The 72,089-nt window shown below is 39.2% G+C and overlaps 1 protein-coding gene across 1 annotated transcript; it reads left to right on the top strand.

The window, feature by feature from the left end:
* The first annotated feature begins 34,585 nt into the window (after nucleotides 1–34,585).
* On the top strand, nucleotides 34,586–70,334 carry TSPAN8 (tetraspanin 8). The gene is made up of 8 exons (XM_061121875.1): nucleotides 34,586–34,645; nucleotides 44,262–44,324; nucleotides 50,470–50,607; nucleotides 55,034–55,108; nucleotides 55,208–55,315; nucleotides 62,134–62,268; nucleotides 65,611–65,694; nucleotides 70,281–70,334. The coding sequence occupies exons 1-8, from the start codon at nucleotides 34,586–34,588 to the stop codon at nucleotides 70,332–70,334; spliced, it is 717 nt and encodes a 238-aa protein (XP_060977858.1).
* The last annotated feature ends 1,755 nt before the right edge of the window (nucleotides 70,335–72,089 follow it).

The raw sequence follows: 72,089 nt of genomic DNA, 5'->3' as shown, positions 1-72,089 counted from the left end.
GACCCAGGGATGGAATCTGGGTCTCCTGCATAACAGGCTGATTCTTTATAGACTGAGCTACCAGGGAGGCATAGTATATTTATGTTCATCTTAACAGCTAAAATGTTTTAGTTTGTTCTTTTACTTTTGTCCATATGTCTTGGTTTTTTGCAGAAAATTGTTGAATTGTAACCAATTTGAAACAACCATAGTGGAGTAAGGTTATTCAAATAATGGTGGAACTGGGCGGGGTGGGGTGGGTTGGAACAGGGCGGGGTTGCTCAGGAGGAGGGCTCACGGTGGCACTTTACAGGTTCCAACTTGAAGAGTGTGGGCTCATTGGCCAAATGATGTCACAATAGATAATGTATGTGAGATAGCATCACTATATTTCATATACTGAAGCCTGCAGAGCAAATGGAAGCTTCCTGTCTCTACACTGACTCCTGTCCCAGGGTAACTGATTAATGCTAATGATAATACAGCTAAGTATGCTGATTAGTTATGCCATAAAAAGCAACCAGGGAAATCTCTTAGAAAAAGTTCTCCCTCCTCCCCTCCTTCCCTCTCCCTCTCTCTTTCCTTCTCTTCTTCCTTCCCTCCTGTCTTTCCTCCCTTCCTTTCTAACTATTAAAACTTGTTTGTTCTCCCTATAAAAGGTACACTAATGTTGTTTATCCACTCTTATACTCACCTGGGACAAACAACAATTAACTTTGAACATGGAGACAGATGTCTGGGCAGACTTACCAGAAATCTGGTTAATCAAGTCTAGTCTGAAGACAAAACAGAAAGGATCACTCAGTAGTATTCCTGTGAGGGGAGGGACCTGCATTGCAGCTGTTCTCGCTAAGCTACTTGAAGATATTTTAAATGAAACAAACTGCTTTGATCAAACTGTAACATATGATGTAGTTTGAAATGAGAGAAGAGTATAAATCTCTGAAAGTCCCACAAGTGATGAGATTTTTAAGTTTGAGGGTTTCCCTTGGGTGTGACAGCCTCATATTTGGGATGTTTTGCATAATTGAGTGTGGAACTATTTTGTATTTTAAAGTTGATTCTGGATTTTGCACTGGCATCAGTGTGCAAATTTATTTTTTATTTTCTAACAAGATAGGCTTGTATAGCTTCTAGAATCTTCCTTGTGGAAAAAAAATGTCTGTTAAAGTAGGCAGAGCTTTCTGAAGATGGTGCATATAGCACGCACAAACATACTCTATTTTTTGATGTCCTTAGTATGTTTAGATTTGGAATAAACAGCCAGATAGCCGTAGGCGGAAAATATAGTTTTATGTGATTTTTAAAAAGAAGTGAATTCTCCTTTTCTAACTCCTGAGGGTGTGAGTTATTACAGTGACTTCGTGTATACCAGTCCTCTGTCTGCTCCAACTGAAATAAATAAGGGCTCTTTCAACAGATAAGAATAAGATGTGAGGAAAGTAGAAACCATGATTAAACAGTTCAGGTAGTGGAAATTTCCCATGAAACTTTTGTTTTGGGAAAGGAGGTGCCCAAGGACAGCTTTCACATTGATTCTACTTCAAAAAATCTCAAGGTCAGGATAATTTTGTGAGGCCAGTTTTCCATAGAAAACAGAGCATTGTTTCCTGGTTCTTGGTGAGAACAGGCTGTCCTTTGAATATTGCCAAGCAGAGAAACTCTTGCTTTATCAGGAAAGAAATGAAGTTGTTCAGGGAAATCTTTTGTCTTTTAAAAGGACCAAGCACAGTTGTTTGCAGCATCCAAGGGACGGTTGAGCCTTGTGCTGTGCAACATGAGACTTACGAAGGAGTAATTTTTGTATGATCTTAAATTTATGTTCAATGAGCATCCTCATTCTGTTCCTCTATCATAAAAAAATAATGAGCTGAGTATAACCTATCATTTCCTGCATTCACTTTGTGTCTCCATTTAATAGTATACATATATAATTTCCTAAATCAATGCCATCAAGGGTCTTTAACAAAATTAATGAGAAATATTTACATCTCTTCATCACCTTTGGGCCATTTGCATAACAGCAACAGATAAGAGGAATACAGCTCTACATTCTGTTGTATTCCCAGCTTTTGTATTCAGAGCTGGGCTCAAAAGGTGGTTCTATGTTGCATTTTCTCCCAAACTCTTAGGCTCAGCAGTTCTAAGTTGTTTAAGCAAGACATCACTTGGCCATTTTGAATCCCAGTTTTTCCCCCATAAAACATAGCACCATGGATAATCACAAATTGAGTTGTTAGTACAAAAGCAATTGTGGTTTTGGACCCTGAAATTTAAATCATTATGAAATTTAAATCATTATAACTAGGCTCAAACACATCTTTATTAATCAAAATAGAAACCATTTCAGTCAACATACTTTTGCCAAATAAGAAATAAGTTTGTTTATTCCTGTAGGGTAAAAATCATGCTTCAGGATTTGATGAACTCTTAGAAAGCACTTTGTGCATCCTGGCGGTTGTGGAAGCATTTTCCCTGCAAAACATTGTTGAGATGCTTGAAGAAGTGGTAGTCAGTTGGTGAGAGATCAGGTGAATATGGCAGATGAGGCAAAACTTTGTAGCCCAGTTTGTTCAACCTTTGAAGCACTGACTGTGTGGGCATTGTCGTCGAGAAGAATTGGGCCCATTCTGTTGACCAATGCCGGCTGCAGGCATTGCAGTTTTTGGCACATCTTGATTTGCTGAGCATGTCTCTCAGATGTATTGCTTTCACCAGGATTCAGAAAGTTGTAGTGGATCAGACAGGCTGCAGACCACCAAACAGTGACCGTGACCTGTTTTTGGGTGCAAGTTTGGCTTTGAGAAGTGATTTGGAGCTTCTTCTCCATCCAACCACTGAGCTGGTTGTTACTGGTTGTCGTATAAAATCCACTTTTTGTCACACATCACAATCCGATTGAGAATCGGTTCCTTGTTTTCAGGTAGAATAAGAGAAGATGACACTTGCAGATGACAACTGGATGCAAGCTCACAAGGCACCCACTCATTGAGCTTTTCACCTTTCCAATTTGCTTCAAATGCCAAACGACCATAGAATGGTCGGTGTTGGCTCTTCGGCAATTTCTCGTGTAGTTATAAGAGGATCAGCGTCAGTGATGGCTCTCAATTCGTTATTGTCAAATTCCCATGACTAGCCACTGTGCTCCTCATCTTCAAGGTTCTTGTCTCCCTTTCAAAACTTCTAGAACCACCACTGTGCTGTACGTTTGTTAGTGGTTCCTGGGCCGAAGGTATTGTTGATGTTGTGAGTTGTCTCCAGTGCTTTACAATCCATTGTGAACTCAAGTAAGAAAACTGCTCAGATTTGCTTTTTGAATAACATCATTTTCATAGTCTTAAATAAATATCAAAAAGCAACAAGTCATTAGCAAAAAAAAAAAAAAAAAAAAAAAAAAAGCCAGAAATGCACATTAAAGTGATGTATAACATAACCACATTTATTTAAGAATGTATTCCAGTACCAAACAGCAAATTTCAACAATGCAAAAACTGCAGTTACTTTTGCACCAACTTCTATAATTCATAATGTTATTGCTAAATTTGAAAAAGTAACATAGAGTTTCTGGCATATGGGCATACATGTATACACACACACACACACAAATACACATGAGGCATCTCCAAGCCCTAAAGAATTCAGGAAGAATGTTTGTAATAGGAGGGAGGATTTATATAAGCTTTGTAGCAGAGGTCAGCTCTATTAAAGGCTTGCATCAAATATTCTGTGAAGCAAAAAGGAGAAATGGCCATCTCCAGTGGACCACTGCCCAGGTTTGAGCCTGAACTTCCCTCTGCTGTCCCGGCATGCTGGGAGCAAGAGAGGCACAGTACCTGCTGTTTTAGGACTCTGGAGGGAGACATGCCCGGGTTTGAATCCTGGCTCAGGCACTTCACATTTCTTAAAGTGAGGCCAGTACATATTCTACTTCTGCTCTAGGGTGGCTGTTAGGAGAATAACATAAGTTAATGAATGTAAAATGCTGACATGAGTAGATAAACAGTGTTTGACTCATTATAGATTCTCCATTAATGATAGTTATTTGTGTTTGAAGTGCAACCAGGAATTTACAAGGCACATAAATGTGAGAAGGCTGAAATTGAAAATTTAACACCATCTAATAGGATGGAGACAATTGATTACTTATTGCTCCTGCGTTATGATTTATCATTTGGAAGCTGTGATCTTACAGGACACTGACACCGTTGTTGGCATGATCGATTAACATGTCTCTAGAGATGCAAGGGGAAATGTAACTTGATGAACCTGTTGTTGAATTGCCATACCTAAATTAAATGTAGAGTTAAGTTGGTAGCTGCCACAAAGTACCACTGCTGCTGTATCCTTAAGAGAAGCAAACAGGAATAGATTTCTTTCAATTACAAGAAAATCCCAAAACCTTCTTTGCTATGGTATCAGCATAGTTTCTTGGGAAGCAGGTGCCTATCAGTAAGTAAAAGAGGTATGTGTGTGTGTGTGTATGAAGTGAAGTTGCTCAGTCATGTCCGACTCTTTGTGACCCCAAGGACTAATGTAGCCCACCAGGATCCTCCATCCATGGGATTCTCCAGGCAAGAATACTGGAGTGGGTTGCCATTTCCTTCTCCAGGGAATCTTCCCGACCCAGGGATCGAACCTAGGTCTCCCGCATTGCAGGCAGATGCTTTAACCTCTGAGCCACCAGGGAAGCCCTGTGTGTGTATATGTGAACGCAATCCCACATGCACTGTTGCATGAGTAACTTAAAAAGGTCAGGGATCACCAAGTGCATTGACTTCACAACATAAAAACAAAAATAGTGGAGACTGATTTTTGGATACTAGAAAGAATATCTCAAATGTCCAGTGAAAATTCAAATCTCACAGTTCATTGAATTTTGAGAATTTGGTGTTAGAAAGTTGTATTCTTCCTGCTTTTCCCTCCCAAGATCACTTCATTTTTGTCTATCCACACACACTTTCCCACCCCTCCTCAAATTTCAGAAGAGGTATCCCCTCTTCTGTGCAAAGTTGTGCTTTCCAAGTCATTTCTCCCTACTCCATCAAGGGGAGGACCCTGTTCCCTTACAGTTTCCTCTCTCATTTATACTTGTGACTTCTTTGCATTTTCTGACTCTGACATTGCGACTCATGTAAATGCTCAAGAATTTCCTTATTTTTTTTTTAAATAAAAGGTTTTTTTTTTTTTTTTTTTTTTTTTTAATGTGGACCATTTTAAAGTCTTTATTGAGTTTGTTACAACATTGCTTCTGTCTTATGTTTTAGGTTTTTTGTTTTTTTTTGCCCTGAAGCATGTGGGATCATAGTTCCCTGATTAGAGATCTAACCCACACCCCTTGCATTGGAAGACAAAGTTTTAACCACTGGACAGCCAGGGAAGTCTCACTTCTCCATATTTTTAAAAAACTTCTCATGTCTTTCTTTACCTACCTACCCCTCTTACTTTTTCTTCCCCCACTGAATTCATCCAAAACTCATGTGTAATTATCTCAATGTCCTCAACTCCCATTCACTTTTAAAAAAATTTAATTTACATTTTTACCAAAATGTAAAATTTGATTAAAATTTCAGCTTAAGGGGTCAGATAGTTTCCCAAAACTTATAACAAAACCCCAGACTTTGCCTCTCTGGCAGACCATAGGCAATACACTTTTATTTCTTTTGTTTTTTACTCTTCATATCTTTATGTAGCATACTACTCCTTGATTTTTACATTGTAAGCTCTATCTATTAACCACTTCTATGAAAAATGAGGTTTCTTCTATTGCTAACTCTGTCCTTCACACATGTACTTCCAAGAACTCCCTTTCCTATATAGTTAAAGACCAATTTTGGTGTCACACGGCTATGACTTTTAAATGTCACTCACAGGGGACTCACATGATTAGATGTCCTTTCCTGCACACTTTTTAAAATATTCCCTGGAGTTAATTTCTCTTGTCTTCATTTGCTTAGTTTTTCTATGAACTGATTTAATCCCTCAAAACACACCAGGTATTTTATCAGTTTCACCTTTTGCAGATCTCTTAACTGGAACTTTTGACCTGCTCCAGTTTTGACTGGTTGTGACATGCCTGTCCTTTTGTCATCTTATCTCATCACTCACGATTTCCTCTGCCTAACCCTTGAGGTGGATTTCCTGTTTCTATACCCTCTTCTTGGTAGAATAGTAACTTCTGGAGAAAGGGTACATAGAGGATGTGTGTAAATATTTTGGTTTCCTGAATGTCTAAAAATCTCTGCAGTCTTTCATTACACTTGGTTGGTAGTATGTCTCTATATAGAATGCTGAATCAGAATCACTTTCTATTAGAATTTTGAAACCATTCTGCCATTGTTTTTGTGTTGCTAAGAAATCCAAAGATATTCTAATCCTTGATTTTTTGTGACTTAATTTTGTTTATTTATTTACTTTTATTAAACAATAGTTGATGTACAATATTAGTTTCAAGTGTATGACATAGTGTTTTAATATTTTTATAGGTTAAAAATTTTTTTTCCATTTATTTTTATTAGTTGGAGGCTAATTACTTTACAATATTGTGGTGGTTTTTGTCAAACATTGACATGAATCAGCCATGGATTTACAAGTGTTCCCCATCCTGATCCCCCCTCCCACCACCCTCCCCACCCCATCCCTCTGGGTCTTCCCAGTGCACCAGCCCTGAGCACTTGTCTCATGCATCCAACCTGGACTGGAGATCTGTTTCACACTTGATAGTATACATGTTTCAATGCTATTCTCTCAGATCATCCCACCCTCGCCTTCTCCCACAGAGTCCAAAAGTCTGTTCTATATACATCTATGTCTCTTTTTCTGTCCTGCATATAGGGTTATCATTATCATCTTTTAAAATTCTATATATATGTGTTAGTATACTGTGTTGGTGTTTATCTTTCTGGCTTACTTCACTCTGTGTAATGGGCTCCAGTTTCATTCATCTCATTAGAACTGATTCAAATGTATTCTTTTTAATGGCTGAGTAATATTCCATTGTGTATATGTACCACAGCTTCCTTATCCATTCATCTGTTGATGGGCATCTAGGTTGCTTCCATGTCCTGGCTATTACAAACAGTGCTGCGATGAACATTGCGGTGCACGTGTCTCTTTCAGATCTAGTTTCCTCGGTGTGTATGCCCAGAAGTGGGATTGCTGGGTCATATGGCAGTTCTATTTCCAGTTTTTGAAGGAATCTCCACACTGTTCTCCATAGTGGCTGTACTAGTTTGCATTCCCACCAACAGTGTAAGAGGGTTCCCTTTTCTCCACACCCTCTCCAGCATTTATTGCTTGTAGACTTTTGGATAGCAGCCATTCTGACTGGCGTGTAATGGTACCTCATTGTGGTTTTGATTTGCATTTCTCTGATAATGAGTGATGTTGAGCATCTTTTCATGTGTTTGTTAGCCATCTGTATGTCTTCTTTGGAGAAATGTCTGTTTAGATCTTTGGCCCATTTTTTGATTGGGTCATTTATTTTTCTGGAATTGAGCTGCAGGAGTTGCTTGTATATTTTTGAGATTAATCCTTTTTCTGTTGTTTTGTTTGCTATTATTTTCTGCCATTCTGAAGGCTGTCTTTTCACCTTGCTTATAGTTTCCTTTGTTGTACAAAAGCTTTTAAGTTTCATTAGGTCCCATTTGTTTCTTTTTGCTTTTATTTCCAATATTCTGGGAGGTGGGTCATAACACGGAATATTTCTCCATCTGTTTGTGTCCTCTTTGATTTCTTCATCAGTGTTTTATAGTTTTCTATGTATAGATCTTTTGTTTCTTTAGGTAGATATACTCCTGAGTATCTTATTCTTTTTGTTGCAATGGTGAATGGTATTGTTTCCTTAATTTCTCTTTCTGTTTTCTCACTGTTAGTGTATAGGAATGCAAGGGATTTCTGTGTGTTGATTTTATATCCTGTAACTTTACTATATTCATTGATTAGCTCTAGTAATTTTCTGGTAGAGTCTTTAGGGTTTTCTATGTAGAGGATCATGTCCTCTGCAAACAGTGAGAGTTTTACTTCTTCTTTTCCTATCTGGATTCCTTTTATTTCTTTTTGTGCTCTGATTGCTGTGGTGAACACTTCCAAAACTATGTTGAATAGTAGTGGTGAGAGTGGGCACCCTTGTCTTGCTCCTGACTTTAGGGGAAATGCTTTCAATTTTTCACCATTGAGGATAATGTTTGCTGTGGGTTTGTCATATATAGCTTTTATTATGTTGAGGTATGTTCCTTCTATTCCTGCTTTCTGGAGGGTTTTTTTTTTTTTTTTTTTTTTATCATAAATGGATGTTGACTTTTGTCAAAGGCTTTTTCTGCATCTATTGAGATAATCATATGGTTTTTATCTTTCAATTTGTTAATGTGGTGTATTACATTGATTGATTTGCAGATATTGAAGAATCCTTGCATTCCTGGGATAAAGCCCGCTTGGTCATGATGTATGATCTTTTTAATATGATGTTGGATTCTGTTTGCTAGAATTTTGTTAAGGATTTTTGCATCTATGTTCATTATTTTTATAGACTATACTCCATTTAAAGTTATTATTAAATATTGGCTATCCTCCCGTGCTGTATAGTGCATCCTTGTATCTCACTCATTTTATACACAGTGGTTTGTACCTCCTAATCTCCTATTCCTATATGACCCTCCCTACTTCCTTCTCCCTTCTCTGTAACTGTGCGTCTGTTTTGTTATACTGTATTTATTTAAAAATTTTTTTTAGGTTTCACATACATGTCAAAACATACAGAATTTGTCTGTGTTATTTTTAGAGAGTATAATATGCTCCAGGTCCATCTATGTTGTTGTAAATGGCAATATGTCATTCTCTCTCTTTTTTTTTCAGCTGAATAATATTCCATTATATACATTTTATATGTATATAATGCATATATGTATATGTGTGTATACCTCACATTTTCTTTATCCACTCTTCTGTTGATTGGACATTTAGGTTGCCTCCATATATTGGATGTTGTAAATAATGCTTCTTTGAACATCAGGGTGCAAATAACCTTTTTGAATTAGTGTTTTTTTTTTTTTCAGATACACTCAAGAGTGGAGTTGCTGGATCATATTTTTGCTGGTTCTATTTTTAGTTTTTTGAGGTGCTTCCATACTGTTTTTAACAGGGACTACACCAGTTTAAAGTCCCATCATGGGTGCCAGGGTTCCCTTTTCCCTACGTTTTTGCTAACGTTTGTTATTTGTGGTCTTTTTGAAAATAGCCATCTTGACAGGTGAAAGCTGATATCTCATTGTTTTGATTTGCGTTTCCCTGATAATTAGCAATGTTTTGCATATTTTCATGTAATTATAGGCCATCTGTATGCCTTCTTCCAAAAAATGCCTATTCAGGTCTTTTGCCCATTTTTAAATTGGGTACCTAATAAGTGGCTTTGTGGTGCTGGAGTGACTTTGAGAAGATACCTCACATCCAAGGGCAAAGGAGAAGCCCCAACAAGATGGTAGGAGGGGCAAAATCACATTTAGAATCAAACCCTATACCCGCCAGAGATGCTCAGAGGGCTCAAACAAACCTCGTGTGCACCAGGACCCAGAGACCCCCACACAGACTGAGACAGAACTGTTTGGGTGTCTCCTGAGGAGGTACGGGTCAGCAGTGGGCTGCCACAGGGGCAGGGGCTCTGGGCGCAGCAGACCTGAGTGTTGCATAGACCCTCTTGGAGAAGGTCACCATTAACCCCACCATAGAGCTGCCAGAACTTACATAGGACTGGGGAAACAGATTCTTGGAAGGCACAAATAGAATCTTATGTGCACCAGGGCCAGGAGAAAGGAGCAGTGACCCCACAAGAGACTGACCCAGACTTTCCCATGAGTGTCCAGGGGTCTCCGGTGGAGGCATGGGTCAGCAGTCGGCTGCTGCAGGCTTGGGGGTACTGAGTGTAGCAGTGTCTGCATGGGACCTTTTGCAAGAGATCGCTATTATCTTCATTACCTCCACCATAGTTTGGCCTCAGGTGAAAAACAGGGAGAGCACAGCCCCACCCATCAACAGAAAATTGGATTAAAGATTTACTGAGCATGGCCCCACCCATCAGAGGAAGACCCAGTTTCCCCTCAGTCTCTCCCATCAGGAAACTTCCTTAAGCCCCTTATCCTTCTCCATCAGAGGGCAGAGAGACTGAAAACCACAATCACAGAAAACTAACCAATCTGATCACATGGACCACAGCCTTGTCTAACTCAATGAAACTGTGAGCCATGCCATGTAGAGCCACCCAAGACAGATGGGTCATGGTGAAGAGTTCTGGCAAAACGTGGTTCACTGGAGAAGGGAAGGGCAAACCACTTCAGTATTCTTGCCTTGAGAAACCCATGAACAGTATGAAAAGGCAAAAAGATAGGACACTGAAAGATGAACTCCCCAGGTTGGTAGGTGCCTAATATGCTACTGGAGATCAGTGGAGAAATGACTCCAGAAAGAATGAAGAGATGGAGCCAAAGCAAAACCAACACCCAGTTGTGGATGTGACCAGTGATGGAAGTAAAGTCCAATGCTGTAAAGAGCAATATTGCATAGGAACCTGGAATGTTAGGTCCATGAATCAAGGCAAATTGGAAGTGGTCAAACAGGAGATGGCAAGAGTGAACATCAACATTTTAGGAATCAGCAAACTAAAATGGACTGGAATGGGTGAATTTAACTCAGATGACCATTATATCTACTATTGTGGACAGGAATCCCTTAGAAGAGATGGAGTAGCCATCATGGTCAACAAAAGAGTCTGAAATGCAGTACTTGGATGCAATCTCAAAAACGACAGGATGATCTCTGTTCATTTCCGGGGCAACCATTCAATATCATGGTAATCCAAGTCTATGCCCAGACCAGTAATGCTGAAGAAGCTGAAATTGAACGGTTCTATGAAGACCTACAAGACCTTCTAGAACTAACACCCAAAAAAAGATGTTCTTTCCATTATAGGGAACTGGAATGCAAAAGTAGGAAGTCAAGAAATACCTGGAGTAATAGGCAAATTTGGCCTTGGAGTACAGAATGAAGCAGGGCAAAGGCTACTAGAGTTTTGCCAAGAGAATGCACTGGTCATAGCAAACACTCTCTTCCAACAACACAAGAGAAGACTCTATACATGGACATCACCAGATGGTCAATATTGAAATCAGATTGATTATATTCTTTGCAGGCAAAGATAGGGAAGCTCTATACAGTTAGCAAAAACAAGACCAGAAGCTGACTGTGGCTCAGATCATGAACTCCTTAATGCCAAATTCAGATTTAAATTGAAGAAAGTAGGGAAAACCACTAGACCATTCAGGTATGACCTAAATCAAATCCCTTATGATTATACAGTGGAAGTGAGAAATAGATTCAAGGGATTAGATCTGTTAGACAGAGCACCTGAAGAACTATGCACTGAGGCACATGAAATTGTACAGGAGGCAGGGATCAAGACCATTGCCAAGAAAAAGAAATGCAAAAAGGAAAAATGGTTGTCTGAGGAGGCCTTACAAATAGCTGTGAAAAGAAGAGAAGTGAAAGGCAAAGGAGAAAAGGAAAGATATACCCATTTGAATGCAGAGTTTCAAAGAATAGCAAGGAGAGATAAGAAAGCCTTCCTTGGTGATCAGTGTAAAGAAACAGAGGAAAGCAATAAAATGGGAAAGGCTAGAGATCTATTCAAGAAAATTAGAGATACCAAGGGAACATTTCATGCAAAGATGGGCAGAATAAAGGACAGAAATGGTATGGACCTAACAGAAGCAGAAGATAATAAGAAGAGGTGGCAAGAATACACCGAAGAATCATACAAAAAAGATTTTAATGACCCAGATAACCGTGGTGGTGTGATCACTCATCTAGAGCCAGATATCCTGGAGCCCAAAGTCAGGTGGGCCTTAGGAAGCATCACCAGGAACAAAGCTAGTGAAGGTGACGGAATTCCAGCTGAGCTATTTCAAATCTTGAAAGATGATGCTGTTAAAGTGCTACACTCAATATGACAGCAAAATTGGAAAACTCAGCAGTGTCCACAGGACTGGAAAAGATCAGTTTTCATTCCAATCCCAAATAAAGGCAATGCCAAAAAATGCTCTAACTACCACACAATTTCACTCATGTCACACGCTCGCAAAGTAATGCTCAAAATTCTCCAAGCCAGACTTCAACAGTATGTGAACTGAAAGCTTCCAGATGTTCAAGCTAGATTTAGAAAAGACAGAGGAACCAGAGATCAAATTTACAACATCTGCTAGATCATAGAAAAAGCAACAGAGTTCCAGAAAAACATCTACTTCTGCTCTATGGACTATGCCAAAGCCTTTGACTGTGTGGATCACAACAAACTGTGGAAAATTCTTAAAGAGATGGGAATACCAGACCACCTGACCTGCCTCCTGAGAAATCTGTATGCAGATCAGGAAGCAACAGTTAGAACTGGACATGGAGCAACAGGCTGGTTCCAAATCAGCAAAGGAATTCGTCAAGACTGTATATTGTCACCCTGCTTATTTAACTTATATGCAGAGTACATCATGAGAAGTGCTGGGCTGGATGAAGCACCAACTGGAATCAAGATTGCTGGGAGAAATATCAATAGCCTCAGATATGCAGATGACACCACCCTTATGGCAGAGAACAAAGAAGAACTGAAGAGCCTTTTGATGAATGTGAAAGGAGTGTGCAAAAACTGGCTGAAAACTCAACATTCAGAAAACTAAGATCATGGCATCCAGTCCCATCACTTCATGGCAAATAGATGGGGAAACAATGGAAACAGTGACAGACTTTATTTTGGGGGGCTCCAAAATCACTGCAGATGATGATTGCAGTCATGAAATTAAAAGACTCTTACTCCTTGGAAACAAAGTTATGACCAACCTGGACAGCATATTAAAAAGCAGAGACATGACTTTGCCAGGAAAGATCCGCCTAGTCAAGGCTATGGTTTTTCCAATAGTCATGTATGGATGTGAGTTGGACTATAAAGAAAGTTGAGTGCCAAAGAATTGATGGTTTTGAACTGAGGTGTTGGAGAAGACCCTTGAGAGTCCCTTGGACAGTAAGGAGATCCAACCAGTCCATCCTAAAGGAAATCAATTCTGAATATTCATTGGAAGGGCTAATATTAAAGCTGAAACTCCAATACTTTGGCCACCTGCTGCAGAGAACTGACTCTGGAAAAGACCCTGATGCTGGGAAAGATTTGAAGGCGAGAGGAGAAGGGGTCGACCGAGGATGAGACGGTTGGATGGCATCACCGACTCAGTGAACATGAGTTTGAGTAAACTCTGGGAGTTGATGAGGACAGGGAGGCCTGGCGTGCTGTAGTCTATGGGGTCGCAAGGTCAGACACGACTGACCAACTGAACTGAACTGAAAAAGTGACTCAAACTTCTCACTCACAAGGAAGGATATCTGAGACCCTAATACTTCTCTCCTCTTCCGTATCCCCTGTTAAGTGTGTGGGTCCTGACTAGGTCACTTCTCCATGCTTCCCATCAGACTCTATTTAGATCTTTCCTTCCAGCCTTGGTTGTAGAAGAGTTTCTGCCAGTCTCTAGATTGTTTTCAGTGAGAATTGCTCCTCATATGGTCATATTTTTAATGTATTTTCAGGGGAGGTGAGCTCAGCATCCTCCTCTATGCCCTCTTCATCTTCCCTGCTTATATTTTCATTTTATTTTTCTCTACAGCTACTTTTTTAGGAATATATTTGTGAACAGTGTCCTGAAATTTCTCAGGATATGCATTGACACGGAATATTTTATCTGTTGTATTTTTGGGGGACACTCTGTGGATGCTTTCAATGTAGGACGTGTTCTTGAATTTGTTATTTGATGATTTTCTTTCCTCCATTTTCTTTATTCATTCTTTCTGAAACTTCTATTATTTGAATGTTGAACTTCTCTTGTTGACTGTCCAAGTTATTTTATTGTTATCTTTTGATCTACTTATTAAGAGATTTCCTCATTTTTCTTATTTTTCCTTTTCTAAGATATCCCTTTGTTCATTTCTGCAAACATGTTTCTATTTTTCCAAGAGTTCTTTCTCATTTTTTGATTGCTTCCCTTATCTGTAGCATTTCTGTTCATGTTCCAGGGTAACACGTCTTGCTTCTCTGACATGTAAACATTAGTGTTTTCAGGTTTTCACCTCCTGGCACAGCTGATTTCTTTGCTGCTTGTTTTATTTTCTGCCTTTCATGTTAGTGGCTTTCTTTAGTTGTTTGGGGATCCTCAACTATATGTTTATATTTAAGTTGAAGAACTTAAAAGCTAATGAAAATATCTAAAAGGGCGGTGTGCATTCTGCATCATGGACAATAAGCTTAATGGTGGAGATGTGGCTGCCTGTTTCCTCAGGAATTCCTGATATCCATACTTTAGGACTTGTCCCTTGTGCTGGCTGGAGTCTCTGGGAAAGCTGTTTCGAATCTCCTGCATGGAAGTTGTAATTCTAGCTGCCAGTTTTATGGGGACAGACTTGTCGAAGAGGGCTGAAGATTTCAATATTTGGTATTCAAAAGTCCTCCTTTAAATCCCAGTTCCCACTCACCTGGAATTCAGTATGGGTATACTTGCAATGACTGTGTTGGCATCTTCTAGTGCAAGAACTTTTTCACTCTCTACAGACTATAAACTTCTACAGGGAGGCCTGGCGTGCTGTAGTCTATGGGGTCGCAAGGTCAGACACGACTGACCAACTGAACTGAACTGAACAGTCTGTCTACTGGAGAGAGTGGCCATCTTGGAGTCTTTTTTGTACAAATCCTCAAATGATTCTTCTCTTTTGAACCCCATGTGCATGCTAGTTGCTTCAGTTGTGTCCGACTCTGCAATTCCACGGACTGTATTCCGCCAGGCTTCTCTGCTCATGGAGTTTTCCACGCAGGAATACTGGAGTGGGTTGCCATTTCCTTTTCCAGGGGGATCTTCCAGATCTGACCCAGGAATTGAACCCAAGTCTCTTATGTCTCCTGCACTGGCAGGTGTTCTTTACCACTAGTGCCACCTGGGAAGAGACAAACTTCAGCAGCATTAGAATCTGGTGCCACTACTTCCAGAATACTTGGATAGGGGATCTGTGGAAAGAAATGATTGGCTTCTTAACTGTCTTCACTGTTGATTTAGGATTCAGATATCATGTAGTCATTTGCCACTCATCCATCAGTTTTCCAGATTCCAAAATTTTTTGTTCCCCCCTTCCTTGTTGGGTTTGTCTCCACAAGTTAATGGGTTTCAAAATTTCTTTACTGTTATCTTGGTGAATTCAAGAAAGAACAAGAGTACATGAATATTTTCTATCTGCTACCTTTAACCAGGTATTCCTACTCATCTTTCTTAAAAAAAAAATATTTTATTTATTTTTTATTTTGTCTTAGCCTCATGGCATGCAGCATGTGGGATCGTAATTCCTTGACCAGGGGTCAAAACCCATGCCCCCTGCAGTGGAAGCACAGAGTCTTAACCACTGGACAACCAGGGAAGTCCCCTATTTGCCTTTCAAGTAACTTCTCTAACCACACTTTTCACTACCAAAACCTTCCTGGTAAGGAAACTGATGACTCAGACCTCCACAGGATTTGTCTTACAAGTGGCATTTGAAATGAGCCATTTTATCATCCTTGAAGGGCTTCCCAGGTGGTGCTAGTGGTAAAGAACCCACTTGCCAATGCGGGAGAACTAAGAGACATGGGTTCGATCCCTGGGGCAAGAAGATCCCCTGGAGGAGGGCATGGCAACCCACTCCAATATTCTTGCCTGGAGAATCCCTGGACAGAGGAGCCTGGTGGGTTATTGTCCATAGTGTCGCAAAAAGCTGGACATGACTGAAGTGGCTTAGCATGCACGCAGGCATCGTCCTTGAAACTATTCCTTTCACTAGGATTTGCAACTCTCTCACTCTTGAATCCCCTACTTCTCCTCACCCCTCATCCCTTCATAGGGTCCTCTTTCCTAGTCCATACTTTTCATGTTAAAGTATCCCAACATTCTTACCTCTGTTTTTTCTCTTTTGACCTTTTGCCTGTCTGGGGTCATTTTATTTTTTCTCATGGTTTTTGATTATCTCCTTACAATGAGAGATTCATGAATCTCTATCACTGCTGACTTTTCTCTTGAGTTTTAGTCTTTGGTATCCAACTTTTTGATCATTGTTTTTAGCCTCAACTTTAAAATTTTCATAACTAAACTCATCTTTCCTCCAAAACTGTTTTTTTCTTACCTTCCTGTCCTTCACTGTGAAAGTAGCTAACTTTGCCTCCATTTGCACATTCATTTCAATGCTCTTGACCTACATATGGTCTTTGGAGTCTTTTTTAAGCTGCTTGTAACCTCTTACCAACTCCTTCATTAATGATTAATTAAAATCTAAATGCATGCTTATTTGATAGCTACATGAGTGTCATGACATTATTATTTTTTAAAAAATGCTTTAATAGTAACCAAAAGTTGTCTTGGATGATTGTCTTATCTAATGATGATCCAGGATATTTTAAAATACTTTACATTATGGTCTGAATAAGACACACTCTAGAGATGATCTGAAGCTGTCCTTCATATGGGACATCAATATTATCATTTAAGATTAATAGAACACATTAGTCATTCAGGGTCAAGTTTAAAACCTTTTGTCTAAGGAGAGGCCTGACTTCAGGATCTTGGTGCTAAAACTTAACAGTTCATCTCCTGCCATGAGGCTGGGAACAAAGACAATTTTTTTTTAAGGTATGTAGAGTACCATATGGGGCCCTTATGGGGCTCTGGGCATATGGAATTAGAGATGTGGAAATAGTCTTGAGGATTATAGAAAGGAAGATTTGGCAGAATAATAAAGGAAGGAAAATTACATCTTGAACACCCTTTCAATCTTTATCAAATTATAACAATTTAAAAAATCATTTAGCCATAAAAGAGTATACCTTAATTAGATCCACTAAGTTCTGGAAAATGACAAAATATGGATTACAAAAGTCTATGAAAGGAAAGCAGGTCAATTTAGATCTGGCCACACAAAGAATAATTTGGACTAATCAAAGAAAAGAATCTGTCTCAGTGATATACCTTATTTATGGCAAACTTTGACAAGAAAGATAAGTTTAAGAAGGTTGAGAGTTAAAGAGTAAGATCTTAATGTATCTTGCTTTAAGGAAAAAGTTTATCATTTGTAATCAACACATTGATTGTATGCAAATGTATGTGGTTGCAAAATGCTAAGAAACAAAATGTTTCCTTAATTAAACATTCTGCCTCCTTATATTTTGATTACATTATTCATTTGCTTTACAGAACAAATGTGAATTCCTTAATTATCATTGTATTAATTAGTGAGGTTTTTCATAGTATAGAAATCTAGAGAATGATTAATGAAGGAAAAAAGAGAGAAAGGAAGCTGAATTTCTCATGAGATTTTGTTTTGTAAAATTTTCTATGTATTTCCCTCTTGTTTAAAGATGTAACTGCCAGTGCTTATTTTTTGAGTGTCTGTTAGGGTTTAGAAGATTAGTCAGTGTTCTGCAGGTCTTTATGGACTGGCTACCAAGAGAATAAGGTCAACAGTCTTAGGAATTGCAAATATGATAACTTGCTGAGAATTTACAAAAAGCAGTCTTGTGCTGAGCGCTTTATATGTAGCTATCTTGTGAAAGAAGTAATACAACTTTCCTTTTCCTGAATAATCCCCTTGTCAACTCTTTGTATGACTGACTCCTTATTTCTTCACAACAACTGAAACACTACCTCCCAAGAAATACCTTCAAAGTAGATTCTTACTATCATTGACATTCTTGACAACTTGTCCTTTTCCTTCATTGTTGTTGTTGAGTTGCTAAGTTGTGTCTGACTCTTCTGAGACCGCATGGACTGTAACCTGCCAGGCTTCTCTGTCCATGGAATTCTCCAGGCAAGAATAATGGAGAGGGTTGCCATTCCCTTCTCCAGGGGATCTTCCTGACCCAGGAACTGAACCTGGATCTTTGGCATTGCAGCCATATTCTTCACCATCTAAGCCACAGCAGAAGCCCATTACTTAGGGAAAAGCAAAAATCACAATATCTATTCATTGATTAATATTTAATATTCACTAGATATGGATCATTGTATGAGAGACATGAAGTTGAAGAATATAAACCCTAGCTGCTTGCATGCTAGTAGAAAGAAAATGTAAATAGACTACTAACTCTAATAGAGAATACTTAAATTGAGTTATGGGGGAAAATGCTGTAAGGGATGAGAAGGAAAAGAATTACTTTACAATGTTGTGTTGGTTTCTGCTGTATAATAATGTGAATCAGCCATAAGTATATGGTTATCAGCTCCCTCTTAGGCCTCCCCCACCTATCCCATCCCACCCTTCTAGGTTGTCACAGAGAAATGGACTGAACTCCCTATTTTTAAGGCAACTTCCCACTAGCTATCTAGTTTACACTTGGTAGTGTATATATGTCAATGCTTCTATTTCAATTTATCCTACCCTCTCCCTCTCCTGCTGGGTCCACAATTCTGTTCTCTACGTTTGTGTCTCTATTCTTGCCCTTCAAATAGATTCTTCAGTGCCATTTTTCTAGATTCCACAAAGTGTTAGTCACTCAGTCATGTCCAACTCTTTAGCCCACCAGGATCCTCTGTCCATGGAATTTTCCAGGCAAGAATACTGGAGTGGGTTGCCATTCCTTTCTCCAGGGGATCTTCCTGACCCAGGGATTGGATCCACATCTCCTGCATTACAGGCAGATTCTTTATGATCTAAGCCACAAGGGAAGCCAAATTCCATATATATGTGTTAATACATGATATTTGTTTTCTGCTTTCTGACTTCACTCTGTATAATAGGCTCTAGGTTCATCCACCTCAGTTCAACTGACTCAAATTCATTCCTTTTTATGGCTGAGCAATATTCCATTGTATATATTAATATGTACCACAACTTCTTTGTCTATTCATCTGTCAGTGGACATTCAGGTTGCTTCCATGTCCTGGCTATTGTATATGGTGCTGCAGAGAACTTTGGGGTCCATGTGCCTTTTTGAATTATGGTTTTCTGAAAGTATATGCCCAGTAGTGGTATTGCTGTGCCATATGGTAGTTTTATTCCTAGTTTTTTTTTTTTTTTTATTCCTAGTTTTTAAAGAAATCTCCATACTGCTGTCTACAGTGACTGTATCAGTTTACATTCCCAACAACAGTGCGAGAGGGTTCCCTTTACTCCACATCCTCACAGGAAAAGATCTATTTTAAAAACATGTCATGTGAGAGGTATCATTTGAGTTAAAAGTTGAACAGACCTGACTCTATCAATGATTATTGATATGGGGAGAATATTTGAGCCAGGAAGAATGGAAGGAATAACAGAATATATAGAGCTGGTAAAGTCAGAAAAAGTCCTTATTGATTGGCATGCATGGTACACATTGGGAAGTCTTAGCAATTAAGGTTAAAGGGGGAGATTGGGAGACTGGTGTTGAAGGGTTTTTAATGCTCTTCAAGGTGTTGAAGGGCCTTGAATATGAGGAATTTATTTTTTGTTTAGGAAACAGAACTATCAAAGGTATTTTTGTTAAATGTAAGAAATTTTTAATTGATTATTTGTTCTGACTGTTCACCATAAAGTAGAGATATGAAGATTACATTGTGGGAAAATTCTCCATGGGTCTCTCACACTGCTGAATATCTTCTGAGCAGACATTGAAAACTCTTATTTTGGATAGGTTTTCAAGAATGTCCTTTAAAAAAAAAAAAGAATGTCATTGGAAAATAATTACTGCATTTCCCCTGTGGCGGAGGGATTTTAAAGAGGAAGATTTTAAGAAATTGGGATTTCGTAACCTGAGTCTCTCAGTGTGATGTAAACTAACTATCCTCAACATCCACCTAGACTGCTAGGCATTTCTCCTTTGGGACTTGGGGATCCAGAAGAACCAATGAAAAAGAGGCTCATAGAGGGTGCTGTGCCATGAGTTATAAAGACATTTGTCTCATGTCTTCTGACAGCAACCATTCAATTGCAATAGGCTAATTTGTTAGTTTTAAAGTAGGGCAAAACATCAGAACCTTCACAGTTCTTGACAGACTGAAATGTTAAGATCCCAGGAGCCAGTTAATGTAGTAATTTAATAATGTACGATATGGTTTTGGCAGGGGACTTGAGGCTAGAAGTTTTCAGAGATGGAATTAACAAAATGTGTCAGTAAACTGGAAGAAAGAATTAAGAATAATATTTTTGAGTCTCGGCTTCCCATGCAATGATGCTTGTTTCATTAAAAAAAAAGCAAATGGGATTAAGGGAATGAAAACACAAGCCACAGAATGGGAGAAAGTATTTGCAAGACACATTATCTGACAAATGACTGTCTCTAAAACCTTAGCAATAAGAAAACAAACAACCCAAAGACAAACTGAGCAAAAGATCTGAAAAACACCTCCCAACAGATCTACAGATGGTAAATAAATGTATGAAAAAGGACTCATATGTTATTAAAGAACTGGACATTAAAACACAGTGAGATACCACAACACACTTATTAGAATGGCCAAAATCCAGAATACCAACAACACCAAATGCTGGAAAGGATGTGTAGAATCAGCAATTCTCATTCATTGCTGCTGAGAATGTAAAATGGTAGATCTACTATGGAGGACAGTTGGCAGTTTCTTTCAAAACTAAACATACTCTTACCATATGATCCAACAATCATGCTCCTTGTATTTAACTAATTGAGTTGAAAACTCCTGTCCATATGAACACTTGTACGTAAATGTTGATAGCAGCTCTATTCATGTTGCCAAAATTAGGACACAATCAAAATATCCTTTGATAAGAGAATGGATAAATAAGCTGGCATATCTATATAATGGAATATTCAGTCAGTTCAGTTCAGTCGCTCAGTCATATCCAACTCTTTGTGACCCCATGGATCGCAGCACGCCAGGCCTCCCTGTCCATCACCAACTCTTGGAGTTTACTCAAACTCATGTCCATCGAGTCAGTGATGCCATCCAGCCATCTCTTCCTCTGTCGGCCCCTTCTCCTCCTGCCCCCAATCCCTCCCAGCATCAGGGTCTTTTCCAATGAGTCAACTCTTCACATCAGGTGGCCAAAGTATTGGAGTTTTAACTTCAGCATCAGTCCTTCCAATGAACACCCAGGACTGAGCTCCTTTAGGATGGACTGGTTGGATCTCCTTGCAGTCCAAGGGACTCTCAAGAGTCTTCTCCAACACCAGAGTTCAAAAGCATCAATTCTTTGGTGCTCAGCTTTCTTCACAGTCCAACTCTCACATTCATACATGACCACTGGAAAAACCATAGCCTTGACTAGATGGGCCTTTGTTGGCAAAGTAATGTCTCTGCTTGTTAATATGCTATCTAGGTTGGTCATAACTTTCCTTCCAATGAGTAAACGTCTTTTAATTTCATGGCTGCAATCACCATCTGCAGTGATTTTGGAGCCCAAAGAAATAAAGTCTGACACTCTTTCCATTGTCTCCCCATCTATTTCCTATGAGGTGATGGGACCAGATGCCATGATCTTATTTTTCTGGATGTTGAGCTTTAAACCAGCTTTTTCACACTCCTCTTTCACTTTCATCAAGAGGCTTTTTAGTTCCTCTTCACTTTCTGCCATAAGGGTGGTGTCATCTGCTTATCTGAGGTTATTGATATTTCTCCTGGAAATCTTGATTCCAGCTTGTGCTTCTTCCAGACCAGCATTTCTCATGATGTATTCTGCATATAAGTTAAATAAGCAGGGTGACAATATACAGCTTTGACATACTCCTTTTCCAATTTGAACCAGTCTGTTGTTTCATGTCCAGTTCTAACTGTTGCTTCCTGACCTGCATATAGGTTTCTCAAGAGGCAGGTCAGGTGGTCTGGTATGCCCACCTCTTTCAGAATTTTCCACAGTTTATTGTGATCCACACAGTCAAAGGCTTTGGCATAGTCAATTAAGCAGAAATAGATGTTTTTCTGGAACTCTCTTGCTTTTTTGATGATCCAGTGGATGTTGGCAATTTGACCTCTGGTTCCTCTGCCTTTTCTAAAACCAGCTTGAACATCTGGAAGTTCATGTTCCACGTATTGCTGAAGTCTGGCTTGGAGAATTTTGAGCATTACTTTATTAGCGTGTGAGATGAGTGCAATTGTGCAGTAGTTTGAGCATTCTTTGGCATTGCTTTTCTTTGGGATTGGAATGAAAACTGACTTTTTCCAGTCCTGTGGCCACTGCTGAGTTTTCCAAATTTGCTGGCATATTGAGTGCAGCACTTTCTCAGCTTCATCTTTCAGGATTTGCAATAGCTCACTGGAATTCTATCACCTCCACTAGCTTTGTCCTTTTAATGGTAACTAAAATGAAATATTAGTTACTGTTAAAAGGAAATTAATTATTGAGTCATGAAAAGTCATGGAGGAAATGTACATGCACATTCTTAAGTGAAAGAGGTCATTCTGAAAAGGGTACTCTGAATTGCTTTTATTCACAACACTTCTGTTACCAAATAATGGTCTTTTTTCTTCCCCACACCAAGCAATTCTCCGACTTTCCCGACTCCAGAGATGTCCTCTAACTCTGTTCAGTTCTGACATCAACTACTCAAAGTTAGCACAAACTCTGGGGGTTAAGGACACAGTCTCACAGAGGTCCCCACATGCCTCCTTCAGGTTCTATAATTTGCTTATGTGATTCACAGAACTTAGGAAGGCACGTTCCTTAAAATTGCTGGTTTGTTATAAAGGGTACAACCCAGGAGCAACCAAATGGGAGAGATATACAGTAGAAGGTGCTAGGGGATTGCTGTGCACAGAGCTCCCAGGCCTGCTCTAGTCGTGACACCCACCCGGCCCCTCAATGTGTTCACTAATTTAGAGGCTCTCTCAATATCATTAGTTAGGGGTTTTTACGCAGGTCTCATAAGATGTACATGATGGGTTAAATCCTTAGCTATTGATGATCAATTCAGGGTCCAGCCTCTCTTCCCTCCCAGAGGTCAGGGGTGGGGCTGAAAGTTGCAATCAAGCCTTAGTCTCTCAGGCAACCAGCTACCATCCTGAAGTTCTTTAGGGCCCCCCAGTCACCAGTCATTTTATTAGCATACAAAAGACATTGTTATTCTTCTGAAGGTTCTAGGGGTTTTGGAAGCTGTCTGCCAGGAACTGGGACAAAAGTTAAGCACATATTTCTTATTATGCCACAGGTTCAGACAGTATAGTTCCAACTCTGAAGCATTTTGAAAATGGCAAGACTATACACAGAGTAAATAATCAGTGGTTGCCAGGAGTTGGAGTTGGGGAGGGAAAGAGGACGGGTCAGTGGAGTACAGGGGATTTTAGGGCCATGAAACTATTGTGCATGATACTTGAACAGTGGGTTGGGTATATGTCATACTTTCGCTAATATCCATAGAATGTACAACACAAAGAGTGAACCTTAATGTGAACTATGGGCTTTAGTTATTAATAATGTGTTAATAGTTAACACATCAATTGTAATAAATGTACCACACTAAAGCAAGATGCTGTTAATAGGGGAAACTGGTGAGGTCAGGGGTTTTCTCCATCTTGGTGACATTGCTACCACCAAGTTGTTCACAGTAGGATTTGAGTGGCATCTATGATCCTCTCTTCTTCTCACCTTCAACACTGATTTTAGCTCTAAAGCATATCTTGAATCCAATTGCTTCTCTTCCTCTGCATGTTCAACCTAGACAAACCACCATCATCTTCTTCCTGGATTACTGTATCATGTCACTTTAACTGCTTAAAACTTGCCGTGTTAACTTGCTAGGGCTATCATACCAAAGTACTATAGACCGGGTGACTTAAGAGAAATTAATCTTCTTACAATTCTAGAGGATAGGCGGCTAAGGTCAAGATATCGGTATGTTGATTTCTTCTGAGGCTTCTCTCCTTGGCTTGTAGGTGGTCTTCTCTTTGCATCTTCATATGGTCTTTCCTCCATGTATGTGTCCTAATTTCCTCTTCTTACAAGGACATTAGTCATATTGGATTAAGGTCCACTTTAGTGACCCCATTTTACCTTAACTACCTCTTTAAAGGGGACTTCTTTGGTGGCTCAGCCATAAAGAATCCTCTTGCCTATGCAGGAGACATTGGTTTGATCCCTGGATGTATTTGTATATTTGTTTGCAGCCTCAAGTTGGTGGAATATAAGGTTCATAAGAGCAGCCTTATTTTTCTCTTGCAGTGTTGTATCCTGGCACATATGGATATTAAAATGTGCCAATCACTGTGCAAGGTAATAAGAAGGTAATGGTGAATACAACAGATGATCTTTGTTATTATTAAAAAATAAGCTAGTGTATTCAGGTAACTTGCTGTTTAGTCATTCACTCAATAAATATTTACTGAACATCTACTATAGTCTGAAAGTGAAAGTCGTTCAGTCGTGTCCAACTCTTTGTGACCCCATGGACTATACAGTTCATGGAATTCTCCAAGCCAGAATACCGGAGTGGGTAGCCTTTCCCTTCTCCAGGGGATCTTTCCAGACCAGGGATCGAACCCTGGTCTCCCGCACTGCAGGTAGATTCTTTACTAAGCCACAGGGAAGCCCTATGTAAAAACGGACACAATGGAAAGACCCTAATGCTGGGAAAGATTGACGGTGGGAGGAGAAGGGGACCACAGAGGATGAGATGATTGAATGGCATCACCAACTCAATGGGCATGAGTTGGAGCAAGCTTCGGGAGCTGGTGATTACAGTGAAGCCTGGCGTGCTGCAGTCCATGGGATTTCAAAGAGTCGGATACAACTGAGAGACTGAACTGATCTGAACTGTATTCTGAGCCCCAGGGACAGGAAATAAACAATACATACAGAAAATGTTCCCGATATTCTGAAGTTTCCATTCCAGAAAGAATAATTTCAATCAGACAAAGAAATATGTAATCCAGTGAGTAGAGAGGAGAGCTAGCTCACTCTGCAGATGAAGAAGATTCCCCGGAGAGGAGAGGAAGTGGGAAGGCACTCAGTTGGGAGCACATTTGGCAAGTCCAAGGACCAGCACGGAGTCCACTGTGGCTGGAGCAGCCTGAGTGAGGGAGAAAGGGAGGAGGAAATGAGGCCAACGAGGCAGCCAAGGACCCATCTTGTGTGGCTTTGGATTTCATTCTAGTTGTGATGGGAATCCATTAGAGGGTTCAAAGCCTGGGGATGACATAATCTTTTACTGCACAGAGAATTGTTTTATGAGCTATTTCCTGAAAGCTCTTTACGGGATTGGCTACGACTCAGTGGTTCTTGAGAAACTTAATATTTCTGGCTGATACTGCATATACATCAGGTCCTGTACTGGTAGCTAGGAATTCTGGAATATGTTCCCAGATTTGCACATTCCTTTCAGACGGGCCTTGGCTAAGCCAGGGTTTTTGGTTTAACAATACCTCTTCACACTTGTACATCCAAGAAAGCATGAAGAGTGAAGAGGAAAGAGAGCAGAACGCTTACAGTAATTCTCTGGCTCGCTGAAGCTTCCAGTGGAGCACGCAGAGAAGGTTTGGGTCCTTTCCACAATTAAAAACAACCAGTACCCTTTCCTTTGGAATATTTTTGGAAGTTTAGTGATGAATGTAGGTAGAATTAGAAGTCAATATGACTCCATGTAGGGCTTCCCTGGTGGGTCAGTGATAAAGAATCTGCTTGCCAATTCAGGGGACGCAGGTTTGATCCCTGGGTCAGGAAGATCCCCTGGAGAAGGGAATGGCTACCCATTCTTGCCTGGGAAAATCCATGGACAGAGAAGCCCAGTGGGCCACAGTTAATGCAATTACAGAAAGTCAGACACGATTTAGAGACTGAGCACAAAAATGATGACTTCATGTAAAGTGAAGCAATCCCTTGATTTTGTTTTACCCACAGGCACTTGCATGACCCCAAGAGTAGCTTATTTAAAAAGTTTTGACCTTCTCACATGGTTGGCCTATGACTGAAGCATTTTTTGAATCAGGCACGTTGTTAATAAATAAGAGAAGTACTTGGAAGTTCAAAGAAGGACACAGTACAGCCTGAGTATAAATGAAAAAAGGAGCTAGAGGAGATTTCTAGGAGAAATGGTATATTCCATGCTAATTTCTGGAAAGATTTCACTTGGTTATTGTATCCTTAAAGATAGCATTTGAATAGTGTACTTTTATTTGATATGGATTGAAATTAGGGTGATCCATTCATACATGCCAAGAGTAAGGAAAACGTAGCCAGGCCCTCTTGTTTCTAGGTGTTAGGCCATAGAATTCCTGGGATATCTATTTTGTTTGCCTTCTTACACTAAGAAAAGCTTTCCAAGTGTACAAGGAAAATCTAAATAGGACTCTCCATGGTTAAAAAAAATTCAAACCAGAGTCTGAATTCTTTTCTACCTGTGCTTATAAGGGATACATGTTGTTGCCTCTTATAAAGATGTGAAATGGAAGTTTGAGGTTTCCTGATAAATGACTTCTTATAGTTATTTTCTGTTATGTATTGCCTCCTGGGAAGCAGAATAGACATGCAATTCATTCCCACTCTGTGAGGTTGAATAAACCTTTCTAATTTGGAATTAGTTACTTGTGAGATCCTAATGTGGTAAAATGTCTATGTTTATTCCTGACTAGTCATAAAAGAAGCCTGTGTCACATTTTCTTGGCTCCTTTAGTTTGAGAATCTGGTGTCTGATACAAGTATTAAATATGCTTCTATCAGACAGCCTATTCTTTTTTTTTTTTTTTTTTAATCCCCACCCTATTTTATTTTATTTTTTTCTTTTTAAATTCTGTGTTGGTGGCTTCCAGTAACTTCACTACCTCTTAACTACTGTTACCCCAAGAGCCTAATTATACTGGAAGCTAATATGTACCTGTGAACTGTCCACACAAAGGCTGATTCAGGAAGAACTCATGGGAAAGTAGGTTGGCATTTAAACTATACATTTAGAAAGCAAACAACCAGGCAAATATTGAGCACAACAATGGAGTATCCAGGGATCCTGGGCTGGTGATTACATAGCTGTGTTTTGCATTCTTCATTCTCTTGTTAAATGTCATCCATACAAGGGCCTATATCCCAGTTTGGAGAGAAGAATGATAAGATAGACCTCTGAGAAATCAGCTAGTAAAATCTATAGAAATGGACCAAGAAAGCAGTCATGTTTGAATGAATTTTTGAAATATCTAAAATGCAATGAAAAGGTGATCTTGGAAGCTGGACTGAATTGTAATTGAGTGAGTGAGTGCTAAGTTGCTCCAGTCATATCCAACTTTTTGCTACCCTATGGATTGTAGCCCGCCAGGCTCCTCTGTCCATGTGATTCTCTGGGGAAGAATACTGTAGTGGGTTGCCATTTTCTCCTTCAGGGTATCTTTTCCATCCAGGAATCAAAACCAAGTCTCATGTCTCCTGCATTGGCAGGCAGGTTCTTTACCACTAGCATGATCTGAGAAGCCGGTTTGATAAATGGATATCTAGTCAATTTTGATGTCTTCTTGTCTAGGGATAGATTGTGATCACAAGACAGGGCATGAACTGAAGAGAGTACAGGGCAAGCCACCTGGAGGAGAAGGAATACGGTGGTGCATTACTGCCATATTGTGGGAGAAGAGTGTCTTTTGGTGGATTTAGTTTTTGGATTCCTGGGATGGTTCTAGACTCACCATCAGCTTACCAAATCTTGGCAATATGTCTACTGCCTCCTTTACTGAATTTCCTGTCTCCTCCTTCCACCATGAAAACCCCTGTGTGTGCTGTGGCTTCTCTGTTGCTTTCTGAAGGAAATGGCAACCCACCCCAGTATTCTTGCCCTGGAAATCCCATGGACAGAGGAGCCTGGCAGGTTAGATTCCATGGCATCACAGAAGAGGCAGACATGACTTAGCAAATAAACAGCAAGCAATAGTTGATGTACAATATTATATGTTTCAGGTGTAGAATATAGCGATTCACAATGTTTAAAAGTCATATTTCATTTATAGTCATTACAAACCATTGGCTATATTTTTACACTGCACACATATCCTTGCAGCTGATTTATTTTATGTCTGGTAGTTTCCACTTGGTCCCCTACCCCTACACTGCCCCTTCTCCTTCCCTCTCCCCACTGGTAACTACCAGTTTGTTCTCTGTATCTGTAAGGCTGTTTCTTTATGGGAGAGGATTTTATGATCATCCTGTATCTCTTGCTAGATGGCTTGCTGGGGGATATTTCTTATGATAAACTAAGAAATTGACATTCCGACTCCTGTGAGATAATTTAAAGGGAATCTGCTCTAAGAAGCAGACCACTTAAGGAAAGGCTGGCAAAGCTGAATTTAGGGAGCTTCCAGGCCAAGGACCAGACCCCAAGCCCACCCAGTAGCTGGCCTTTTTCTCAATGTGCTGTAATTTTTACAAATATAAAAGGAATAAAAGCACTGCAGTGAGGATTAATAAGAATTCCTTGTTGTTGCTATTGTTCAGTTGCTAAGTCATGTCCCCCTCTTTGCGACCCCACGGCTGAAGCACGCCAGGCTTCCCTGTCCTTCACCATCTCCTGGAGTGTGCCCAGACTCACGTCCATTGAGTTGGTGATGCTATCCAATCATCTCATCCTCTGTGAATAAGAAATCATAGGCATCTCTAATCCATCATGGTCAGAAAACAGATTTTTAATTACTGTACCATTTTGCTTCAATCTTTACTTAAAAACACAATAGATTTTGGTGATCCAAAGTCTGTATTCTAATACATACTTTCATATTTTTCTTTATGTGACCTTTATTGGTTATTAATTTTATATTAATTTTATTAATAAAATCCAGAATATTTTAGAATAAAAATACCCATAAAAGAGGAAGAATATTAGTACCCATTCTTCATAAACCATATTGCTACTTCACAATGACAGTTTCACTCACATTTTTTTTTGAGCTAGAACTAATACTGCAGGTAGATATGGTGGTTTCAGAAGGTCCTACAAAGAAGAGGGATCATTCTCACTCCAGATGCTTCTTGTTCCTGGTGAGAATATGCAGAATGTTTTTATGAGCCAGGCTCCATAAGCACACAGGATAGGAAGCAGAGAGCACTGTGTTCAAATGAAAGCGTGAGTGGAATGTTGGTCTCTCGAATGCTGGAATCAGATCGGAGGCCAAGAGCCAAGCTTCTGCTCCTATAAAAGCGATCGTAAAACCCATAAATGAGCAACCTAGATTTTCCAAAAATAAGAAAAAAGATTTTTCAAATGAAGTGCTAAAAAGTACCAAAACTTTCTCTTCACTCTTTTTAGAATGCGTGACCTCATCACCGCATGCACTTGCACATTCACACCTAAGCACAGTCATAAGGAAGAGAAAATTCAGCACTTTTCTTCTTGCTACTGTTATCAGCCTTTGAAAAATGAACTGAATACTCACAATGTCAAATATGACCCTGTAGTATAGAGTGATGGTGATAATGGGAGGCTGTATAAGATGAAAAAAATAATGTAATCTTTTCTCTATAACACATGGTTTGGTTTTTCAGTACCCACTCCACTGACAGGGGCGTCCCTGGTGGCTCAGATGGTAAAGAATCTGCCAACAATGCAGGAAACCCAGGTTTGATCACCGAGTTGCAAAGATTCTGTGGAGTAGAAATGGCAACCTGCTCCAGTATTTTTGCCTGGAAATTCCCATGGACAGTGGAGCCTGGTGGGCTACAGTTCATGGAGTCCCAAAGGATCAGATATGACTGAGCAACTAATGCTTTCACACTTTCCACTGACAGATGTATTGATTAACTAGATTTTTGAAGCAAAAATATAAAGAGGAAGTTGTCTTCCTCTCTGGTGGTGTAAAATCCAAGAGATCAGAGCATTTCTGTGTTCAGTGCCACCCCCCAGAACTCTGAATATAGTGGGTATTCAACAGATATTTGCTGAAAGAATGACTAAATAGTAAGTTATCTGAATATGCTAATTTATTTTAAAATATAATAACAAACAGCATCTGTTTTTGCTCACATCGTAATGAGGAAAAAACTTTCTTTTTAAACTTTTGTTACCAAAATATCTAGTTACTCAGTATATATATTAATATATATACTTATATATAAATATATATAATACTAGATTATATATATATGTGTATATGTGTATCTATATATACACACATATATCTATATCGTCTTCATGAAGGCAGGGATTTTTATCTTTTTTAGTAAGCTGCAGTGCTTCCAGCTCCTAGTATCATGCATGGGACATAGAAGACATTCAAAACATTGGTTGAATGAATTATTAGGCATGTGTTGTAGAGGAAACATAGTCATAAAATTATGGACCTCTTGTCAATGTCTGTTTTCTGGTTTACATCCCAAATGTAGGCCTAATTTGCTTGATGACCTAGAGGAAATGCTGTATAGGGTATCTGACTGTTCTATTCATGCCCTTTCCTCTGCTTTGAACACAGGGAATCTCTCTTTTTTCTGTGCCAGGGTTCCCATAATGCTATGAAAACCTAGTTTAATACAACTGCTTTGTGGAGAGTCTTCATGATTATTCAGATTTCAATCCTCATCCTTCTTTACTCTATGCAGTCACTGTATGAGATAATAATTGACATGATTAGGACGTTAGGAAAACTTTATCTAAATTTACTGAGACTTTTCCTTCTGCCCTACAGCTGTGGTTTCTTGTGATATCCCACTCTTCATTGTTTCTCCTTTCAGACCTGGCCTTTCACTGGGTCTGAGAGTTACTAGTGACACTCCCACCCCCTCCCGCATCCACTGCTTGTCACTGTTAACTGTATTATGTGACAGTTTCTCCAGATCGAAGGTGCTAACTGACTCATAATCACTCTATGTAACCCAAGAGACGGTTTATGCAAGTGGACGGAATATGATCTGATCACCATGAGGCCTCATTTCTAGAAAGAGCTCTGCCAGTTTTGTGAGCTTGGGCTACTGTCTCTCTGAGATTCCCTTTTCTCATGTGACAATTTATCTAGATCATTGTTTCTGCATAGATCCACGTATATGTCTTTCAAAAATATGTTCTGAGGTCACATTCATTTGGGAATTGCTATGTGCATACTTCATGGGGCTTCCCAGGTGGCTTAGTGGTAACGAATCCCCCTGCCAGTGCAGGAGATGGAGGAGACATGGGTTCGATCCCTGGGTCGGGAAGATCCCCTGGAGAAGAGAACAGCAACCCGCTTCAGTATTCTTGCCTGGGAAAAATCCCATGGGCAGAGAAGGGGGCTGAAAATAGTGGGACACAACTGAGCAACTGAGCACACCTACACACCCCCCCACATACCCGCCCACCCACCTCACACACACTTTATCACCTACTTGAACATTAGCAAGTTGAGATGCTGACAAGTCCTGAAATAAAGGAAATAATTTACTTGGTAATTGACTTTTATTGTGAGGAGAGGAAGCATCTTGGTAGTTCCTTTGAAATTTATGAAGGAGTCCCAGTTGAACTTTCTAGAAGTCTTGGCTGTAATCACACATCCCTTTATTTTCCATGCTGTTACGGTGGGTGTAGAGATAAATAAGTCAGGATCTTGGCCTTTCATGCATAAAAATCAATGTTATAAAGGATAGTGATTTTAGACTAAAGATTTGTTCAAATTTTAGTGGCATAACAACTGAGAAGCAAGGAGGTCTTCGCAGAGTAGGGGCAGTGGGTAAAGAAGAGAAGATTTCCATAGGTGAAATGCCATTTGAGCTGAGCACCAAGAGGTGGTTGCAATAACTCACCGAGCAGGGCTTGCTGCATGCCGTTGCTTCAGGCATGTCTGACTCTTTTGTGACCCCATGGACTGTAGCCCACTAGTCTCCTCTGTCCATGGGGATTCTCAGGCAAGAATACTGGAGTGGGTTGCCATGCCCTCCTCCAGGCGATCTTCCTGATCCAGGGACCCAACCTGAATCTCCTGCATTGCAGGCAGATTCTTTACTATCTGAGCCATCAGGGAAGCCCTCATCAAGTAGAGGAGGTAGAAAAGAATATTCCAGGCAGAAGGAACAACATGCACAGAGGCATAACATCCCCCAGTATATTCTAGGACTGTGAAATAATTCTGAGGTTATGGAGTCTAAGAGTGGAGGTTACCTAGGGAGAGAGGAGCAGGAGAAAGTTCTGGGAGATGTTTTAAGTCTCATTCTGTGAAGTCTGAAATGTATCCTGTAGGTACCAGGAAGCCATCCTTAGAATGGTTTTTAATCAGGGAAAGTACATGGCAATAAGTATTTTACAAAGGGAATTATGGAAAGACAAGAGAAAAAATTCTGGCGTGCTAAGACAGATAGGAGAGGGATGAGACTGATAGAAAAACAAATTATGATTTTATTGAAATGTCTCAAGTAAGAGATGATAAAAAGTTGAATGACAGTGACAAAGGATGAGAAGTAAGAAACAGGTTTGAAGGCAATTTAGGAGTGCAACAGACTATGGGAAATGATTGGATATGAAGCAAAAAAGAGGAATACAAAATGACTGTGTAGCATTTGACCTGGGCAAATGGTGATTATCAAATTTACTAAGACAGAAACAGTGAGTTATTTCATATAGATTTTGTATTGGACTGAGGATTCTATTACACAGAGTAATTTTCCTATAAACACACACTCATAAATTTTCTTTTTGTTTCAGGGTTCAGTAGCAATTTAACCAAAGACTATATATACATATTAAAGGAGATTCAGCATCTACAGAAAAATCTATTTCAAACTGAAATTTGATAGGTACTCTCAATACATTCTTGTAAAAAAAACCCAGCATTTTAATCTATACATTTCTTTTGATTTTACCTTGAAATGATAGATAATCATTTCTAGGACTATAAATCCATTTGTTTTTCATTCAGTCAGCAACTCTCTTCTTTCAGCCGTGGATAGTTCTGTATACATTAGTATCTCAGTAGAAGTTTGTGAAATTATTTTTATTTTCTAGGAGAAAACAGCTCAGGACACCAATAATTTCGTGATCATTCTAATGTTAAGCCAGCATTTTCGTGTGTGAGTGCTCAGTTGCTCAGTCGTGTCCTACTCTATGTAACCTCATGGACTGCAGCCCCCCAGGCTCCTCTGTTCATGGGATTTCTCAGGCAAAAACACTGAAGTGGGTTGCTATTTCCTCCTCCAGGGGATCTTCCCAACCCAGGGACTGAACCCACATCTCTTGCATCTCCTGCACTGGCAGGCAGAGTCTTTACTACTGGCACACCTGGGAAGCCCTCATTATTTTTTTAAGTAACCCTAAATTTGGCCTTAACTCCAAATATTATTGCCACTATTACATTAAAGATTTGATATTTAAAAAAAAAAAAAAGATTTGATATTTAGGGAATGTGATTTTTCAAAGGCACCTTGTATGTCATTGAAAAATTAGAAAAATATTCTTTTAGCTCATCAAAATTTTAAGAAGTCCATGCTTGCTTAATGTATAGAACTTCACAAAGATTTAAAAGAATAATATTACCCAACAATCTTTTGAAGTATAGAGTTCTTTGACTGGGGGGAAAAAGAACTCCCGTTTAAAAGCAGGATGTGGAAATTAGCATGACCCAAACTATTTACACAAAAGCAGTCTACACCTCCCTGATTAGGGCAGGCAATTTTGCCTTTACCTGTGACAGCTGCCTTTTATTAGTACTGGAAACAAATTGTACAATCTATGACCACTGAACTATGATTACCTTCTTACTCTCAATTTTCTGTTCAAGAGGACCAGGGTATACAGAAACTGAGTTAGTGGAGAGAAGTGTTGTTAGATACAGTTTTCCAGAGGAAGAAAAGTATAGTGCCCACCTTTAAAACCAACTGAGCTATCAGAATGGCTACGTGTTGGAAAATGACCACAGTAGTGACAGTCAGAGAACTTTTTCCATTTTACTTCGTAAAGAAATAAAAATTAAAAAGCTGAACAGTCTTAGGATGGACAGGGCCGCTTCTCCCCCCCCCCCCCCATTTCCCTTAGCAGCAATGCATTTAAGGCAGCTTCATGGAATTGTTTTGAATTAAATTTTGAAGATTTGGAAGGCAGGTCTAGGTAACGGTTGTTCTCACTCTTCTGGGGTTAAGGATAAAGGGTTGCTGTAGCTAAGCCTGAAGACTTTGCAGATTTCTAAATGCATTTTGTTGCATCAAGAACAAGTTTTGTACTCTTGAGAAAAGCCAGTGCAAAAATGAGGTGACACAATGTCCCTTTATCTCAGGGCAAAACGACCTGCTTTTGCAGTATCGGAAGTAGGGGCAGGGGAAGTCAGGCTGTGTTGTCTGAACCCAGCAGCATTGTGGCATGGCCGTGCCCTTCTGTCCCTGCTCCAGCCCCTCTCCCTTATCCTGGCAGTTACTTTAGGGGAGGCAGTTTTGGAGAAAGGATCATAAATATTCTGACCCAATACCCCAGGAGCCATGTAAGCAAAAGAACACACCTGCCTAGAGATAATCCTTGTGATATTTAAATGTGTGGGTTAATTTTTTTTATCCACTTTAATAACCAGATTATCACTCTCCCCTCTCCACTTCTTTGCTTTCTATTTTTGCTATGAAGCTGTGAGTGCAGAAATCTCTGCAGGCAAATTACTCCAGAGCCATCACAGAACAATCCTAGAAGAAAGAGTTAAACTCACAGAATCAGGATTCCTGATCCTTTTCCAACATGGCAGGTGTAAACGTCTGTATAAAATGTTCTATGTTTATCTTCAACTTTGTGTTCTGGGTAAGTGTTTTTCTTGTAATTGTCAATTTTATGCAAGAAACAGGATCTTGATACAAATAGCATAAATGAGAACAGACTGCACTAGAGAAATAGGAGGAGGAGGAGAATATATTTTCCATTTACTTGTTTGAACATGTTTGTTCTTTCTTTGGTTTTTTCAGTAATTGAAAATGAAACAATGACCCCAAAAAGTGCACCTCAGGTTCTGTGGGGATAAACATTTCATAAATGTTTTGATATTGTTATAAAACAATCACAGAGGAAAAAATATCCCTTAACTAAAGGACAGTTCTTAGTTGTACATCACACAGTCGTCCTCAGTTTAAGGACTCTGAAAAATCTGATATGATTCCACCTGGAGCCCAATTCTATAATTCTAACCTTTACACCTGGGGTTGAAACAGGTGAATGGTAGAGTGTAAAGACATCAGAAGAGGCTCATTTTCAAAGGTCCAAAGAAGAAACAATGGTCATTCTAAACTTGAGAGAGAAACAATAAAATTATTTATTCATGGAAAGATTAAACTACCTCACTACTTTTGAATCAGAAATTTAAAGCTAGTATTTTGATGTATTATCACCTCATCTTTTAATCAATAAAGTTTGTGTTTTAGCCAACTCTTATATTTCTCTTGAAAGTCTACTGACATAAGAAATAACACATTGATAAGAAGCATCTAACATTGAAAAATGGAAAAATGAGGTATGGATTGGGATGTTGGAAAACTGATGTTGTCATTTTAATATAAATGGTGCCATTAAGATTGTTTAATCTTCACGATGGTGTGATCACTCACCTAGAGCCAGACATCCTGGAATGTGATGTCAAGTGGGCCTTAGGAACCATCACTATGAACAAAGTTAGTGGAGGTGATGGAATTCCAGTTGAGCTATTTCAAATCCTGAAAGATGATCCTGTGAAAGTGCTACACTCAACATGCTAGCAAATTTGGAAAACTCAGCAGTGGCCACAGGACTGGAAAAGGTCAGTTTTCATTCCAATCCCAAAGAATGTTCAAACTACCACACAATTGCACTCATCTCACACACTAGTAAAGTAATGCTCAAAATTCTCCAAGCGAAGCTTCAGCAATATATGAACCATGAACTTCCAGATGTTCAAGCTGGTTTTAGAAAAGGCAGAGGAACCAGAGGTCAAATTGCCAACATCCACTGGATCATCTAAAACGCAAGAGAGTTCCAGAAAAACATCTATTTCTGTTTTATTGACTATGCCAAAGCCTTTGACTGTGTGGATCACAATAAACTGTGGAAAATTCTGAAAGAGATGGGCATACCAGAACACCTGATCTGCCTCTTGAGAAACCTGTATGCAGGTCAGGAAGCAACAGTTAGAACTGGACATGGAACAACAGACTGGTTCCAAATAGGAAAAGGAATATGTCAAAGCTGTATATTGTCACCCTGCTTATTTAACTTATATGCAGAGTACATCATGAGAAACGCTGGTCTGGAAGAAGCACAAGCTGGAATCAAAATTTCCAGGAGAAATATCAATAACCTCAGATATGCAGATGACATGACCCTTATGGCAGAAAGTGAGGAGGAACTAAAAAATGCCTCTTGATGAAAGTGAAAGAGGAGAGTGAAAAAGCTGGCTTAAAGCTCAACATCCAGAAAAATAAGATCATGGCATCTGGTCCCATCACTTCATGGCAAATAGATGGGGAAACAGTGGAAACAGTGTCAGACTTTATTTTGGGGGGCTCCAAAATCACTGCAGATAGTGATTGCAGCCATGAAATTAACAGACACTTACTCCTTGGAAGGAAACTTATGACCAACCTAGATAGCATATTAACAAGCAGAGACATTACTTTGCCAACAAAGGTCCGCCTAGTCAAGGCTATGGTTTTTCCAGTGGTCATGTATGTATGGATGTGAAAGTTGGACTGTGAAGAAAGCTGAGCGCCGAAGAATTGATGCTTTTGAACTGTGGTGTTGGAGAAGACTCTTGAGAGTCCCTTGGACTGTAAGGAGATCCAACCAGTCCATCCTAAAGGAGATCAGTCCTGGGTGTTCATTGGAAGGACTGATGCTGAAGCTGAAACTCCAGTACATTGGCCACCTCAAGCGAAGAGTTGACTCATTGGAAAAGACCCTGATGCTGGGATGGATTGGGGGCAGGAGGAGAAGGGGCCGACAGAGGATGAGATGGCTGGATGGCATCACCAACTCGATTGACATGAGTTTGAGTAAACTCTGGGAGTTGGTGATGGACAGGGAGGCCTGGCGTGCTGCGATCCATGGGGTCGCAAAGAGTTGGACATGACTGAGCGACTGAACTAACTGACTGAAGTCAGTTGAAATAGCCCAAAATGCTTCAATTAAATAATTGTTTTGTGTACTGTATTAAAAAATGACTTATACAGTATAAGCAGAAGAAAGTTCTGTTTTTTTTTTTTTCACCTGGTAAATAGGCAGCTGGTATCTACATGTTGGTAAGTTTCTATTTCCTATTAAAATAATGATATTCTTAATTAAATTTAAGTAGAGGCATACAGTCTTACTGCCCAGAATGACTTTCAGTGTCAGTAGTCCTAATGAGTACAAGTGATATATTGGTAAAGTAAATAAGAGAGAATATAGATAAATAAAATAGAATAAAGAAGTTTTGTTCTTTGTGCTTCATCTTTTCTTTAGAAAAACGGACTGCTTTTGCAAATACTAAACGAGGCACATGAATATATGCCAGATTTTAGAAGTTTGTTCTGATCAATTTCCTCCCTTTGAAATATTTAAAATTGATTAAATATTGAGAGTAGAATATAAACAAAGAAACGCCTATGTAGTTCGGCTGGCTTTGCTTTTAAGTTTTTATTATGGAGAACCTCAAACATTCACAAAATAGAAAAGGGTAATCAATCCCATCAGCCAAGCCCAAGAGCCATGAAACCATGGCCAGCCTTTGCCCCTTGATATTCTCATGTACTTTCCCCTCTGCATATTATTTTGAAGCAAATCCTGGATATACCATTTCATCGGTAAATACTTTAATGCATATCTCTAAAAGATAAAGAATTCCCTTTTTAAAAAATTTCAACCATCACACTAAATTAATAAGAGTTTTAAAATTGCTTATCAAATATCTATTCAAGATTCAAATTTCCAATTCCTCACAAATGTTCCTCTTTGAATCTGAATACAAAGTCCAAACACTGTGATGGGTTGATATATCTTTTATGTCAGTTTCCATCTAGGTTCATCTCCCCACTCCTCTCCCAGAAATTTTATATAGTTGCGTGTTTGGTTTGTCTTATATTTTCCATGATCTGGATTTTGCTGTTTGCATATCCATGATATAGTTTAATGTGTTCCCTTGTCTTCTATATTATCTCTAACTTAGCAGTTGCATTTGGCAATTTGATTAAGAATCAGGTTATTATTTGGGATATATAGGGGATAACTAATTTATAAGTGATATTTTGTTCTTTCATCAAAAGGTATATACTGTCTGACCATCTCACTTTTTGTGATGTTAGTAGCTATTGGTGCTTAAGAACCTAAACCTGTCAGTTCATTAAGCGTCTCAGAATGGTGATATCCTATATCTATTATTCCCTTCATTTATTAGCTGGAATAGTTTCAACAAGGAGAGATTTAGCATTTACTAATTGGTTAACATTAGTGCCCAGTTTTTATTTTTTAAGAAAGGCAGCATAAATGTTTTTACTCTTTACTCAACAGATTTCAAAATGATGAGTTAATTTTCTGGTATCATACAGCAGTAATAAGCAAGTAGCTTTTTAAATATCCTTAAAAATAATAGAGTTAAATACGATCACCATTCTTATCCTCACTGATGTGTAATTTATTCCATTTTTGGCAATGGGAGCATCTTCAGTTTGGCTCCTGAGTCCTATCTACATGGCCCTAATATCTTTGATAACTTCTTCACTATTTAGGATGATAAGATGTTCCAGGCTCCCTTTCTTGTTTCCTGCCCCAGACCTGGAATCGGCTATTTCTCCAAGAAGTCCTGATACCTGTTTTTAAAAAGCTGCAACCACTGTCTTTTTATGATACACAATATATATGGACCATTTAAACAAACTGAAGTAGAAATATGCTAATAAATATGCTTCTATTTTAATAACATGTCTCAGAGTCTTCAAACTAGCAGCAATCCTCAAATTATAAAGTCAAAAATTTATAGTCAAAATATATCCTTGTTGTATAAAAACAGCATACAAAATTTTGATGACGAGTGTAAATACATAGAGGTCAGTGTTTCATTAAATTGCTTATCAGGAATTTGAAAGAAATCTGAATTTTAAACTGAGATGAAAAAGACAGTCTAGGAAATGGATATGTTACAGTTTCAGGATTATAAATTTAAGAAGAGCGTACAAGGTGAGCTGTAGACATCTGTACATGCTGTACCCGAACATTGTCACTGCTTTCCTGGAAAGCTGTGATTATTTTATGGTTACCTCTATCTCTGCTTTCCTGATAATCAAGTCTTTCTGATGGTGTGAATTTAAGTTAGATGTTTCTAACTTCCCTTAAAAGGCCTTGTTCTTCCCATCAGCATAGTGGTGGGATTTACAATCTTTAGGTATCTTGAGTAAGAGCAACAGTCATGAAAAGTGAAAGTGAAAGTCACTCAGTCATGCCCAACTCTTTGCGACCCCATGGACTATGTACATGGAATTCTTCAGGCCAGAATACTGGAGTGGATAGACTTTCCCTTCTCCAGGGGGTCTTCCCAACAGTCACAAAGGCTGATAATAACTTGCCAGCCAACAGGTGACATCAATATTTTCTTTCAAAAGTTAGAACAGGAGGAGTCTGTGAGGTTAGGGAACTATCCCTATTCTATTCTTCTCTGTACTCCCAACCCAGAGTTCTCAGCTGGAGTTTTACAATCCTTCATAGGAAATTAGCAATTTGTCATATTTCTAATGTTTACTTAAGCAAATATTTTACAGTCCCACTGATGTGGTTTTCTTGTAGATATCCATGACCTTGTGTTTTCAAATGCATTCTTTCTGGTGTAACTTTCGCTAAGCTAAGCCTTTGTAAAGCAGGGCCAGATGTTGACATATCTCCAAGATATGCATATGGTCATTTAAGCTAACACACCACTTTCTTTTGTAAGAGAACTTGAGATAAGTCACGTAAGTAGGCAGTGATTTCTATTGGTTAGAATATGTAATTGAAGAAAAATAAGTGAAAGTAAAAATCATTTTTAATCACTCATGCTAGAGTTTGATGCAAATTAGAGTGAATGAGAGGTATGGTAGAGAATATGTAAATCATAGGTATAAAACCTATTTCTCTGAGTCTTGTGTTGAAACAGAAACTGCCCACATTTTCTTGTGGTCCTTTTAGATAAGTCTGGCTTAGGAGTGTTTTGGATGCTTGGAGTATCTAATGGGTCTGGTGCAGAAGAAACCTGGCAGGTTGCAAGGTCACAAAAGAGTTGGACCCGACTTAGTGACTAAACAATGATAATGACGAGAAGCATGGAACACCGGGCCTGTAGCACACAGATATGGTGAAATTATTGCCAGAGGCAAAGATTGTATAAAGGCTGGCTTTTCATGAAAGAAAGCAGAGTGAAGTAACTTTACTAAAAACCCAAATGGGGGAAGGTGAGAAGGAGGAGCCGAGTTGTAAAACCAAATGTGTTAGCAGCTGAAGGAAGTTGACACATGAAAAGTTTTGAAGACAGCAAATGGATGTCAGGAGTTGAGAGAGTTCAGAATCCAACACTTCAATGTCATTGTTGCATTTTTTATGGTACCTGGGCCTGTAGGTTGGATGTGCTGAGAGCCATTGAAACAGAGCAGAGTAGGGGCTTTTGGTAGCTCAGTGGTAAAGAATCTGCCTGCCAAAGCAGGAGATGCAGGTTCGATCCTTGCATTGGGACGATCTCCTGGAAAAGGAAATGGTAACCCACTCCAGTATTCTTGCCTGGGAAATCCCATAGACAGAGGAACCTGGTGGACTATAGGCCATGGGGTCGCAAAGAGTCGGTCATGACTAGTAACTAAACAACAACAAAGCAGAGTAGACGTAACTATGAGATGAGATCCCTGAAAAATAAGACGCGATTATATTTCATTCTGATTGATGAAGTCCCCCAAGTTAAAACTTGACCATGACGAAAGCGTGTGAACTTTGAAAATATAATGGTTGCCTACCACTATGCAGTTAGCTTGGAACTATAACAATGACAAAGGTCCTGGAGCCCAGAGGTCAAGAGCTGAACCTCAATTTTTTCATCACCGATTGTGTGACTCTGGGGAAATTGTTTAACCTCTCTGAGCTTTACAGTTCCTTATCTATAAAATGGGAATAGTAATAGTTTTAACTTCACGGGTTGTTGTGAAGTTTAGATGGGTTCATATATACAAGGAACTCAGAATAATGCTGAATAAATGTTTAAGAAACAGATATTTCAACCATTATCATATAGGCATTTTTATGAGATAGCGATATGAAATCACTCTGTATAGTAAGAAGTAAATTTTAATGTTGGATTTTGAAACAGAAGAAGAAATAAGATGGCAAGAATTATGGTAAGGCAGAAATTCTTTTATCATAAATTAGAAGAATGGAAAGAAAGTAGATTTTGAAGAAACTAACAGACTGAGATGCAAATCTTGAATCAACATTGCTTTGTGGCCTGTTTTCCTGATATTGAAGTCTTTCTGTAGTTATGGATTTCAGTTAGATGTTTCTAACTTCCCTGAAAAGGCCTTTTCCTTCCCATCAGCATAGTGGTGGGACCTACAATCTCTAGATGAGATATCTTGGGTAACAGCAACAGTTGTAAAGACCTATATTCCTTGAGTTTTCTTTGCCTCAGTCTCTGCACTTGTTCAATGATGGTAATTTTATGTGGTAGGATCAGTGGTGAAGATTAACTAATCTACTTTATGAAAGCTTGTGACTAAGGACTGACACACAATAATAATTCAATTAATGCTGTTTTTCCAACTCCAACAATCAAATTGCTTTTTAATTTAAAAATACTGAAATCTGAGGTGATAGTATTTTAGCCCTACTCTTATCCTTTTCCAACCTCATGGGACAAGGAATCTGTGGGGCTAGAGGGAGGTGTTCACTCCACTTTGGGTACATACCCCAAATATAGTCACATTGGGGATTAGGGTTTCAACATAGAAAGTTAGGGGGCACATAACTCAGTCCATAGCATACTCGTAAGCAAGTGTCAATTACCTAATTTCTTAGAATGCTGGTTCAGACCAACTGCATCCTAATTTCATAAAAAGAAAAATGTCTCAGGAGAGCTGAGTGGCAACAAAAATGACTTTCTTCAGAGAGAAACCAAAAAGGAGGGTGAGGTGGGTGAAGAAGGCCTAGTAAGTCCTGCAGTGTCCACTTCAGGGGCCTGGGGGCCCAACATATCACCTCATTTCCTTTTACAGCCTTAATAACATACAGGAGGACAGACCTGGATGCTTATTTTTTAATTCATACTCTATTTAAGACATTATAAAAAGATCAAGAGTGAATGCTTAAAGTCAAACTGGAGAAAGGGCTCTAAGAACCTGAAGATCAGTATTATAACAATTGGGATAAAACAAGTTAGTATCGATCATGACTCTAGACTGATTGTTCTTGATATAAAAGTTACATTTAATTAATTTAATTAATAAATTATGACACAGTTCTTAAAATTTTCTCATGCATAATTTCATTAAAAAGTCAAGTAAATATAATCATAATAACTATCATATAATTAATGTTATTTTCAGTTAAAGCTAAAAGTCAGAGTGACTATTAAGACCATTAATGTAAATCTACCTGTGAAAGGGAGAAAAAGAGAAAGAAAGAAAAATATCAGTCAACAAATTGAAATAACAAACAAAAATCCAACTGTTATAAAATTACTAAAAATCCCAGAGGGTCTTATTATCATTTGACATAAATTCTTACAGATTTATTTATTAACAAGAACGGCTAAAATGAGCATTGGTCTTCATCTGCAAATGAAATTAGGATTTAGCAGAAAGAAGGAAAAGAAGTAAGAAGGGTTTTCAGACTCTAAAGCTGTTTTCTCAATGTTTTGTGTTTTACAGTGTGTGCATGTGCACACCTATAAGATAATTAACTTGTATAGGTTATTTGGAGCTTTGGCAAAGAGTTCTTTAGTAGAAAGCTTTGGTTTTCCATTGCGTTTGTTGTTTTGAAGTAAGGGCAAGGCTAAATTTGGAGTGGTGCTAGATTTTCGCCATGAGACAGTTATCTCTTGGGAGATTCCAGTTTCTTTATTGAAATGAAATGTTTGAGTCTAGATGATTTTTGAGATCTATTAGGGAGCGTAGGTTTAGCCACTCATTGTACTTACTATTGCTTTCACAAAGCCCTGAGTCTGCTTCCACACCAAATGTAATGAGAAGCCATTAAGTGAAACAGCTCTTTGGCGGTTTGGAGCATACGGCCCAAGCGTGCATGAAAAGAATGATGCTACCAGGTCGCAGGGTTTGGAGGACTTAGACATTTCTCTGTCAGAGCACCCTGAGGCCAGAATAGTCTGGAAACTCCTCTAAAGTCTACTGCTGTGTCTGTCGGTTACCAAGCTTGTTCTTAACATCTCTGTCTAATAATAGATCTTTGATTTTTTTTTAAGGCTACAACATCTATATCATAAACAAACAAAACAAAAAACCCAAACCTAAAAGACAAGTTTTTTTCTTACACTAAAGTAAAATGTGTTTCACATTTTATGTGTTGGCCTTGGTCCAAATTAAATAATCTGGTACAGTCATTACAGGAATTTAAGACTTTAAATACTGTTCCTCATTGTTCCTCTTCCCTGGGTAAGCTTTACTACCTAAAAGAGCTTATTTTTAAGAGTTTGTTTGGGTACAGTGTTGTAAACCATTATTGCTTAACTGCAAATTTTGTCAAATGTTCTACTGTTGCCTGTATATCTGGCTTGAATCTTGTAGGAATTTTTGGTGATTATCAGTTACACCCTTCTTTTTAGGTCTAAGACAGCTTCTGAGAGACAAGCCCAGAGGTCCAATAAGGATATTTTTTCTTGAAATTGTTATGACATAACTTTTGTATGTTGTGTGAGTGTGCATGTGTGTGCTCAGTCATGTCTGACTCTCTGTGACCCCATGGACTCTAGCCCACCAGGCTCCTCTGTCCATGTAATTTTCCAGGCAAGAATACTGGAGCAGGTAATCATTTCCTACTCCAGGGGATCTTCCTGACCCAGGGACTGAAACCACGCCTCTTCTGTCTCCTGCTTTGGCAGGTGGATTTTTTACCACTGAGCCACCTGGTAGCCCTTTGCATGCTAAAATCTAGAAAAAACAGAGTTGAAATATGGAAAACCATCTTTCCTGTCCCCCATAGTGAAGATGACTTCTTGTCCTAGACCTATGAATGACTGTGGATGGGAAACAGATTATTCTTACCAAACTTTGCAACTACAGTGGAACATTCAAGCAATTATCTATACATGAATATTCCTCATTTATGTCTTTTAGGTTATAATGGTAGAATTAATGATAAACCACTGTAACCAGATGGCTAGGGTTGTATGGTATTAGAGTTTTACTTTATCTTAGGCACATTCTAACATTTTCCCCCCCTTTTTTTCCTGCAGCTATGTGGTGCCATTATCCTTTCCATAGCTATTTCGATACGAGCAGGGAAAATTGGTCAAGAGGTAAATAAATATGTTACACCACTGACAAAGTAGTTTATTTCTCTTATAGCGAGGAAAGTAACGATAGTAATAATAAGATGGTTTTATAGCATTTTCCTAACTGCCTCACATAATTATTCGTGCTAAGTGACTTTATAATTAATTAATCAAGGTTACGCACTCTATGCCTGGCACTGTGTTAGGCATTAATGAGTCCTTCTGGAGAACAGAGAAGGTGTTATTCCCCAAACAGGAAGATTGCGTTGACAGCAGAGGTGAGAAGGGGCCAAAGTAGAATCAGCCTGCTTTGTTATTTGTTAAAGTGCAGCCTGAAATTATCTGTAGGATATAGACTGCTTTGCCTCTCTAACCAAGAGAAATTTTTGTACAAGATATTGACAATGAATTTGGCTGATTTCCAGGGTGAGGTGTTGCTCCAAAAGGAAAGATGGTAAGATGTTCTCTTGGAGAAGAGTTACTTGAATCTGTTTTATTTCTTTTTCAAACTGCTTTAAAGGCAGCAAAATTCAAAGATAGTTGTAATGACTTGGGGCAGCTGGTGTTGAGGGTAATCCCTTATAACAGTAAAAGGCTGGTCATAGCCACGTAACTCAGCAGTTGACTGGTGATGTCCCACTTTCTGACATCAAGATAAGATTAGCAGGATCCCGTTTCTCCCACCAAATGCCATTCCATGGCTGCCAGAGCACTTATCAGGATTTCTGCAGGTCTGGAGGAAGTTTAGTTCATACAGTTAATTCTGGCTCTAGTCTTTGACTTCCATACACATGGTTTCTGTTTGTACCAGAGTCACAGTGTGGAGAGAGTGTGGGGTTGTTCTGTCAGTTTTAGTCAGCACAGGTGCCGGCACCATTTCCTGACTTCCCTGCTAGGAAAGACTTCTCCTGTCTCCCTTCTTCTTAGGGATGTTCCACCCTTGAGATTATGATTCTTACATCTTGCAGGGCAGTTACCCTGTGCTCTGTAATCTGGATTCTCACCACTGTTCAATCTCACATTTTCTACTTCTAGGGCCATTTCAAAGTGTTTGCCCAAGTAAAGTTTCCTCTTTAAGAGGAATATCGGTTCCTATCTAATAAGTATTAAGATATTCTTAAAACAAAAATTCAGGTAATGCATTAGCTATTAAAACTTATTTGACCATGGTGCAATTATATGCTATTAGACATAATAACCTAGTTGAAAGAAAAAGCAAGTTGACATCTCTTCTGATTCTTTTCCTAAAATAGGTGGGTTTTCTGGACCTTTCTTTTTTTTTTTTTTTCTCACCTTCTCTCTCTCTCTCACTGTTTCTTTCCTGTCTGTCTTTCTTTCTTTCCCTCTTTCTCTTTCCTCCTTCCCTCTTTCTTTCTTCTCCCTTTCTTTCCTTTCCTTTAAAATTTGCTTTCTACCAATAGAGAACCCAGAAAAGCACAGTGGTGATTAGGCATGTGCTCGTCCTGAGCCTCGTCATGGTGAGGACACTGAGGGGGAGACAACTGTGGCAATGAGTCGGTAACATTCGATTCCATCTGGGCTTTGGTTTATGCTGGTAAATATAACGGTGACTTCTTTATGTCCTAGGATTCTGAAATTTGAGCCAAGAACAGTATTCAAAAATGCATAGAATCTTTGAGAAGCTGATGTCTGACTTGGGAACTCATAAATAAGCTTAGACATGAACACCCATTGATTTAGAGGGTGCTTTGGCCTTTTTTAAGATGTGTGTGCAACCTGTCTTTTATTTTAAAATTTTATTGTGTTTCTGGTAGATATGCAAATGCTATATTTCCCCCCAGTCCTTCTGGTAAACAAACTTGGTGTTTAGTCTCAGAAATCACACACATTGAATGTATTAAAGAGCTGTCCTTGAGACAGTGTTACTCCAAATCTGGGGATAAGAATGAGTTAATAGAGCTAGACATCATCTTGAGTTATATTTTGACTCTTGCACTCTGTCTCTATCCCTAAACAAAAGGCAGTATCTTCCAGGACAACTTTAACCAGCTTGACATATATTTATTCAAAGTCAGTGACAAAGAATCAAGACTGTGCAGAGAACCAAATATTTCTAGTGGAAAAACAGGAGAAGTTTTTGAAGGGGAGACCTGAGAGCAAACACAGAAAAGAAGGACACCAGGATGTCTTTGTGCACATCTTTTAGCAAAGCCATGGGTGCTAAAGTGTCCCCTAGAGACGCCTCGTTCTCCCTCAGGATGAACTCAGCCCTGCATGAGGCAAAGTGTACATGCAGCCATCCTAGGAGATCCCTTATAATCCAAAGAGGACCCTGAGCCTTCTTCTTCAAGGTTCTGTCATGTCCTTTCCTATAGAAATCCCCCCTCATCCGAAGACACACAGAGACAGTGTTCTTCCAAGACAGCTTTTAAAACTCTACTGTCTCTGCCCTGACTGCTTCCCAGGTGGAACAGTGGTAAAAATCTGCCTGCTAATCAATGCAGGAGATGCAGGTTCAATCCCTGGGTCAGGAAGATCACCTGTAGAAGGAAAAGGCAACCCACTCCAGTGTTCTTGCATGGAGAATCGCATGGACAGAGGAGCTTGGTGGGCTACAGTCCATGGGCTCGCAAAGAGTCGGACACGACTGAGCCACCATGCACGCACATCTCTCCCCGAAACAAACACCTGAACTCAAATTTTCATTTTGTTTCTAAATAAGAATAGCCACTTGTTGGGCTGGTCTTAAAAGAGTCAGCATCAGGTGGCCAGCACATTGCTTTCTGGCCACGTTGGTAGTGGGTCCCTGTGCCCAGGTCGGTCTCATAGAAGTGCTTCATTACCTGCCAAATAAGTGCTGGCTACACTATCCAGGGGCCTCCCAGGCGGCTCCGTGGTAAAGAACCCGCCTGCCAATGCAGGAAACTCAAGAGATGTGAGTTCCATCCCTGGGTCAGGAAGATCCCCTGGAGAAGGAAATGGCAACCCACTCCAGTATTCCTGCCCGGAAAATGCCATGGACAGAGGAGCCTGGCAGGTTACAGTCTGTGGAGTCGCAAAGAGTCAGACGGAACTGAAAGACTAAACAATGGCAACAGCACACTATTCATGTCTCACTGGTAGCTATCTGACCTACTGTTTCTATATCTGTGTTGTCTGACCAAAGTACCGATAACTCAGCTGGTGAAGCTTCAACTGTCTTGGATACCTTAAGGTTTTCCTGACTGGCTACAATGTCATGAAGCAACCTTTGATGGTGAGTGGGTAGACCAGATTTCCTGGTGCTGCTTATTCCTTGGGTTGTTATCTGTCTTCACTCAGATGCCATGCCTGGTTACTAACAAAACTGATTTCTTAGCTCCAATCTTAACAAGCAAACCAATTAAAAAAAAAAAAAAAAAAAGAAACCAGAAAAGCCTGAAAAAGAGGCAAAAAAAATCTTTAGGACATAACCAAGCTTTCTAAATATGCAAATTGAAACAGTATCTGTGAGCATCAACTCTTAATTTCAAAGAAAGCCTTGGGTATTCACAGAGGCTGGCCTAATTCCTTTCATAAGTGGGAAACTGGAGCCCAGTAAAGTTAGAAACTAATTCATGGTTAGAAGAAACTAATTTATTAAGACTCTGACTAGAATATAGATTTTGTTTTTAGTGTGCTTAAATCTTCAGCACATTCCTTCTTTCTGATTGTCAAACAAAGGCTTTGTCTAGGCTATGGATTGATTTTAAAAGTCTTTAAAAATGTAAAGATCATGAGTTTATTTCTTCGTATTTCCTGTTAAAGGCACACATCTGCATGCTGTGCCGCAGATCCCAGAAGGCAGCCTCTTAACTAGTGTAATAACTAGTGGTCTGCCTAGAAATAACCCAGTAGATAAAGCTCCTGAGAGATGAATAGGCTATGCGCAGAACTCATATGTAACACAGGCACAAAGTTTCATTGTTTCATTGTGATTTGCTTCTGGTCATATCTGTAGAGCAAGAGATAGATTGAGGCTAGGTGTTAGGATAGTGATGAAGGTTATGGATGTGGGGAAGAGAAGAACCAATTTATGCAGGATTGGTAGTCCGGCCCATCATTAAGAGACCTAAGATATTTTCCTCAATATCCCATTTCTAAATAGTCAGGCAAAAGAGTTTCTGGAAGACTCTATAGACTATACTTCCTGGGAATGAGATAGACTTGATATGGAATATCAGGAACTAGACTTATTTTCTTAGTTTAAAATATGGTTGGTTTGTTTTGGCAAATGTATAGACCTCTGTAATCACTATTGCAATCAAAATGAAAAGAATTTTTATTAACTCATGAAAGTTTCCTCATATCCCTTTGCAGTCTGTTCCCTCTTTACTTGATACTCTGCTCAAAGTCCATCACTGCTCTGATTTCTATCATCATAGGTTGGATTTACCTACTCTTTTTAAAATTCCCCATCTGGATATTTTTTTAAAAATCAAAATATAGTTGATTTACAATGTTATGTTAATTTCTGCTGTACAGAAAAGTGATTCAATTTTATTGTACATATATATACATTCTTTTAAAATATTCTTTCCCATTATGGTTTATCACAGAATATTGAATACAGTTCCTTGTGCTATAGAGTAGGATCTTGTTGTTTATTCATTCTGTATATAATAGTTTTCATCTGTTAACCTCAAATTCCATTTCCTCCCACCCCACCTCCCCCTTGGCAAACACAAGTCTGTTCTCTATGTCTGTGAGTCTATTTCTTAAAAGTTCGTTTGTGTCATATTTTAGATTCCACATATAAATTGTATGATATGGTATTTATCTTTCTCTTTCTGACTTACTTCACTTACTATGATAATCTCTGGGTTCTTTGATGTTACTGCAAATGGCATTACTTTATTCTTTTTAATGGTTGAGTAGTATTCCTTATCGTGAGTATGTGTGTGTGTGTATTTGTGTGTAGCATTGTATGAATGTGTGTGTGTGTATCACATTTTGAGGAACCTCCGTACTGTTTCCCATAGTGACTGCAGCAGCTTATATCCCACCAACCATGTAGGAGGGATCCCTTTGCTCCACACCCTCTCCCTCACTTTTTTGTAGACTTCATGATGGCCATTCTAATTGATATGAGATGATATCTCATTATAGTTTTGATTTGCATTTCTTTAATAGTTAGCTATATCGAGCACCTGTTCACATGCGTGTTAGCCTTCTTTATGTTTTCGTAGAAATGCCCATTTAGTTCTTCTGCCCATTTGTTGATTGGGTTGTTTTTATTGTTGTTGCTGTTGATAGTGTGAGCTATTTGTATCTTTTGTAAATTAATCCCTTGTAGGTCGCATTATTTGCAAATGTTTTCTCCCATTTTGTAGGTTGTCTTTTTGTTTTGTTTATGGTTTCCTTTGCTATGCGTAAGCTTGTAAGTTTGATGAGATCCCATTTGTTTATTTTTGTGTAGATTTATCTATTCTTGATTGCCATATAAATGGAATTATACAGTAGTCACTCTTTTGAATATGGTACATTTAGCCAAACATAATGTTTTAGAGATTTATTCATACTGTTGAGTCTATCAGTAGTTTGAGGAACTTAGGCTTTATAATTTAACTAAACTACCATAAAAACATATATATGTTGCTGCTGCTGCTGCTAAGTCACTTCAGTCGTGTCCGACTCTGTGAGGCCCCATAGACGGCAGCCCACCAGGCTCCACCGTCCCTGGGATTCTCCAGGCAAGAACACTGGAGTGGGTTGCGGTTTCCTTCTCCAATGCATAAAAGTGAAAAGTGAAAAGTGTCTTAGCGACCCCATGGACTGCAGCCTACCAGGCTCCCCTGTCCATCTGATTTTCCAGGCAAGAGTACTGGAGTGGGGTGCCATTGCCTTCTCCGATAAAACACAAACTATGCAAATCAAAGATCACATCATGGATAAAACTACTGATCCTTCTGAACTTTAAAAAATTTTTGTTTGAAAAGCCTATTGCATTTCTTTCATCCAACATCCAATATAAAGCTTCAAAAGGCATAAAATTGGAAACATTGGACAAGTAACACCTCAATAGAAGGTAAGCTCCTTAAAGGCAGGAATTTTTACTTGTTCACATCACTATGGCATCTCAGTGTCTTAGAACAGGGTTTGGCACATAGTAGGTCCCCAGTGGATATTTGTTGAATAACAAACATCAAGAAAATGAATTTTCTGCCATTAATCTCTTTTTCATTTTCAGATTCTTGTTCCTGGGGATGCTAACCTTAGCCCCTTTATTGTTGTGAATATGTTAATTTTTGTGGGTGCTGTCATCATGATTCTGGGTTTCCTGGGATGCTGTGGTGCCATGAAAGAAAACCAGTTCATGATGATTTTGGTGAGTTTTCCCAACGCATCCCAATACCCAACCTTCAGACTTTGGAGGATTATTTCCCATTCCCATTATCTGTCAGAAGGACTTGTGAAGATTGATGTAACTCTCTCACTTTATTTAGAGGTTTTTGTTGTGGAAGCTAATATAATTATCTCAAATTAGAGGGTACCACGAGAGAAGTAATCCAAGTCTATGCCCCAACCAGTAACACTAAAGAAGCTGAAGTTGAACAGTTATACGAAGACCTACAAGACCTTCTAGAACTAATGCCCAAAAAAGACATCCTTTTCATTATAGGGGAATGAAATGCAAAAGTAGGAAGTCAAGAAACACCTGGAGTAACAGGAAAATTTGGCCTTGGAGTACAGAATGAAGCAGGGCAAAAACTAACAGAGTTTTGCCAAGAGAATGCACTAGTCATAGCAAACACTCTCTCCAACAACGCAAGAGAAGGCTCTACACATGGACATCACCAGATGGGCAGCACTGAAATCAGATTGATTATGTTCTTTGCAGCCAAAGATGAAGAAGCTCTACACAGTCAGCAAAAACAAGACTGGGAGCTGACTGTGGCTCAGATCATTCACTGCTTATTGCCAAATTCAGACTGAAAATGAAGAAAGTGGGGAAAACCACTAGGCCATTCAGGTATGACCTAAATCAAATCCCTTATGACTATACAGTGGAAGTGAGAAATAGATTTAAGGGACTAGATCTGATAGACAGAGTGCCTGATGAACTATGGATGGAGGTTCGTGACACTGTACAGGAGACAGAGAACAAGACCATCCCCAAGAAAAAGAAATGCAAAAAAGCAAAATGATTGTCTGAGGAGGCCTTACAAATAGTTGTGAAAAGAAGGGAAGTGAAAAGCAAAGGAGAAAAGGAAAGATATACCCATTTGAATACAGAATTCCAAAGAATAACAGGGAGAGATAAGAAAGCCTTCCTCAGAGACCAGTGCAAAGATAGAGAGGAAAACAATTTAACGGGAAAGGCTAGAGTTCTCTTCAAGAAAATTAGAGCTACCAAGGGAATATTTCATGCAAAGTTGGGCTCAATAAAGGACAGAAATGGTATGGACCTAATGGAAGCAGAAGATATTAAGAAGAGATGGCAAGAATACACAGAAGAACTGTACAAAAAAGATCTTCATGACCCAGATAATCACAGTGGTGTGATCACTCACCTAGAAGCAGACATCCTGGAATGTGAAGTCAAGTGGGCCTTAGGCAGCATCACCATGAACAAAGCTAGTGGAGGTGATGGAAATTCAGCTGAGCTATTTCAAATCCTAAAAGATGATGTTGTGAAAGTGCTGCACTCAATATGCCAGCAAATTTGGAAAACTCAGCAGTGGCCACAGGACTGCAAAATGTCAGTTTTCATTCCAATCCCGAAGAAAGGCAATGCCAAAGAATGCTCAAACTACCACACAATTGCACTCATCTCACACACTAGCAAAGTAATGCTCAAAGTTCTCTAAGTCAGGCTTCAGCAATACATGAACCATGAACTTCTGGATGTTCAAGCTGGTTTTCAGAAAGGCAGAGGAACCAGAGATCAAATTGCCAACATCTGTTGGATCATTGAAAAAGCAAGAGAGTTCCAGAAAAACATCTACTTCTGCTCTATTGACCATGCCAAAGCCTTTGACTGTGTGGATCGCAACAAACTGTGGACATTCTTCAAGAAATGGGAATACCAGACCACCTGACCTGCCTCTTGAGAAATCTGTATGCAGGTCAGGAAGCAACAGTTAGAACTGGACATGGAATAACAGACTGGTTCTGTTAGGACTGGTTCTGTTAGGATCTCCTTGCAGTCCTAGGAAAAGGAGTATGTCAAGGCTGCATATTGTCACCCTGCTTATTTAACTTATATGCAGAGTACATCATGAGAAATGCCAGGTTGGATGAAGCACAACCTGGAGTCAAGTTTGCTGGGAGAAATATCAATAACCTCAGATAGGCAGATGACACCACCCTTATGGCAGAAAGTGAAGAAGAACTAAAGAGCCTCTTTATGAAAGTGAAAGAGGAGAGTGAAAAAGTTGGCTTAAAGCTCAACATTCAGAAAACTAAGATCATGGCATCTGGTCCCATCACTTCATGGAACCCGTTAAGGAAGACTAACAAATAAACAATTAGCTACAGCAAAGGTGGTCCAAGAAGAAAAGAGCAATGATAAAGGAGGGAACTTTCAAGCTGGAAGCAGAAATGGATAAGGTGTTTGTATGGGTAAGGGTGTGATGAGCTTTCCATGGAGATAGTCTGGCAGTACAGTGCTAGCATCTTTGGGGAACTGAAAAATCTTGGGTATGGCTAGAGTGTGTAAGGACTGTTTTCAGTAAATGATGGAAGGTGGGTCTGAGTGTGGACTAGTGTCAAATCACAGTCCTTGCTAAGAAAATTGTAAGGACATGAGATAATCAGATTTGTCCTTTAGAAATCTTCAAGGATAATTTGGGTTGAGATAACCAACAGATAATTCACTTTGAACACTTACACAGTAGACAATAATAAGTGGATATAGAACAAAAAATTTTAAATTCAAGTATTTATTAGATAGAAATCTGACATAAGAGTTTATCAGAGTTCATCTGAACTTGTTTCTTCTCTAATAAAAGAAGTATTGTGTCAGCCCCTAAACAAATATTTTTTAACTGATGGTTTATTATGAGGCAAGGTAAAAGAGCTTTCAGTTCAGTTCAGCTCAGTTGCTCAGTCATATCAGACTCTTTGTGACCCCATGGACTACAGCACGCCAGGGCCTCCCTGTCCATCACCAGCTCCCGGAGTCCACCCAAACCCATGTCCATCGAGTCAGGGATGCCATCCAACCATCTCATCCTCTGTCAACCCCTTCTCCTGCCTTCAATCTTTCACAGCATCAGGGTCTTTTCCAATGAGTAAACTCTTCGCATGAGGTGGCCAAAGTTTTGGAGTTTCAGTTTTAGCATCAGTCCTCCCAATGAACACCCAGGACTGATCTCCTTTAGGATGGACTAGTTGAATCTCCTTGCAGTCCTAGGGACTCTCAAGAGTCTTCTCCAACACCATAGTTCAAAAGCATCTATTCTTTGGTGCTCAGCTTTCTTTATGGTCCAACTCTCACATCCATACATGACCACTGGAAAAACCATAGCTTTGACTAGATGGACCTTTGTTGTCAAAGTAATGTCTCTGCTTTTTAATATGCTAAGTTGGTCATAACTTTTCTTCCAAGGAGCAAGTGTCTCTTAATTTCATGTCTGCAGTCACTATCTGCAGTGATTTTGGAGCCCCTCCAAAAATAAAGTCTCTCACTGCTTTCATTGTTTCCCCATCTGTTTGCCATTAAGTGATAGGACTGAATGCCATGATCTTAGTTTTCTGAATGTTGAGTTTTAAGCCAGCTTTTTCACTCTTTTCTTTTCATTTTCATCAAGAGGCTCTTTTGTTCTTCTTCACTTTCTGCCATAAGGTTGGTGTTATCTGCATATCTAAAGTTAATGATGTATCTCCTGGCAATCTTGATTCCATCTGTGCTTCATCCAACCTGGCATTTCTCATGATGTACTCTGCAGAGAAGTTAAATAAGCAGGATGACAATATACAGCCTTGACGTACTCCTTTTCCTATTTGGAACCAGTCTGTTGTTCCATGTCCAGTTCTAACTGTTGCTTCCCGACCTGCATACAGATTTCTCAGGAGGCAGGTCAGGTGGTCTGGTATTCCCATCTCTTGAAGAATTTTCCACAGTTTGTTGTGATCCACACAAAGGCTTTGGCATAATCAATAAAGCAGAAGTAGATGTTTTTCTGGAACTCTCTAGCTTTTACAATGAAAGAGCTTTAATGGAACTCTAATATCATCCTTGGTGGTTGCTTTTTGATTAATAAGGCCTCATTTGCATTTTGAGGACTTAATTACTTTAGGAGCTTTTTATGAAAAACTCATTTTTGGGAACCTCTGAAATTAGAATTCAGTATATCTGAGGCAGGTTTCAGGACTATATTTGTAAAAAGACTCCAGGTGATTCTCACAGTGGTAGAGACATTGTTTTGAAGTCAGTTCTGAAATTTGTCTTGAAGTTTGAGTTTGTATTTGATGAAGAAAAAAATCATATTCAAATAACTTCATTTCAGTTTTTGAACTTCCCTCCATTCAACATCGTATTGCTACCTACAATCCTATGATTCAATTTTAGTTTTAATAATTTTCCTTAATCAGTCTCTGGAGCAAATGTTTCTGAGCAGTAATGCCTCCAAATTTGATTCTTGAGGTGGAGAGTGGAATAAATGAAGAGCATGGTTAATACTCCTACAGTAATTAGGATCCCTACTGCAGAAAGAAGCGCCATGTCCAAAACATCCCCACATGGTTTCAGAATGTAATGGGGATAATATTGAATATATTTTCTTTTCCTTTTTTTTATTTTTTTTCAGTTTTTCATAGGACTGCTTATGATCCTACTCCTGCAGGTGGCAGCAGGTATCCTAGCAACTACTAGCAAATCTAAGGTGTGTACACGTATTATACCCGACAGTTTTGGAAAAGTCTGAAAAATTGACATGCTACCTCCTGGCATGAATCATTTAGCAGCACTTTTCAATTTTCAGACTGAACAAACTCTGAATAAGACTCTCATGATTAATGCACGTCTTTTGAGTTCAACAAGTGAAAATGAAAGAGTATTCCAGAAAGCCTTTTCTGAACTTCAAGGAAAGGTAATTAGAACTTGTGGGTTATTTGGAGAGTTGGACACAGTTTTCCTTTTACTTAATTTTTGACAGGTGTGTTCCTTAAGAATTGGAAAAATGTCTCCCTTTTGCATATTTTGACCAATTATTCTGTCACTATGCAATAAGAAGAATCTGGGACTATTTCTAATTTTTTCCCCAGCTTCTTATGAAGTTCTGAGGCAGTTTAGGACAGATATTAAGAGGATATGTTTACGATAGATTAAGTCTTGATTGAGCGAAATCAATAATTGCTTTAATATTTACCATTTCAAAGGATAGTGTGTTTTGAATGCTTGGAATTTCCCTTCTCTCTTTCTCTGCCTCCATGTCCCACTTCTTTTAAAAATAATTATAGCTATTGTTTATTGTCAGAGAAGGCAATGGCACCCCATTCCAGTACTCTTGCCTGGAAAATCCCATGGACGGAGGAGCCTGGTAGGCTGCAGTCCACGGGGTCGCTAAGAGTCGGACAGGACTGAGCGACTTCACTTTCATTTTTCACTTTCATGCATTGGAGAAGGAAATGGCAACCCACTCCAATATTTTTGCCTGGAGAATCCCAGGGATGGGGGAGCCTGGTGGGCTGCTGTCTATGGGGTTGCACAGAGTCGGACACGACTGAAGCGACTTAGCAGCATTGTTTATTGCTGCTTAGTATGTATCAGATTTACATTCAATAGCTCACTTAATTCTGACAACAAGTCTATGAGATGGATAATATCATTAACCTCATTACCTTTATCCAGAGAAGGCAATGGCAACCCACTCCAGTGTTCTTGCCTGGAGAATCCCAGGGGGAGTCTGGTGGGCTGCCCGTCTATGGGGTCGCACAGAGTCGGACACAGCTGAAGGGACTTAGCAGCAGCAGCAGCGTTATCTTTAATAGACAGATGAGGGGATTAGAACTTAGAGAGGCATGACAGCTAACAAGTGATGGGGTTGGAATTGGAATGCAGATCTGTCTGACTCACTAATTCTTTTTAATCAGTACGCTAGCCCCCCTCCCCCTAGGTATGTATGTATGTATTTACTTTGGTTACTTCACTGTCTTCAGGGTAAAGTCAAGATTTGGACAGAGGTGAAGGTATTTCACTATCTGGCTCCTACCTTGTATTTTAACTTTACTAAAGACAGCTCCAGAAAGCACTCTGGTCCAACCAGGCTTGTCTACTCAGGATGTCTTAAATAATTCTGCCTCATCCTTGGAATGTGCTTACTACTTTTTTTTTTCTTTCTTTTTTTTTTTTTTCTGACTTGCTTTCTTTAAAAAAAAAAATTAGTTGGAGGATAATTACAATATTGTGATGGTTTTTGCCGTACATCAGTATGAATTGGCCATAGGCATACATGTGTCCCCTCCCTTCGGAATCCCCCTCTTCCCTCTATCCCCCAGCTGTTGCAGAGCACTGGCTTTGACCGCCCTGTGTCGTGCATCAAACTCCCACCGGCTGTCTGTTTTACATATGTTAATGTGTATGTTTCAATGCTATTCTCTCAAGTCATCCCACCCTCTCCCTCTCCCACTGAGTCCGAAAGTCTGTTCTTTCTTTACAAATACTACCTGAACTTTGAGACTTGACTGAAATATCGCTCTGTGAAACTCCTCCCCTCTACAGTTTATTTACCCAGAATTTCCATCATATTAATGACATGTAGCATTTATTTCACGTATATCATAGAAACCCTCAGAATCTCAGAGTAGAGCAGGATTTTACAGGACATTTAACCTGACTTGTCATTAATTGGGGCTTCCCAGGTGGTACTAGTGGTAAAGAACCCATCTGTCAGTGCAGGTAGATGTGAGATGTGAGTTTCATCCCTGGGTCGGGAAGATCCCCTGGAGAAGGGAATGGCAACCCACTCTAGTTTTCTTGCCTGGAGAATTCCATGGACAGAGGAGCCTGTTGGGCTACAGTCCATAGGGACGCGAAGAGCCGCACATGACTGAAGTGACTGAGCACACACATCATTAACTGAAGTATTTTATGTTTATGTTCACCCACCTTCTAACTAAGTATGGAAGAGCCAACAGTTTGCCCATTTTGCCCATCCCATCCCATTCCCTTTGCATCTAAGTCTGATGATTAATGTGTTCTTTCTTAATTTGAAACAAAATCTTTCTCCCCTAGAATTTATATAATTTAGTTTTAGTTCTTCCTTATGGAGTTTCAGAGGAAAAAAAATCTACTTCTACATATTGCAACTTTTTCTTTGAAATTGGCTTCTTGTATGACTGCTAAGAGCTTTGATTTTCAAGTCAAAACATCCTAACATCCCTGGTTTCTTGAACTATTTATCAGATGACATTTCCCCCAGAGCCCAGTTCCTATTTGGATAGACTCCAGCTTGTAAAAATTGTGCTTAAAGCATCATTTCCAGGAGCTGAAACCTGATATGAGTCAGTCCCTGTTTAACTTCCTCTGTGTCGTGTTTCTCCTAGCTCAGCCAGAGCTGCATTCCTTGATCCTCTCTCCTCCTGGATAATTCCTACTTTAGAGTCCAGATTAATCCAGATTTAAAAGCAAGAAGAATTTAGGCAACTCAGCTTCTCCACTGGGAGGGGCCAAGCATCCTTGATTTTCCCTGTTAATCTAGGACAAAATATACTACTGGTAACCACGGGGTCTCTGGGTGGGCCCTGAGTCACACTTGGTGCATGTTGTCCCTGGTCTTAGTGTCATCCATGGGATTCTGAATGTTCTGTTTGTTGTAGCACAATTCTTTTTTAAAAAGTATATGTACATTTATACTTTTCTTCTGAAGACAATACACTTACTGTCAGATATTTTGATACTGAAGCTGAAGCTTCAATAATTCAGCCACCTGATGTGAAGAACCAACTCATTGGAAAAGACCTGATGCTGAAAAGATTGGGGACAGGAAGAGAAAGGGGTGATGTGGATGAGATGGGTGGATGGTATCACTGACTCAGTGGACATGAGGTTATGCAAACTCACGTTTGGGAGATGGTGAAGGACAGGGAAGCCTGGGGTGCTGCAGTCCATGGACTTGCAGAGAGTTGGACACGACTTAATGACTGAACAACAACAAATAATTGCTTTACAATGCTGTATTAGTTTCTATTGTACAGTGAAGTGGATCAGCTATTTGTATGCATACCTCCCCTCTTGCATCTCCCTCACACCCCTCATCCCAGCCCTATAGGTCATCACAGAGCACTGAGCTGAGCTCCCTGTGTGGGGCACAATTCTGACTTATTTCCGTGCATGAATTCTGTGCCTGAAGCTTCTTGGGTTCACAGGACTATGGTTCTCTTTTACAGAATTGTCTATTCTGGTTTTTGTTTGTTTTACAATATATATCCACCAGGACTTTCTTTTCTATTTTTCAGTAATGCTTCTTTGGAAAAAGAAAACTCTGGCTGAGTGGCCTGGGGTCCCATCACACAGAGATAATTTGTAGTTACTAAGTGACTTTCTTTTTGGTTTTCAGGGAATTCCCACACAAATTCTCTGCTAATATACTGGTAGAACATGCCCATCTTGGATTCTTGGAAATGACTATTTGTATCATTCACCGAGAAGTGCCTTGTTCATCCAATGCTATTACACTTTCAATACATCCCAACCAACTTCTTCCCCAGCTGCTCCCACACCTGATCTCATGACTAGATTCCAAACCAAGTTTAGCCTTTCTACCTCCTGCTCTGTCTCCTGTGTATCTCTATGCTATCTTAAGGGATACTGTATTCCAAAAATGGATTGATCTGTGAGTGTATATAGTGGGATTTATATTCTTTTTGATCTGCTGTGTCTGTATCAGTTAATATAATTCAAGTTTATGTAATCAGAAAGAGTGAGCAATTGATTGTGTCTACTGTGGAAGCAAGAAAAGAAGGTGTTTCAAGATTACTTTCTTTGTTAATATTGATTGACTTTGAAACCATCTGAAATCTCCAACTCTTTGTCATGTGAATATCTAATAAGTCATATATTTGTGCAAGTGAATCTTTGAGCCAAATCACAAGGCTTTATATCTGCCACAGTTTGGACCTGCTGAAGGCCATCGTGTGAAATATCTTTGGAATTCCAGTTTGTATTTAAGTGTATTAATCATTATTCCCATCTCTATATCAACTATAGAGTTGAAAAGGTGTTTTCCATAATGTTATCTAAAGTATTCATATTAGTGTTGAACAGATCCTGTTCATGTGAGAGTGTAAAGGAAGCAATAACAACAACCACCACAAAACACAATCAACAGTGATGACAACATATGTTGAGTACTTTCTAGCCCAGGCATTGGGCTAAACACTTCATATCTTCACATGGATATTCTAATTTTATCTTTACAACAAATCTGTGAATGAATTAGACTATCGTTAAAAACTATCATTATCTGTATTTTACAGATGAAGAAATTGTGGCATAGACAGGTTTAAGGAACGTGAGTAACATGGTCACTCAGTAAGTGAAAGTCCTTTTGATATCCTTGTATGGCAATGCATCTGAGCCTTAGAAAACCACCCAGTCTTGGTTCTATTTTCTTAAGCATTTTTTTCTTCTTTTCTGCATGAAAAGTTTAGTCTCTAATTAGAGCAAATATGACAAGATGAGAGAGAATTACCTCTCACTTTCATCTAATAATACTATAACCCATTACTCTGAGTCATTGGGCTTATTGCTTTCTTGTTATCCTTTCCCAAACATGACCACAATTTCTCTTAGTGTTTGCCCATGTTTAGTTGCCTTAGGAAGCATCACTTCAAACAAAGCTAGTGGAGGTGATGGAATTCCAGCTGAGCTATTTCAAATCCTAAAAGATGATGCTGTGAAAGTGCTGCACTCAATATGCCAGCAAATTTGGAAAGCTCAGCAGTGGCCAGAAGACTAGAAAAGGTCAGTTTTCATTCCAGTCCCAAAGAAAGGCAATGCCGAAGAATGCTCAAACTACCATACAATTATATTAATTTCACATGCTAACAAAGTAATGCTCAAAATTCTCTAAGCTAGGCTTCAACAGTACATGAACCAAGAACTTCCAGATGTTCCAGCTGAATTTAGAAAAAGAAGAGGAACCAGAGATCAAATTGCCAACATCTGTTGGATCATAGGAAAAGCAAGAGAATCCCAGAAAAACATCTTATTCTGCTTCATTGACTATGCTAAAGCCTTTGACTGTGTGGATCACAACAAACTGTGGAAAATTCTTCAAGAGCCAGGAGTACCAGATCACCTTACCTGTCTCCAGAGAAACCTGTATGGTCAAGAAGCAACAGTTAGAACTGGACATGGAACAACAGACTGTTTCAAAATTGGGAAAGGAGTACATCAAGGCTGTATATTGTCAGCCTGCTTATTTAACTTCCATGCAGAGTACATCATGAGAAATGCTGGGCTGGATGAAGCATAAGCTGGAATCAAGATTGCCAGAAAAAGTATCAATAATCTCAGATACATAGATGACACCACCCTTATGGTGGGAAGTGAAGAGGAACTAAAGAGCCTCTTGATGAAGGTGAAAGAGGAGAGTGAAAAATTTGTTTTAAAACAGAACATTAAAAAAATGAAGATGGCATCTGGTCCCATCACTTCATGGTAAATAGATGGGGAAACAATGAGAGATAGTGAGAGACTATTTTCTTGGGCTCCAAAATCACTGCAGAAAGTGACTGCAGCCATGAAATTAAAAGATGCTTACTCCTTGGAAGGAAAGTTATGACCAACCCAGATGGCATATTAAAAAGCAGAGACATTACTTTGACAACAAAGGTCTGTTTAGTCAAGGCTATGGTTTTTCCAGTAGTCATGTATGGATGTGAGAGTTGGACTCTAAAGAAAGCTGAGTGCAGAAGGATTGATGCTTTTGAACTGTGGTGTTAGAGAAGACTCTTGAGAGTCCCTTGGACTGCAAGGAGATCAAGCCAGTCAGTCCTAAAGGAAATCAACCCTGAATATTCATTGGAAGGACTGATGCTGAAGCTGAAGCTCCAATACTTTAGCCACCTGATATGAAGGTGGCTAATTCATTGGAAAAGACCATGATGCTTGGAAAGACTGAAGGCAGGAGGAGAAGGGGATGACAGTGGATGAGATGGTTGGATGGCATCACTGACTAAATGGACATGAGTTTGGGCAAGCTCCAGGAGTTGGTGAAAGATAGGGAAGCCTGGCGTGCTGCTGCTCATGGCATCGCAAAGAGTTGAACATGACTGAGTGACTGAACAACAACCAAATGTTTGGTTTATTTTAAGCCTTAACCTTCCTGACATTATTCTAAGAATTTCATTCTTCATTTTCCCCTCTTTGCTGTTTTACAGATGTCTATGTAAAATTCAATCTCATGGAAGGCCAACTGAGCATCTTCTTTGGGTTTTGAGATGCCTCTCACTCTTCTCCCCCTTTCCTCCAAAGGTGATCAAAGGTCATGAGATAGAAATTTCACCTTATAAACCTCTCATATTTTTTAAGTAAAAGTGCTTTAGAGAAACTTCGACTTTCTTATGAGCCCTCTAGAAGCTTATTTCCTAAGATATAAGAAACAAAATCTGATTCTGCCTCTCTTTTGTCATTAAAAAGTAGAAGGTGAGTGCTTAATATTTTTTCCAAATTCTTCAGACTTTTGGACCTGAAACTTTATTTTTCCTCTGTTGATATGAGGTCCAAAATGGAATATTCTTTCATTCTTGTTTCTACATTCAGGGAGGTAGGTGAGGTTACTCACATAATATTCTGGTATAAGAAGCATCTTTATAATGATTTCAAAAGAATATGATTCAATGTGTTGACAGTGTTTTTATCCTCTCTAGTGACTGTTTTTCACATCTACTTTTCATCAAACAGTTAAAATGTTGTGGTTTGGTCAATGGAGCTTCTGACTGGGGAAGTAATTTTCAACACTATTACAAGACATGTGAATGTCCAGGTGAATCAGATCCTTCTTGTACAAAATATAGTGGAAAAGCTATTTACAAACAGGTGAGAACAAATTCAATTTGGCACAGTAAGTGGTTCTGTTATTTTATTCACAATGAAAGTCTCTATAAAATATTATGTTGCAGCAATTACAATGGGAATCTTGATATAAAAGTCCCAGGGATTTCCCTGGGAAATAAAAAATAAATCCTTTTTAAAAGATAAAAGCAGATATAAAAAATAAAAGTATTTTATTTCTTCTATGAGTTTGGCATCATTTAAACTCAACTTTACTAGATCAAAGAATCATTCTGCTACAAGGGGAGGCAAAGTACAAACTAACAGATAAAATTCATTTTGTCCTCTCTTTGGTGACTTTAATCATTTTTTCTCCACTATTTTTTTTTCTATTTTAACATATGCTTTAGAAATATATATTTTTACTTTAATTTTCAAAGTAAAGCTTTCTTTTTCTAATCAAAGTTTGCCTTTCTCAAGTAATTGTATTGAATGCAGAAAAATAACTTGGGCTTTAGAAATTTCAGCTCTGAATATTAAGTGTACCTACCAATTTGCCTAATTATTGTTCCAGTTGAGAAGTTGTTTCATACCTTTAAAGTCAATGAAAACTTGGGTTTGTCTTTCATGTGTTATAGACGACATATTTATGTTACTTGTAGGTGTTAATATGTGGATGTCATATTCCTAATTATTGCTTAATTCATCAAATATTTATTGACCGCTTCCTATATGCTGACCTTTTATCAGCTGCTGGATATCCTTTCCTGAATATGCTTCAGTGTCTGCACTCATGAAGTGAATGCTGTCATAGGGAAGAGAGAAAAATAATTAGGCAACTTTAATCCAATGAACTACTGATATTTCCTGGATAGGGACAGGCACAAGATATCTAACCCCATCTAACTCAGTCTTTGGGGTTCAAGATACAGCTTCCTGGAAGACATGATATCTACCCCTTACCATAGAGTTTTACATAATTTATTCCTTCTTCCTGGAAGAAACTTTGGATGGATGTGTACAAAAATGACAGTTGATATTAATGTTTCATTTATTTGTTATTGTTCTTTGGTGCCTGCTATGTGTCAGGTAGGCTTCCCTCATAGCTCAGTTTGTAAAGAATCTGCCTGCAGTGCAGGAGACCCGGGTTCAGTTCCTGGGTTGGGAAGATCCCCTGGAGAAGGGAATGGCAACCCACTCCAGTATTCTTGCCTGGAAAATCCCATGGACAGAGGAGTCTGGCAGGCTGTAGTCTGTGGGGTCACAAGAGTCAGACACGACTTGGTTACTAAACCACCCCCACCATGTGTCAGATAGACCCTTGCTAGAATTAGACATGCTTTTGGACCCTCTAGGAGATTAAGGTCTAGTTGGGAAAGAGATACATGGAAGATATTATATTTCAATGGGCTAATTCCTATAATACCTAAAGATTTATTTTCAATCTAGCATTGGTTGAGTACTGGCTACTGAGGTTAATTATACATTAGGAAATAAAAAGTATCTCAGGGGAAACATCTCACCTGTTGACTATCACAGCCCTTTTACTAATGGGTTGGCCAAACTGTTCATTCAAGTTTTTCTGTAACATCTGCAAGATGTTATGAAAAAAACAAATGAACTTTTTGGCCAACCCAATAATTTTATCAAAATTAAGGAGACTGTTCTGAAGAGAAATTGCTGTTCCAAGTATTTGAAGTAACATATTGGGGGAGAAATTATCCATCAGGTTACAGAGCTACCAAAGTGATCTGACTAAAATGTTTTATTATTAATTTTTATACTCCTCTCTGTTCTCCTTCCCTCTACATAATTTTAGTGACACAATCTCCACAAGGAAGAGAGGGAATAAATATGATGTTAACAAATGCAGTTTCCTCTTAGGTTAATGAGGGAATTAGTAAATTAAATTGCAGATTGCTATCTGTGTGCTGTTAAAGATTCAACTAAAGATATCTTTCCTGAGGATAGATTTTGAAAAGCCCTAGTATTATCCTGAAAAGTAATAGATATTTCCTCCAAATTCACACATAATTCAGCTGAAGATAGGCTTATGGTTGCACCAGTTTCCCAAAAGGAAGATCATAAAGTCACAAAATACTTTTGTCTGCCTTGTGTCATTTGAAAGAAGTCTGGAAAAATAAGAAATCTGGAATGTCCATAATTCACATTTTCCCCCTTCCCTTTTGCCAAGATGACCTGATTATCTAGAGGGGAAGGAGGGAGAAAACACCTAAAATATAATGAATGTGACTCAGTAGATATCATTAATCTCATAGTTTATCTTGAATGATATAATAATTTCCTCTAAAGTTTACCATTTTGAATCAGATGAGAATGGAGAAACCTATTACATTCAGGAATGCAGGGAAAAAAACTGTTTTACTCAACCACATGGAGAAATTTTATTTAACAAACAGCAATATTTTGTTAACCCTTTGCACTTATAAGACTATCATAGGAATAATATATTTTCTAGCAATACAGACAATCCCACTATTATATTGCATATTATTTTTCCATTTTAGAAATTATTCACATAATTTACAATTGCTGAAAATTTTAGGTCTGGCCTAAAATATTTTTTAATGAATTTATTTTTAATTGTAGGATAATTGCTTCACAATGCAATCCCTATCAAACTACCAATGGTATTTTTCACAGATCTAGAACATAAAGTTCACAATTTGTATGGAAATACAAAAGACCCTGAGTAGCCAAAGCATCTTGAGAAAGAAGAGTGGAGCTAGAGCAATCAACCTGACTCAAAACTATACTAAAATAATTTGGGCTTGATATTTCATGCTGCTTTGAATAAATGTTTAAAAATGTAGCAGAGAGACAATTGTCTAAATTAGTTTTTTTTTTGTCTAAGGTAAGAGTGTAACAGTAGATATAATGATTTTTTTTTTTTCCTTTTTAAGGTAAAAATAACCCTGAGACATGTTAAGGGATTTTTGAAAAAGAACTTGTTTTAAAAATGAAAATCTACACTATAATTAGCTGAGACCTCAACTAGGGAACTCTCTGCTGCAGGGTACAAACCTAAAAGATACACTGTCAAGGTGATAATAGCTCTGAAATGAACAATCAGAAGTTAGGATAAAATGAATATTTATAGCTAAATAGTCCTAGATTCAGCAATTAGGAAGTTGAAGCATAACTTTGTTCCTCAATGCTTCCTAATGTATGAACAAACCACAACAGCCACAACCTTTTAGGGGCATGGAGTAGGAGCTGGAGTAATAGGGATAATCCAATTCCTTTTTGTTGAGTATATTCCTTGGTAGTCACTTAAAAAGTCAACCCAGTGAATAAAAATCTGTACATATTAAAACAAGGTCAAAATTTGGCAAAAAATAATTTTTCATATTTTGTTTTTAACAGTCATGCTTTGCCTCGATTAGCCACATATTTTCAAGACGTTTTTTCATAGTTATTGCACTAGCATTTGGACTGGCGGCTATTGAGGTACAGTATTATCTTGCACTATTCATTCTTTGTTTATTCCCTTGTTTGTTCATTAATTTTTCTAACAAATGTATGAAGAGCCAAATACAAACCAGGTGCTCCAGAAAAGCACTGGGTACCAAGTGCCTAAGGCCCAGCAGCTGCATCTATCGACCTTGGGTCTGGGGAGAGGATTATAGTCTTAGGAATTCAGCAGGGCTGAAGCTATTATTTTTGAATGATTTCTCTCCTGGGGGAGAAAATGGAATTAGTTTCCACACAGTTTTTAGTCCTAGCTATTCTTTTCCCATTGAAAACTAGCACAGAGTTAATGTTTCTTCATTTGAAGAAATAGCACCAAACAAAATGAAAATACAAACTTTACAATTTTTAAATCTCTCTTCCTGATTTTGAAACAGAAAATGACTGAGCTCAGAAGTGTGGAGAGCTATTTTCCTGCTATTCTGTTATAGAGAAATCTAATAAGTTCTAAAAATTAGACAGTTGACTTTGATTTTCTCACTGTAAGGACTATGGACTCACTTGGAGAAAGCTTTTGAGGAAGCTTTGCTTGAGATGACTGCATTTGCTCTCATCAATTTGATTATTGACTTTGAAAAAAAGAATTCTGTATAGGTTTTTGTCTTGATGGGCCCTCTTGGCAGGACTTTTGCAGAAACTGAAGGAATTTTTTTTTTTTTTAATGTGACCTGAAATTCTTTGCAAAAAGATGAAATAAAACTGTTTCAGGGAAGTGTTTTGGAATCAATAATTAGATCTTGGTAATTTAGATATCAAGTGAGTCAAATTCACTCACAACCCAGGTCAGGGTCTTGGCAAGAATGCTAACGGTGTAAGGTGTCTCCCTAGTTAACACCTCTGCAGGCTGGTTTGCTCAATGCAGTGACTTCTGCTTCACTCTCACAAACGCTGCCCAATGTTCTCCTTGGGTTTTCTGGTAGTTTTTACCTCTCTCATGCCACATCACTATCTGAGAGGAATTTTAGCAGAGATTGAAGCAATTTAGTATCCTAGATTGTCGTTTAGGTTACTGGTGGACTTTCCCAGCCAAAGCATAAGAGACAGGGTGAACTATGAGCAGCAAATTGGGCTGTTAAGCCTGACCTCCTTGTGCATGCTAAATCACTGCAGTTGTGTAAGACTCTTTGTGATTCAATGGACTGTATCCCACCAGGCTCCTCTGTCCATGGGATTCTCCAGGCAAGATACTGGAGTGGGTTGCCATATCCTCCTCCAGACCTCCTTCTAGCCCAAATGAATAGGTCCAGATATGAAGCATTTTTGGTGGGTAGATGTAGCTGTCTTTCTTTACATCCAATATATGACCAAAACCAAATGATGCTGGCAATAAGTCTATTTCTCTCTATTCTGCCCATTGTAAAAGTTCCTTTGTTTTTCTTCTTTGTATTTTTAAAAATTAATTTCTTCGGCTTTGCCAGGTCTTAGTTGCTGCATGTGGGAATCTAGTTTCCTAAGCAAGGATTGAACCTGGGCCCCCTACATTGGGAGCCCTGAGTCTTAGCCACTGGACCACCAGGGAAGTCCCCATAATGATTTATTTTTTATCTATCAGTTCAGTTCAGTTCAGTTCAGTTGCTCAGTCATGTCTAACTCTTTGCCACCCCATGAATTACAGCATGCCAGGCCTCCCTGTCCATCACCAACTTCCAGAGTTTACCCAAACTCATGTCCATCGAGTTGGTGATGCCATCCAGCCATCTCATCCTCTGTCTTCCCCTTCTCCTCCTGCCCCCAATCCCTCCCAGCATCAGGGTATTTTCCAATGAGTCAACTCTTCACATCAGGTGGCCAAAGTATTGGAGTTTCAGCTTCAGCATCAGTCCTTCCAATGAATACACAGGACTGATCTCCTTTAGGATGGACTGGTTGGATCTCCTTGCAGTCTAAGGGACTCTCAAGAGTCTTCTCCAACACCATAGTTCAAAATCATCAATTCTTCAGCGCTCAGCTTTCTTTATAGTCCAACTCTCCTATCCATACATGACTACTGGAAAAACCATAGCCTTGACTAGACGGACCTTTGTTGGCAGTCTCTGCTTTTTAATATGCTATCTAGGTTGGTCATAACTTTCCTTCCAAGGAGTAAGCCTACCTTAATTTCATGGCTTCAATCACCATCTGCAGTGATTTTGGAACCCCCCCCAAAAATATAGTCTGACACTGTTTCCTCTCTTTCCCCAACTATTTGCCATGAAGTGATGGGACCAGATGCCATGATCTTAGTTTTCTGAATGTTGAGCTTTAAGCCAACTTTTTCACTCTCCTCTTTCACTTTCATCAAGAGGCTTTGTAGTTCCTCTTCACTTTCTGCCATAAGGGTGGTGTCATCTGCATATCTGAGATTATTGATATTTCTCCTGGAAATCTTGATTCCAGCTTGTGCTTCTTCCAGCCCAGCATTTCTCATAATGTACTCTGCATATAAGTTAAATAAGCAGGGTGACAATATACAGCCTTGACATACCCCTTTCCCGCTTTGGAACCAGTCTGTTGTTCCATGTCCAGTTTTAACTGTTGCTTCCTGACCTGCATACAGGTTTCTTAAGAGGCAGGTCAGGTGGTCTGGTATTCCCATCTCTTTCAGAATTTTCCAGTTTATTGTGATCCACATAGTCAAAGGCTTTGGCATAGTCAATAAAGCAGAAATAGATGTTTTTCTGGAACTCTCTTGCTTTTTTGATGATCCAGCAGAAGTTGGCAATTTGATCTCTGGTTCTTCTGCCTTTTTTAAGACTAGCTTGAACATCTGGAAGTTCACGGTTCACGTATTGCTGAAGTCTGGCTTGGAGAATTTTGAGCATTACTTTACTAGCGTGTGAGATGAGTGCAGTTGTGTGGTAGTTTGAGCATTCTTTGGCATTGCCTTTCTTTGGGATTGGAATGAAAACTGACCTTTTCCAGTCCTGTGGCCACTGCTGAGTTTTCCAAATTTGCTGGCATATTGAGTGCAGCACTTTCACAGCATCATCTTTCAGGATTTGAAATAGCTCAACTGGAATTCCATCACCTCCACTAGCTTTGTTCGTAGTGATGCTGCTTAAGGCCCACTAGCCATTGGAATTCTCACTATTGAGTAAAACAGCCAAACTGTGATATCTCTCCTCACTTGACTATAGCAACTTACAAGCACACACACACAAATCAGTGCTTTCTCTCTTCACTTTAATTAAGAAAAGAAAAAAATCCATTGACACTGATAGTCACCACTTTTGGCTAAAAGCTGTACCAACAGGAGGTTCCAGGAATGGAGCAGTTAAATAAGAGCAAAAAATAATATTACATTTTTTAGATGACTTCAGAATATAGGAGCTTGTGCATATTACTTAGCAAGATTATCCTGAGTCTTAGCGTACATTACTGTAGGATGATCTCCTAATCATTGCCTGTTTTTGTGAACAATGATACGTTTTCTTTTCAGAGGCGGTGGAATGCAGGAAAGTGTGGTTTAACTGTCTAGTTTGCTGATGCATGGTCGGCTTGTATGTCAAGTTTGCAACAGCAAAAAGTGATAGCTGCCTCATGCCAGTGTTTTGTACATTTTCTTTCTTCTTTCCTGGTACTTGTCTCCCAGATTTAAGGCTTGGGAGCAAAGCAAAAGCCTAAATTGTAACATTTTCTCAAGTCATTCTAAAAGAATGACTTTTAGAACTTTCTGAATGAAAGCTATTATCCTCGCAGAGAATTGGTGTTGATTTTTTTTTTTTTTTTTGTTATGAAAAAAATATTGGGCAAAAGTTCTCATTTGGAGGGCATTTCCAGGAAAGGAATAGTGAGCAGGACATCTTAGTACAGTGGGAGCACTGGAGATGACTCAGCATAAAAGGTGTCTCACCCTCTCTCTGCCTCTCGGAGGAGGAGGCTGGTGGAGCCAAAACTTTCCATCCACAGTACACACAGGTCCTTTCTGTCATTTCTGCATCAAAGCCACAGCATGCCACTCACCAACTTCAGAGCCAATTAGGCACTGTTTTGAGGTCCCTTATTCTTGGGGGAAGCACTTAATGAGATGGAAATTGTGCCCCAGATTTTCAGCTGTGCAATCTCACTTCAAGGGAAATTCCTGAATGTTGCTATTCCCCTTAGATTTAGAAGCTTTTTAAGAAAAAAAGTTATCCCCCCCCCCCCCGGCCCCGTTCTTCTTGGAGATGCCTAAAAATATAGCAAGAGAAATTCTAGACTCCTTGATTTTTAGGTGGATGATGTAAACCAGATGATAGAAGCAGTCGGTGTCTTTAGCCCCGGACGCCTGAGCTCCCCGGAGTTCCAGGGCCATGACCTACAGAAGGGTGTGTGTGTTTCAGAAGGTTGGGCTGCTTCAGTGATAGTGCTACCGCACGATCAAATAGGGCCAGATAGAGCCAGACTGCCAGCTAAAAACCCTGATTAAGACAAAAAATACTCAGAAGCTTTCTCAATGTTAGACTCCCAACAAGAGAGATGACTTAGATTAATAATATTAGAATTGTCAGTAGCCAGAATTTTTTCATAAATAGTGTTCTTTTTATTTGTAATATCTCTAGTGTTTCCCTTAAATTCCACATTCCTCCTGTCATTTTATTTTCTAGGTACTTGGTCTGATATTTTCTATTGTTCTGTACTGCCAGATGAGGAAGAAATAAAACTGTGGATGTGTCAAGCCATCATCGGCCAAACCCCTTTAAAGTTTTACTGTGGAGTTGTTACTTTAAATATATGAGTGCAATGTTAAGAGCATCTTTCCTATTAAAACTGTCTCATTTAGCTGGATCACAGATATCTTTCTGTCATATTGGACATATTTAAAATTTCAGAGACACAAGGAAATTATATGACTGTGCATTTTCCCCCCAAAATAAAAGTAATATTCTTTACTTTGGTGCAATCCTGTGTGATTATTGTGTTCAGGTGGTACTGAACACAGCTTAAATCGTTCACCTGGAGCCACGCAGTGGAATAATAATCTCTGAGTAACAGGGCCATAGTTAGTCAGGGCTGTGTGTCCAGGCTTTCTAGAAGCAACACTCTCTCGAGATGTATTAACCATTGGTGGTAAGATTGAATTAAGCCTCATGTTGGAAGGTTGAGAGTGGCCAAGCAAAAAGTCATCACATCTTGTCTATGTTTCCTAGTGGTGTCTTGCCATTAGTTTGCTAGTCTTGCCAGGGTTTGCTAATGGGGTCTCTTTTTCTCTCTGTTGAGGGCAAGAAGATTCTTCCTTTCCAGCCAGTGAATTGCTGGTACGTCTGTGGATTTTCCTCTGGGACATAGTTATAAGTGCTTTTATCTTTTTAATTCTCATGAGCATTTTTGCATTTTATTTTATATTGAGGTATAATATACACACAATAAGGGTTTCTCAGGTGGTGCTAGTGGTAAAGAACCCACCTGCCAATACAGGAGACGTGAGAGATGTGGGTTCGATCCCTGGGTCAGGAAGATCTCCTTGAGGCGGCCTGGCAACCCTCTCCAGTATGCTTGCCTGGAGAATCCAATGGACAGAGGAGCCTGGAAGGCTGAAGTTCATGGGGTCTCAAAGAATTGGACACAACTGAAACAACTTAGCATGCACGCACATGTGCATATACACAACGAAGTGTACAAATCTCAAGTATTCCCTACCTGTATAGTATGCACTGTCCAGATGAAGATACAGAACATCTCCAGCACCCCAGGCGCCCTTCATGCTACCCTCCACTTTGGGGCATGCTAAAGCCGGCTTTCACTGTGTCAACTAAAAAAAGATGTACAACTTGAGAGTTGTGAGTTAAGTTTTATTTGGGACAAAATGAGGACTGCAGCCCAGGAGGCAGCATCTCAGATAGCTCTGAGAGACTGCTCCAAGTCAGCCGTGGGGGAAAGTCAATATATAAGGTTTTGGTGAAGGGGGAGTTCAATACCATGAAGCACTCATTTTACAAAAGGCTTTTTGTTAGTCATGAGGATCTGATATCACTATGAAGGGATTTAGTGCTTCTCTAGATATGAGGAGATGCAAGGACTGAGATCATAAAATCTGTTCCTAATAACATCCAACCATCTAAAGACCTGTCCCACCAGATTCCCTGGAGCACAGAGTGCCTCACTCCACCCTGAACTCCCTCAGGGGTTGTTGAAGGTCAACAGCTATAGCAGCATGGGGTTCAATCTCCACAGAGGCAGATGGCAAAGGCCTTTGTTGTTCAGTCGTTGGCAATGCTCTTGGTAAGTGCCAATTTCTAGTTGACACAGCTCCCTTGTGGTCATAAATCCGACCATACTTTGGGGGACATTTCGTGACCATTTTGTCCCACGTTGCTGCGAAGGCTCATTCCCAGTTTTGAAGAAGGTTTTTGTTGATAAGACACTCAGTGTGCTATTACTGGACTAGGTCTTAATAGTCAAAGATCTCTGGACAT

Source organism: Dama dama, chromosome 3, assembly GCF_033118175.1.
Source record: "Dama dama isolate Ldn47 chromosome 3, ASM3311817v1, whole genome shotgun sequence".
Classification (NCBI taxonomy): domain Eukaryota; kingdom Metazoa; phylum Chordata; class Mammalia; order Artiodactyla; family Cervidae; genus Dama; species Dama dama.
Note: the sequence above shows the minus strand (reverse complement) of the source record. Positions and strands in the feature narration are given on the sequence as shown.

Excerpts from the sequence above, each read along its gene's own strand:
- TSPAN8 (XM_061121875.1), top strand. The coding sequence starts at position 34,586 with ATGGCAGGTGTAAACGTCTGTATAAAATGTTCTATGTTTATCTTCAAC. Across the intron at positions 62,269-65,610 it reads GAAAAGCTATTTACAAACAG|TCATGCTTTGCCTCGATTAG; the intron begins GTGAGAACAAAT and ends TGTTTTTAACAG. Across the intron at positions 65,695-70,280 it reads TTGGACTGGCGGCTATTGAG|GTACTTGGTCTGATATTTTC; the intron begins GTACAGTATTAT and ends TTTATTTTCTAG.